The sequence below is a fragment of the Apium graveolens genome, chromosome 5 (assembly GCF_009905375.1).
Source record: "Apium graveolens cultivar Ventura chromosome 5, ASM990537v1, whole genome shotgun sequence".
NCBI classification, from domain to species: domain Eukaryota; kingdom Viridiplantae; phylum Streptophyta; class Magnoliopsida; order Apiales; family Apiaceae; genus Apium; species Apium graveolens.
The window spans coordinates 39,984,976-40,057,064 of NC_133651.1; the positions used below are offsets into that span (position 1 = coordinate 39,984,976).

Here is a 72,089-nt window from a genome sequence, read left to right on the forward strand (position 1 = left end):
CAAGTAATCTTCTCACAAATTGGGGAAGATTGTTGTGCAAGACATGCCTGTAGAAAACAAGACTAAGTCATACTGACAATCCCAAAGATAAGTTGTATGATAATCTAATTTTGTATTCTGTAATTATATTCCTTGAGTCTGCAAAAAATGTTAAGTAGATTAGACTGTAGAATTTTTCCGTGAACAACCTTTAAGCTAAGAAATAAACTCTGGAAAAAGATTAAATCTTGATCATGTCTCAGAGAGAAGTTTAGCAGCTTGGATTTGAAAAATATTGTTCTAAGAAAAATGTTTTAATTCAGATATCGACAAGTCACGGATCAAGGAATATTGAGAAGTTTGTCGAGAAGTCCAAAATGACTTATAGAAAAGTTCCAAGAGATATCGATAATTTAATATACATGTAGAGATATTAGATATCGACAAGTCAAAAAAAACATGTAGAATAATGGAGATATCAACAAGTCATTTCTTCATGTAGAGATCTAGGGATATCGACAAGCCAAATCTGCATATAGAGAACTAGAGATATCGACAAGTCAAAAGCCTATGTAGAGAATTGGAGATATTGACAAGTCATTATACTTATCGAGAACTGGAGACCTCGACAAGTCAAAGACACGTGTATAGAACTCAAGATATCAATAAGTCATTATACTTATCGATATGTGACATCTCTACAAAATAAAAGAGATCTCGATAAACTATCTCATAATTCAGAATGCAGACAAATTAAATATTCAAAATTATCAGTCAATAAACAATTATATCAATGCATTGGAAAAAAACAAATGCATCTTGAAGAATTCAAGATCAAGGGTCAAGATTCACTGGACAAAGGAGGGTCACAGACCTACAAGATTCTGCACAGATTTGCTAACACTAGAAATGGAAATACACAAGCTAGCTTTACAAACTGTGTTAGTACATTTTAGTGCAAGTTTTGTAAACTCGTGTTGTTGATCTATAAAGCATGCACGTGTCCTTTGTTTAGATGCAACAAACAGATCTAAGAAAAATCTTGAATTCTCTCTCAAGAATTGTAGCTGAGTTCTTATCTTGAAGAACACAGATTTGTAGCAAAACAAATTTGATTAATACAATCAAGTGAGTTTTTGATAAATTGTTTGTGTGTTTGCAGTTAAACATTTTATCACTACAAGTTCTTATCTGCTTTTGTTCAAATATAAGCAACGACAACCATTTCCGACCACCGAAAAATCATCGCTATCAAACACAAAATCACCCCCACCAAACCAAAAACACCACCGGAAAATGAAAAATCACCAGCAAAAAACTATAAATCATCGTTGAAAACTAAAAATCACCGCATTCAACCAGTTTTTTCCTATTAATTTCGGCCACGGTCACCAACTCCGACCACTGTACCAGCATAAATTACCATCTCATCATCATCAATCACCACCACCATAATCTAAAGACCCTCCGTATCAGAAAAATCACTAATTTCAATCCCAAATCACTAAAAAATGAACAAAAAATGGATAAAATGCTACTTAATGTTAAATCGAAAAAACCCAGTCGCCGAAGAATAAAATCCGACTAAATTGTCAAAAACACGACGACACTCTAATCGATTCGATGGAGACGAATGACTACTCGGACAGAAAAGGGCGAATCCAAATGTGGCAAATCCAAATGACGATAAATGTGGAGGTGATGAAGGATAAAATGAGAGAGAGAGGGGGGGAGAGAGGGAAAGAGGGAGAGAGATAGAGATAGATAGATAGAGAGAGAGAGAGAGAGAGAGAGAGAGAGAGAAGCAAGGCAGCGGCGGAGACATGGTTAGAGCGGCGGCGGAAGTGGGTGAGGCTGGTGGTGATGGTTGTTACGGTGGGAGGATGGGAGGAATGAGATGGATTCAATAATAAAGAAAGATGATAAGATTAAAATGAATGGCACAGATTAAAAGGAGTGTAAAAAATATGTGGCCAGGATTAGATTTCATATCTCGTTATAATTTTGGTTCACATTAATATTCATTAATATTATAATAGTCATAACATAAATTTTAAAATCAAGATTTGAATCAAAATTTATGAGATTAAAAAATAGATTCTTATAATTTATGAGTTTCAAATATAAATTTTTAAAATTTATGAGATTCAAAAGTAGATTCTTAATTTATTTTCACGATTTTTTTGAAATTTTATTAAAAATGGTTGTTTGTAATTAACTTTATAGAAGCACTATGAAAATAAAAAAAATACTTGTACCTTTTTTGAATTTTAAAATTTATTTTTAAAAAAGGGCTCTCTCATTTCCTTTTTAAGGGGCTTCTCTTTTGAACCTTGGCTTATATATATATATAAGACTATGTGGTAACTTTTTATTTGAGTAACCTAGGAACTTCCCTTCAACACAAATGACAAAACGGTTATTTGTACTTTTACATGCCTAATATAGCAGGATGATTTTGCACATGATAAATTGGATAGATAAACGTCATTATTTAGTTTACTATTCCTTCTTTTCTTTCCATTCACTATTATAACATATTAAATTAAATATTTTTGTCACATAGAAATAATATCTAAACAAATCATTGACCGAAGATACTGTAAAATAATTTTAAATATAAAAAAATCCTATGTTATGTAAATAATATATTAGAGAAAAAATAGTTTTGTATTTTGTATACAGAACATATGTTCGATAGAATTTTTTTCTTTTGCTTAAAGTAGTTCAAATTTTTGTAAAGATACTCATATTTATTTCACCGTAATTCTATGTAACATGTACATTACTTAATTTACAGAATATGTAATATAATGTGTGTTCAATAAATATTGCAACGTACTATAAAATGTAACATGTGTTCTTAAAATATTATAATATTCTGTAAGAAAAATATTTTTAAATATTATTATGTCTTATAAAATAATTAATATTATTATGTTCAGTAAAGATTTATAAACAAAGATATGTACATATGTTTTGTAAAATTGTTGGAAGTTATTTACTGGATAGTGTCACGTGTACAAACCTGCACTTTATATCTCATCCGTTGATTACCATCTAATCTAAAGGTGTTTTATTAAGTTACTAGGTTACTCAATAAAACTAGATCCTCGTTGAACCCTCATATTTATATATAATGAAAAGCAATACATAAGCGCATGGTTATATTCACATGAGACTTACCCGCAAAGAAAATAGTAGTCATCCCAAACTCAAAATTTCACTTGACCCGCCGAGTTGACACAACGAGTCGCCACCGTTTGGACAGATGATGCCACCATGAGATTGTCCTTCATCTGTAGTTTCTGGAACCGTAATTGCCCGCTTGAAACCATCACCGGAGAGCTTGAATCGCCGTCGTTGAATGGAGATTGCCGAGTGGAGCGTCAAATCAAAAAATTTGAGGCTTGAAACCGAGAAAGAGATCAATGAAATAACAAGATTAATTTCTTGAATCATCAAATTAGAACAAAATATGAGTGTTTTCAATATAGGCGATTTTAGGATTTGTCAATTTGGTAATTTTGGGAATATAACTGCTGATATTTTGATATGAATCGATGGGACATGAAGAGAGTTTTAATTCATATTCAAAATTAATCAATGAGGTTTTATTTGACCGGAATTTGAGAGAAACAAACTAGGATTCAGGTGAGAGAGAAAGGCGTGCCAAATGAAAAAAAATTATCTGTCCTAGATTTCATTAGGCGCAGAATCACAATCTTCATCCAATTTGATCACATAATAATCGGACGACTGTTCATTTGTTTCTGCACCCCGAAGATAGGCTGGTAAGTGGCCTTGGCAGGTGATGAACCCGATGAATATCCCCTTGGTCAGTTAATATTTTTACTTTTTGATGAAATTCCACTGAGCCTCAATTGATTGCCTTAATCTTTTTATATTTATTATTTATTAAATATCTAATATTTTTTTATTTAGCATTATATTAGGAAATTATATCACATTTATCTATTATATATATAATACAACAACTGGGGGGTTTGATGAGCAATTTAATTAATATGACGATTATACTCCTATATTAATATCTATATAATATTTATTACACCTTATCATTCATTTATTAAAAATTATTAATTGTTTTATAATAAATATGGGGATACATACATTAATATATATATATATGCATGCATACATACATACAATTATAAATATTATACATACATACATATATACATACATATATACATACATACATACATATATATATACGCACACACATACTTACACACACATACATAGATACATACTCATATATTCTTATTTATCATCGATTTAACATCATTCCCTAACACAATGAAATGGCCAGATATTATATTAAATTACATAAAATAAAAAATAAAATAAACTATTTATACACATATGTACGATTTAGACTTTACTATTAATAATTATGTGACATATATCATATATTCTAATCGTCTCATAAGTTGTTACCATCGTCACTCGTCAATGAGGTTTGTTGAGCAAATTAATTTATATGACAATTATACCCCTACACTAATATCTATATAATATTTAATTCACCTCGTCATTCATTTATTAAAATATATCAATTATTGTATAATTAATATGTGCATACATACATACAACATATATATATATACAGGGACATACACACACATACATATACACTCGTATATTTTTATTTGTTATCAATATAAACTCGTCATCCAACATAATGAAATGATGAAATATTATATTAAATTCAATGAAATAAAAAATAAAATAAACTATTTATACAGATATGTAAGATTTAAACTTTATTATTAATCATTTGATGACATCTATCATATACTCCCACCATTTCATAGGTTGTTAACATATTTGTTATACACAGAGATAAAAAATAAATTATGTTGAAGAAAATTTAAGAAAGCGGGGGTAAATGTTGGAGCCATTATAAAGAATATGATATTTCAGGAAATGTTAACAATCTGTTGAAATATCCCAAGATAGGAAGTTATTAGGATGGAGAGTATCATATGTCATTTAGTGAGTAAACTTACAGTACGGTTATATACTGACGTCAATTGTATATATAGTATGACTCATCAATCACATTTCTAACACATAAACACATTAAATAATTAAAAAATAAATTAATAATTATTTTATATTTACAGTGATTGATATACATCAGGCCCACATAATCACTTGTATTTATTTTACTTTCGAAGACATATTACAAATACGATATAATTTTGAAGTGGCAAAAAATGTATACTAAATAATTTATTACTTTTTGTAAATGCACCATTGCAAACATATTTCAATCACTCATGCTCATATGCATAAACAAATAAATTATTTATCCATTAGGTAATAACATAAATATAACGTATACAATTACAGCTAAAACAATTTCAATTAGCATAATATATAGTATGTTCATGCGTTGCACAGACTACAAAGCTAGTTTGAATAATATTAGAACAATTTTAATCATATTCTATCTACTATTGTATCAGCGTATTATATTTTGTATCTTGAAGGACGATATAATCGTTTTATATTATGATTGGTTAAATCTCTAATCATATTTTATTTAGGATTGTTATAAGATATTGCATCACAATTGGTGTTAAAATATTATTAGAAAAATATAATCATTTTCTATTTATAATTGTATTAAGAATATACTTATTTTAATAAAATATAATCTTAACCATCTATTTTTTATTATATAAGATCAACTACATGACCAAAGTTGTGGATCAAAAATCCATTACGCTTATTATATACAAAGGATATAATTTTAGTTGCAGTGAACTTTATGGGTATATCATCAAAAAAATAAAGACGATGAAAAAGTTTTATTATCTCAGGTTTGATTTTGTTAATTTTGAAACTTAAGACAAAATATATTGTTCTGAGATGTATAAGTTAATTTTTAAAAAATAAAAAATTTAATATACATATTTTTCACTTTAACACGTTGGAAAGGGAATTGAATCTCTTTATTAATTAGGTGACCACTACAAATATTAGTTTGCCAAGTTCCAAAATAAAAATACAGAGTCACCAAACTTTAATTGAGAATCGGAAAAAAATATTTATTTTTATATATCTTCCTTGCAAAACTGAGTAATGAGAAAGTAGGGGTGAGCTAAAAAACAGAAGAATCAAAACCGAGCTGAAAAATTGAAAAACCAACAGAAATAAACAGAAATAAAAAAAAATCAGAAAAATCGTTACCGAACCGAACTGATGTAGCGGTTTGGTAACAGTTACGGTTTTATCCCTATAACCGAACCAAAAAATCGAACCATTAATTTACATATAATAAATATTTATTTAAATAAATATTATCATATAAAAAATTTATTATCATATAAAATGATATATAATATTTTATTTATTATATGAAAACCTAGTATATGCGATAATAATAAGTATGAGAAACAAAGTTAAGAATCAGTTTGTATATAACACTGCAATGAGAAAGAGGTTATGATCCATACAGGCATAATATGAATAATTTAACACAATAGTCAAGAAAATCAATGAAATTAATGTTCATACAGTACGCCATAGATTGCTTATAGCATACCCCCAACTATGTTGTTATAGAACCTAAAAAACATTGATAATGACCCAAAAAGGGCTAAGCCAACATCAAAGTTATGTTGACTCATGGCTAGTTAGTATAGTGATCTATAGCAACATACCAACTACCCTATTGCAACATAGCATATTCAGTTACAATAGATCTCAATAACAACATCTTTTAGACTCTAGAGTAACACATTTTTTGTGCTATAAAAGATCTTAGAATTTCATTCAAAATGGTGGACCCCATATAAATAATTTTTTGAAATTTATATTTAATAGATTGTTTTTGCTTATTTTTGTTTAATTTTCATTAATATAATAATAAATTGAAAAATATTTAAATCCAAAATACAAATGGAAATCATTCAAGAATGATTAGACAAACAACTGAATTTAAATTAACAAATATGAACTCATGAATTATTACATTTATATTACATTTCTTGTAGTATATTAATACAAAACATTATCGTTCTCTTCTCCAGATATGCAATATTCTTCCATAGGCTGTGCAACAAGGTCTCTGCCCGTTAAGATAAAATAAGGTTCTTTTCACCATCAGCAACAATGCCTTTTATCTTGCCACTCCATGATGAATGCTTAGATTTAGTGTAACTTGAATGATTTTTTTTCTGATCTTTAAGCTTCCATACATGCACAGCTGCCACAGTTCTGATCTCCGACACAAGGATCACCCCTCTTCTCAAATCCTTTTGCGCCATATTTATATTAAACAACACATTACTAACTGCATAACAACAAATATGTAAACCAGAACACCAAAATGTGCAATTTAGTTCTAATTATGAAACTTCAGCGAGATCCGCATCATAAACAAAACAGCTAAAATCACATCAAACTCGTATTCTGAGCTAATAAATTGCACCAATTAATATTCCAAAACAATGAGAGAAACAACAACAAGAACAGGATATAGCCAATGTTAATTCATAAACAGAAATTATTGCATACGCAGGCTACATCCAATGTTAATGGTTTTGGTCTAGACTCCACATTTCTAAATTGTTATTTTAAGCATAGGTAAAATATCATACCTCACCAAGAAGGAGGATCAATATCACTGAAATCAAGATAGCACCCCAAGCTGTTACAAGGCCATCCGGAAAAATGGGAAGTACCCGACTTAACGAGATCAATGAGACTCATAGACATGAGACCTGGAGTTAGTACATATGATTAAAAAAAGTTGATCCTGATAATCTGGAAACCTCTCATGGAAAGAAATTGAAGATTCCAACTCTTGGGGGTTTCCAACAAGTCTTAACAGAGATCTGTGAGCACTACTGCAAAGTTAAAAGAAGAGTATGTGATATAGTATAGTAGCTACTCTTGAGCAGAAAAGTATTTCATTTAAGCTAGAAACCACAAAGGAAGAATGCAATTAGGTAGTTTGTAATTATTTTTGTTTGACAGAAATCTCTACATAATTATGTATGAATGTTTACACGTTATACTATCTAGTGGTAAATGTTAAAAAAAAGACATCTCCTACACTTCAATATAATTTAAGCAATGATATGATATGACTATTTAATTTAAATATAGTAGTTCAGTATCATGCATGGTGGAGGAGCAAAGATAGCAACATGTACGGATAGACCTTTCTTTGAGTCAATCATATTCACTGGTATTTCTTAACTTTTGGATGTATATAAAATATGAATAGCTCTTCTTGTTTTAAAATTGTTCATGGCATCAAGATTGATCTCCACTTTGGGCTTGCTACTTCTGATTAGTTCTGTAATAAAAACTTAGTTTCTAAGAAGCAATTAATGAGGCTTAAGCACCTGGTTTTATTGGCTTAATAGTTGTTAAGTGGCATATATATCCACTTAGAATGCTCTATAAAGGCTTGAATTGACATTTTGTACTCAAGCTATTTGTGTATTTGATGTGTTTTTGTAGTATTTTTGCATTTCAGGCATATAACAGGGATTCAGGTGATTTAACATTATTTTGATGCTAAAATGGTGTTAAGAATGTGTCAAGAAGATTGCTTGTGAAAAAGCCAACTCAAACCAGCAAGAAAATAAAAAGTATAAGTTTTTCCAGAGAGTCGGCGCGCCCGCGCTGTGCTAGCGCGTGGCCGCACTGAAAACACTTTGGGTTAGCGCGCCGTGTTTCTGTGTTTTCAGCGCGGCCGCATGCTAGGACAGCGCGGGCACGCCAGGCTTCTGAAGTTGGCCCTAAATTTTTCATATTTTCTGATTTTTTTTTGTGATTTTTTCTTTTCTTCTTGCTTCCTCTACTTACTAATATACAATAAACTTGGGTTGCCTCCTAAGAAGCGCTTGCTTTACGTTGTTAGCTTGACGTAGAAAATCGAGATCAAACGGACAATGAAACGACACTAACCACCTCACGGTTTGCCGTGTCACCATAGTAATGCTTCAACCTCTGACCATTTACCTTGAATGCTTGGCCCGGATCATTCTTAAAAATCTCCACCGCTCCATGTGGAAACATAGTTTTGACAACAAATGGCCCTGGCCATCTTGACTTCAACTTTCCAGGAAAAAGAAGGAGACGAGAGTTGAACAAAAGAACTTGTTGCCCCGGCAGCGGCGCCAAAAACTTGTTAGGGCTAATCACGCGCTAATAATTCACACAAGTATACGCGTTCACAAGTAATATAGAATTGTTTCTAGTTCATTCCCACAGAGACTGGCTTTGGTTAACTATGTAATTTATGCACTTATGCACCGATGATATGGTTATTATCCAATGCTAAGACGATAACAATTTGGGTTTGATTATAACTATGAATTAAACTAACAATTATAACTAAGAGAGTAAGAGAGTTGTATATTATATGAGACAAACATGGGATTCTAACTTCATTAAATACTTCATTCATTAGCCTTATTGTTTTTAACCTTAGCATGCAATGGTGATGACACTAATCAGATACCACGAAACTGCTAAATGCCAATTTTCGTTGCACGAATAACATACTACCAAACATCCATAAAAGAGATAGAAGCTGAATAGACACCAATTATATTGAGACCCTATATATCTATAGAATTTGACAACATAAAGGTTTAAAGCACAAGTTATCTATCATGATTACACAGGGCAAGTAAGATGGTTAAAATTACCTACGAATCATGCATAACAATAACACATGAACCTATGCTAGCATGGCAAGTTCTAAAACCTTAAATTCACTATCGCTTCATTAAAGATTAACACGCTATCTTATAAGTTTGTGACTCTTATAAGACGAATAAGATAACCAATACTAGGTTATCATACAATCACCACACACTAACGCATCAAAATAATTTAACTAAAGAAATCCATAAATAAATCCGCTAGAACCCCACGATTAGATCATCCCATAATCGGACTCATCATCAATGTGGGTTCCGATGAAAACATGGTATAATAAACATAGTCTTTATACTGAATAAATAAGCCAAGTACAAAACAAGAGTAAGGTTGACGAATAAGAAAACTAGCATCCAAGTTACAACTTAGCACAAAGATTCACAAGTAAAAACAAGATCTTCTTTGTTTTCATTGAATCGTCCTAAAACGGTCTTTTTATGGCTCTCCTTGCGCTCTGGTACGTCTCTCTCGAAAACGTCCTTTATATGAATATATATAGCAGCCCATGCAAGATAGAAGTCCTCCAATCGTACTTCGAATAAAATCAGGATTTTGCAATCCCGACCCGGCACGGCCGCACGCTTGACCAGCGCGGGCGCGCTGCCTCTCTGACAACCTGGCGCGGCCGCGCGCTTGACCAGCGCGGGCGCGCCGTACTTCTGGAAAAAACTTCTAATTTCTTCTTTTCTTTGCTGCTTCGAGCCGACTTTCCATGAGCTTTTATTCCAACACCACCTTGACACCAAATTAGCACCAAAACAATGCTAATTCACCAAATTACCCAGATAATGCCTGAAATGCAAAAACACTAGAAAACACGTTAAAACACTTAACAACTTGAGTACAAATGCATTAATTCAAAGCTTAATAGAGCATTATAAAGTGTCATAAATGCCCTCAACATACCCCAAACTTGAATCGATGATTGTCCTCAAGCATTAACAGACTCAAAGAACAAGAAATAAAAATGCATGAATGCATGAATGCAACTAAATGAATGCAACGATCCCAATAGAATAACTCAACCAATCAACAAGTAACATCTCAACAAATGCAGTTACTCGCATAAAGATCAATCAAATCATACAAATCAACTTACAAACTAGAGACTTGCGTGTGTGCAAATGCTTACAGATATACTATCGCAACTAGATCAATAATCATGACTCACTACTCATCAAGGCAATCACAAGATTATAAATAAAATAAAAAGCTAGACTCAAAATAACTTATAACACTTCAATTCTTTTATTGGAGTTTTATATGGATTCATGCTTTTATTCAAACAAAACAACACACATATGCTTATTTGATTGTGCAATGAGTGAGGTCCACAAAAGACTTATACAATAGTACCCATGTAGCGAGCGTTAGGTTAGCGGATCCCAGACTATAAAAGCCTTAGGTCACTAGGCATAAAGTCCCCTAAAAACTTAATAACTCGAGTACTAAAGAGTCCACTCGGGATCAATTATACATAACACTTATTCTTTCTTTTCTTTCTTTTTCTTTTCTTTTTTTCTTTTTTTTTAATTTCTAAACGAGTGCGTTTCGCTCCATCTCATTCAACCCTAGACTACTCATATAAATATATGTCGGCTACTAGCCATTTGACACATAGCCACAACAACTAGCAATGAAATCCAATTTTGCCTCCAATTTCTAAAAATCCATGTTATTTTATTATTAAGAGAATATCCTAAATTTTAAATATAAATAAGCGATTAAACCTCGACAAACAAACAAACCATGATCATGATCTAGCACTTAAGCAACCTATAAGACTTAGTGAAATACAAGTGTCTTTAGCATGCAAATCAACTTAATATGACTTAACATCTCTAAACACGACATCACTGCACTAGCATCAATATCACAAGTCAACTGAAAAAATCATCTACGGGATCATGTTATAATGTAAATGCATGAACTATATGAACAAACTAACATAAAAACTACCAAAAATAAAAAAAAACTACATAGCAAAATATGTAACTTTATGAACTAAACTATCATGAATATGCAACTATATGCGACTCACACAAAATATATTCCCTTAACTACTACCCCCAAACTTAAAATATTCACTGTCCTCAGTGAAGGTAATAGTAAGGAATTCAGGCATACCTAATCAGAATCAGGCTCCTCACCCTCAACGGGTGGAGTGTCAAGTGTGTCCGAAGGTGGATACACGGAATCCTCACCAAAAACTGGCCACTAGATATCAACACCGATGGCTTTGAAATTTATCCCCAATGCCTGGGTGAGATCACGTGCAAACCTATTGTGGATGTCATGCATCGCATCCATCCTCCTAGCCAGACGCCTGTACTGCGTCATGCTCATCTGCGAAGGTCTCTGCAACTGTAACGGTTCTATCTCCTCACCCAACTGAGCTCTCCAACCCGCTTCATGGGCTTTTTTTGAACCACCAGCATAATACTGATCAGCTGGACGCTTGCCCGAAAGCATATCAAATGAATAACCAAGCCCCTTAGGATGGGCTTACCACCATACCACTCCACTATGTTCAATATAATCGAACTATCAATGGTAGAACTAGGGAGCTGAAGTTGCTCATGTGCGGCCCAACGAACACGAACTTCCGCACACAACTTCGTCACTATGGACGCATAGGAAATAGAACCCGTAGTGCTCCCTCTAAAAAATCTCAGAATACTATGGTGAATAGTCCTACCAATGTCCACATAATAACCCTTTAGAATACCCCACAACAAGAGTGCTCGCTCTACAGTAACCTCATGCATATGAGAAGATGGCAAGATATTAGCACAAATAAAGGCATTCCAAGAGCGTGCAAACCTGTTCATACAAGAAGCAGGAAATGTGGCATAATCATTTGTGCCCCTCTTGAGCTTCCAATGAGTCTTCGGCACACATAGAGTAGCAATAATCAAATCCAAATCAAAATCCTTTGGAGTCTTATCATTCCAAATGTCTTGACCGGGCTTTTTCGCGGGCTGATTAATTACCCTCTTTATCGCCCCTGCACTATACTCCACTTCATCCCCATAATCACTGTGAAACCATTCTTCTCCACCTTTACATTAGCATAATAACTCTTGAACACCACTCATGGGTACAGCAGCGGGTGCCTCACAAAAAAAACCCAACCCATCTCCTGAATCATCTCCAATATCTTACCATCCTTCCCCAATGGAAGAAAACCTCGCTCCTTGATGATCGGCTTCGAAAGAAGCCTCGTATACTCCGCTTCAGCCTCGGGAGTAGAGAACCTCGACCTTACACCACCCACACTTGAAGAATCGGTGGTGTTGCTGCTTACTTGTGTTCTTTGTCTCTTAGGTGCCATTGGACTTTAGTAGAGAGAATAAGTGTTTTGTGTTTGAAAGAGAATTTGTGTTTGAGAATTTGTGAAGTGGTGAAAAAATTTGTGTATGAGTGTATGTATATATAGGTGGTGAAAAGAGAATTGTATATGGAATAGAAGTGGGATTTGATTATGGGAATAATGGAAGTAATGGGTTTGATTTGGAGAGGAAAATTTGGGATGTGGGGGAGTAAAATTCGGATGGGAATTGATTTTGTAGCAAAAATCCTGATTTTCCCTTTCAAAACTGATTTTTAGCGCGCGGTCGCGCAGAACTTCTGCCAAATCGGCGCGGCCGCGCACTGGATCAGCGCGGGCGCGCCATGTTTCTGTGTTTTCAGCGCGGCCACGCGCTAGGATAGCGAGGGCGCGCCAGGCTTCTGAAGTTGGCCCTGAATTTTTCACATTTTCTGATTTTTTTTGTGATTTTCTCTTTTCTTATTGCTTCCTCTACTTACTACTGTACAACAAACTTGGGTTGCCTCCCAAGAAGCGCTTGCTTTACGTCGTTAGCTTGACGTAGAAAATCAAGATCAAACGGACAATAAAATGGCACTAACCACCTCGCGGTTTGCCATGTCACCATAGTAATGCTTCAACCTCCGACCATTTACCTTGAATGTTTGGCCCAGATCATTCTTAAAAATCTCCACCGCTCCATGTGGAAACACAGTTTTGACAACAAACGGCCCTGACCATCTTGACTTCAACTTTCCAAGAAAAAGACGGAGACGAGAGTTGAACAAAAGAATTTATTGCCCCAGCAGCGGCGCCAAAAACTTGTTAGGGCTAATCACACGCTAATAATTTACGCAAGTATACGTGTTCGCAAGTAATATAGAATTGTTTCTAGTTCGTTCACACAGAGAATGGCTTTGGTTAACTATGTAATTTATGCACTTATGCACCGATGATATGGTTATTATCCAATGCTAAGATGATAACAATTTGGGTTTGATTACAACTATGAATTAAACTAACAATTATAACTAAGAGAGTAAGAGAGTTGTATATTATATGAGACAAACATGGGATTCTAGCTTCATTAAATACTTCATTCATGCAATGGTGATGACACTAATCAGATAACACGAAACTGCTAAATGCCAACTTTCATTGCACGAATAACATACTACCAGAAATCCACAAAAGAGATAGAAGCTGAATAGACACCAATTATATTGAGACCCTATAGGTCTATAGAATTTGACAATATAAAGGTTTAAAGCACAAGTTATCTATCATGATTACACAGGGCAAGTAAGATGGTTAAAATTACCTATGAATCATGCATAACAATAACACATGAACCTATGCTAGCATGGCAAGTCCTAAAACCTTAAATTCACTGTCGCTTCATTAAAGATTAACATGTTATCTTATAAGTTCACGACTCTTATAAGACGAATAAGCACAACCAATACTAGGTTATCATACAATCACCACACACTAAGGCATCAAAATAATATAACTAAATAAATCCATAAATAAATCCGCTAGAACCCCACGATAACGATTAGCCCATAATCGGGCTCATCATCACCGTGGGTTCCGATGAAAGCATGGTATAATAAACGTAGTCTTTATACTGAATAAAACCAAGTACGAAACAAGAGTAAGGTTCACGAATAATAAAACTAGCATCCAAGTTACAACTTAGCACAAAGATTCACAAGTAAAAACAAGATCTTCTTCATCTTCATTGAATCGTGCTAAAACGGTCTTCTTATGGCTCTCCTTGCGCTCTGGTACGTCTCTCTCTTGAAAACGTCCTATATTTGAATATATATAGATGCCCATGCAAGATAGAAGTCCTCCAATCGTACTTAAAATAGAATCAGGATTTTGCAATCCCGAGCCGGCGCGGTCGCGCGCTGGTCAAGCGCGCGACCGTGCTGCCTCTCTGACAACTTGGCGCGGCCGCACGCTTGACCAGCGCGGGCGCGCCGTACTTCTGGAAAAAACTTCTGATTTCTTCTTTTCTTTACTGCTTCGAGCTGGCTTTCCACGAGCTTTTGTTCCAACACCACCTTGACATCAAATTAGCACCAAAATAATGCTAATTGACCTGATTACCTAGATAATGCCTGAAATGCAAAAACAATAGAAAACACGTTAAAATACTTAACAACTTGAGTACAAACACATCAATTCAAAGCTTAATAGAGCATTATAAAGTGTCATAAATGCCACTCAACACCTTTTTAATCTTTTAGTTAATATTCTTTAGTATAATCTCTTAGTTAATTCTTAGTTATAAACAATCTCAATTTGTTATTCGTCTTAGCATTGAATAATAACCATACCAGTAAGTACATTGATTAAAATTAACCTAAACCAGTCTCTGTGGAAATGAACTAGAAAGAATTCTATATTACTTGCGAACGCATATACTTGCGTGTATTATTAGCGCGTATTTTCGTCCTAACAAGTTTTTGGCGCCGCTGCTGGGGACTCGGTGTTAAGTTTTAGTTTATGTGTTTTCATCAGTGGTCGTTAAAGTTCATTGACTCGGACATGTTACTTACTTATTTTCTTGACGTGTTTCAGGTACTCTAGAGAGCGTGTATGCATACGCGTTCTCGGTCTCGTAAGAAAACACTGGATCAAGCTGAGGAAGAAGTTGTAGTAGCTAAAGAAGTTTTTGAAGAAGTTCTTGTCGAGGAGAAACTTGAAGACGAAGCTTTTATTTCAATGGGAGAACCAGAAGCGAATACGAAGGCTTTGATGGATTACTCTCAACTGAAGATCAATGATATTCAGTCTAGCATTGTCCGACCAGCCATCTCGGCTAACACCTTTGAGATCAAGTCGAGCACGATTCAGATGATACAGAACTTAGTTCAGTTTGGGGGTTCTCCGAAAGAAGACCCCAACATGCACATTACAGATTTCATCGAGATATGCGACACATTCAAGTTCAATGGAGTTTCTGAAGATGCTATTAAGTTGAGGCTTTTCTCATTCTCTCTGCGGGATAAAGCTAAGTGCTGGTTACATTCTCTACCACCAGGGTCTATCACCAAATGGGAGGATCTTGCTCAAAAGTTCCTAACTAAATTCTTTCCTATGGCGAAAAATACTGCAATCAGAAACGCACTTACTCAATTTGCTCAGCAATCTGGAGAATCTTTATGTGAGGCTTGGGATCGCTACAAAGAGATGCTTAGAAAGTGTCCTCACCATAGGATGCCTGACTGGATGATCATTAACTGCTTTTTTAATAGATTGGGTGCTACTTCTAGACCCATGCTTGATGCAGCATCAGGAGGAGCCTTGTGGGCTAAAAGCTACAATGAAGCTTATGAATTGATTGAATTGATGGCTGCCAATGAATACCAGAACTCAACTCAGAGACTACCTCAGGGCAAGGTAGCAGGAATTCTGGAAGTGGATTCAGCTACTGTTATAGCTGCTCAGCTTAAGGCTTTGACGATGAAGGTGGATTTTTTGACTAATTATGGAGTTAATCAGATCACTAGTGTCTGTGAGCTTTGTGCTGGTGCCCATGAGATGGAGCAGTGTGTTATTTCTAGTGAATCAGCTCAGTTTGCGAGCAACTTTCAGAGGTCGCAGCAGCCTATTCCAGCCACCTACCATCCCAAGAACCGCAATCATCCTAACTTTAGCTGGAGCAATTACTTAGAATGCGGTCCAGTAGCCTTATCAGCAGTATGCAGCAATGCAATACAATCCTCCTGGTTTTCAACAACCGCAATATGCACCAAGATAACAACTCCAGCTGCAACAATCTAATGAAAAATCTGAATTGGAGCAGTTGAGGCTCATGTGCAAGAGCCAAGCGGTGTCTATCAAGACCTTGAAGAATCAAATTGGGCAAATTGCCAATGCCTTGCTAAATCGTCAACCTGGTACACTCCCTAGTGACATTAAAGTGCCAGGAAAGAGGCAAGCTAAGGAGCAGGTGAAGGCAATTACATTGAGGTTTGGGAAGGTTGCAAATTCTGAAAAATCTCAAGTTTCGGAAGAAGAAGCTGTGGCTGAAGAAGAAGTACAGAAGGAAGCAGAAGTGGAAGCCAAGAAGACTATTGTCGAACACACTCCTCCTGAGGGTAATACAGGGGAGAAACAGATCTATCCTCCACCTCTTTTTCCTAAGAGGCTGCAGAAGAAAAAGCTGGATAAGCAGTTTGAGAAGTTTCTAAAGGTGTTTAAGAAACTTCATATCAACATACCTTTCACTGAAGCTCTTGAACAAATGCCTAGTTATGCAAAGTTTATGAAAGGTATTCTCTCTCAGAAAGTGAAGCTTGATGACTTAGAGGCAGTTGCTCTTATGGAGGAATGCAGCGCTGTGCTGCAACAAAAGTTGCCTCCGAAGCTTAAAGATCCTGGAAGCTTCACTATTCCTTGTACCATTGGAAAAGTGTCATTTGACAAATGCTTATGTGACTTGGGAGCTAGCATTAATTTGATGCCCTTGTCAATCTTCAAGAAGTTGGACTTACCTGATCCAAAGTCTACTTATATGACCTTGCAGATGGTCGATCGATCTATTACATATCCACGCGGCATTGTGGAGAATGTCTTGGTCAAGGTTGATAAACTCATATTTTCTGCTGATTTTGTAATTCTTGATTTCGAGGAGGATAAGAAGATTCTCATAATCTTGGGAAGACCTTTCTTAGTGAATGGCCGAACCTTGATTGATGAGCAGAAGGGTGAGCTTACTATGCTAGTGCTGGATTAGGATGTGATGTTTAATATTTTTAATGCCATGAAATTCCCGACTGAGAACGAGGAGTGCTTAAAAGTGGAGTTGGTCGATTCTGTGGTTACTTCAGAACTTGATCAAATGTTAAGGTCTGATGCCTTAGAGAAGGCCTTGTTGGGGAATTCAGATAGTGAAGATGATGAAGGTGATGAATAGTTATAGTATCTGAATGCTTCTCCCTGGAAGAGAAGGCTGGATATGCCTTTTGAATCTCTTAGAATGGAGGAGCTAAACAAATCTCTGAAGCGTCTCAAGCCATCTATTGAGGAAGCTCCTACACTTGAGCTTAAACCATTGCCTAAACACTTAAGGTATGCTTTTTTAGGTGATGCATCTACTTTGCCTGTTATTATTGCATCTGACCTTTCAGGTAGTGATGAGGAAAAACTCTTAAGAATTCTAAGAGAGTTCAAGTCGACAATTGGTTGAACTATAACAGATATCAAGGGAATCAGCCCTTCTTATTGTACGCATAAAATTCTGCTAAAGAAAGGTAGCAAGCCTACTATTGAACAACAGAGAAGGCTTAATCTGATCATGAAAAAAGTTGTGAAGAAAGAAATCCTCAAATGGCTAGATACAGGGATCATCTATCCCATTTCTGAGAGTTCTTGGGTGAGCCCAGTTTAGTATGTGCCGAAGAAAGGAGGTATCACGGTTGTTGTTAATGAGAAGAATGAGCTCATTCCTAATCAAACAGTCATGGGGTGGAGAGTTTGCATGGACTACAGGAAGCTGAACAAGGCCACGAGAAAAGATCACTTTCCTCTTTCTTTTATTGATCAGATGCTTGACAGGTTGGCTGAACATGAGTACTATTGTCTTCTAGATGGCTATTCGGGTTATAATCAGATTTGCATTTCTCCAGAGGATCAGGAAAAGACTACTTTCACTTGTTCGTTTGGAACTTTTGCTTTTAGAAGAGTTTCTTTTGGGTTGTGTGGAGCACCTGCCACATTTCAGAGATGTATGATGGTTATCTTCTCTGACATGATTGGTCAGAATATGGAAGTATTCATGGACGATTTCTCTGTGTTTGGTGATTCTTTTGACGAATGCTTGCAAAATCTTGTCGCCGTACTTAAAAGGTGTGTTGAGACCAATCTGGTTCTCAACTAGGAGAAATGTCATTTTATGGTGTGACAGGGTATTATTCTTGGGCACATGGTCTCTAGTAAAGGTCTTGAGGTGGACAAAGCCAAGGTGGGGGTTATCGAAAACCTTCCTCCACCCATTTCTGTTAAGGGAATCCACAGCTTTCTTGGTCATGAGGATTTCTATAGGCGTTTCATTAAGGACTTCTCAAAAATCTCTAAACCTTTGTGCAATCTTCTAGAGAAGGATGTCCCATTCACGTTTGATGATGAGTGCCTAGCTTCTTTTGAGATCTTAAAGAAGAGTTTGATCACGGCACCTGTCATAACTATACCTAATTGGGATGAACCTTTTGAGATGATGTGCGATGGAAATGACTATGCAGTTTGAGCAGTTCTTGGGTAGAGAAAGAACAAAATATTTCATGTGGTCTACTATGCTAGTAATACCCTCAATGGTGCTCAACTGAATTATACTACTACTGAGAAAGAACTTTTAGCCATTGTCTACGGTTTTGAGAAGTTTCGATCTTATTTTCTTGGGACGAAGGTGACAGTGTTCACTGATCATGCAGTTATTCTCCATCTCGTCTCAAAGAAGGACTCGAAGCCTAGATTGATTCGATGGGTTCTTTTACTTCAGGAATTTGAGTTAGAGATCAAGGACAGAAAGGGTATCGAGAATCAAGTCACTGATCATCTCTCTCATTTGGAAGATTCAAATGCAACTTCACAGGATAAGACATTGATAAATGAGTCTTTTCCCGACGAGCATCTGTTTGGGGTACAAGAAGAAGAACAGTGGTTCGTAAACATCGTGAACTATCTTGTGAGTAATATCATGTCTCCAGACTTATCTTTTGCTCAAAGGAAGAAGTTTCTTCATGAGGTGAAGTGGTACATGTGGGATGAGCCATATTTATTTATGCAAGGAGCTGACCAGATCATCAGGAGATGTATTCCATACAGGGAAACAGGGGGGATCTTGCGAGATTTCCATTCGACTGTGTATGAAGGCCACTATGGTTGAGAAAAGACAGCAGCTCGTATCCTTCAAGCATGATTTTTCTGGCCTATATTTTTTAAGGATGCGCATCAATTTGTTTTAAAGTGTGATCGCTGCCAGCGTGTGGGTAATATGTCTAAGAGGGATGAGATGCCTCTTAATGTGCTTCTCGAGGTTGAGGTTTTCGATGTTTGGGGAACTGACTTTATGGGGCCATTTGTCTCATCTTGCAATAATCAGTATATCTTGTTGGCGGTTGATTATGTCTCAAAATGGGTTAAAGTCAAGGCTTTACCGACAAATGATGCGAAGGTAGTGCTGAATTTTCTTCATAAGCAGATATTCACAAGGTTTGGGACTCCAAGAGTCATAATCAGTGACGAGGGATCGCATTTCTGTAATCGCAAGTTCACTACTATGATGCAAAGATATAATGTGAATCATTGCATTGCTACAGCCTACCATCCTCAGACGAATGGTCAAGCTGAGGTATCTAACAGAGAGATCAAGCGTATTCAAGAGAAAGTTATGTGTCCTTCAAGGAAGGATTGGTCTTTAAAGCTTGATGAAGCTGTTTGGGCGTATCGAGCAGCTTACAAGACTCCGCTAGGCATGTCGCCATTTTAATTGGTTTATGGTAAGGGATGTCATTTTCCTGTGGAGCTAGAGCATAAAGCGTATTGGGATTTGAAGAAGTTGAACCTTGATTTTGATGCAGCTATAAGAAAAGAATACTTCAATTGAATGAACTCGATAAGTTTCGGCTTCAAGCGTATGAGAACAACAAAATGTATAAGGAGAAAGTCAAGAGGTGGCACGATAGGGGTCTAATGCTCAAATCATTTGTGCAGGGGTAACAAGTTCTGTTATTCAATTCTCGTCTCCGTCTTTTTCCTGGAAAGTTGAAGTCGAGGTGGTCAGGGCCGTTTATTATCAAAACTGTGTTTTCACATCGAGCGGTGAAGATTTTTGAGAATGATCCAGGCCAAGCATTCAAAACCGTGAGGTGGTTAGTGCCGTTTTATTGTCTACTTGATCTCGAGTTTCTACGTCAAGCTAACGACGTAAAGCAAGCGCTTCTTGGGAGGCAACCCAAGTTTGTTGTACATTAGTAGATAGAGGAAGAAGAAAACAAGGAGAAAAACATAAAAAAAATCAGGAAAAAAAATTCAAGTTCAACTACAAAAGCACGGCGCGCCTGCGCTGAGAAGCGGGGCGGCTGCGCTGAAAAGTCAGTAATTGTGCGCGCCCGCGCTGGCATGCGGGGTGGCCGCACTGGATATCCAGAAGCACGGCGTGCCCGCGCTGCCAGGCGGGGTTGCCGCGCTGAGTCCCTTCAGTCGAAAAAAAGAAGGAAAGCAACATAATTTCGGGGACTTCAATACAATATCTACCCGAATTTCCCTCCTCCACTTCCCATAATTTCTATTCCAAATCAATTTCATTACCCCCATTACTCTCATTAATCCCACTTCTTTTTCATAACTAATTCTATTCCTAATCTCCTATATATACATACACTTATACACAAACTTCTCCATCACTTCTCAAATTCTCAAACACAAATCTTTCTTATACACACATATCTTATTCTCTCTTATTCAATCTCAATGGCACCCAAAAGACAATGAACCCAAGTTAGCAGCAGCACACTGATTCTTCGAGTGTGGGTGGTGTGAGGCCCAGGTTTTCAACTCCGGAGGCTGAGGTGGAGTATGCGAGGCTGCTTTCGAATCCAGCCAAGGAGCGAGGTTTTCTGCCATCAGGGAGAGATGGTAAGTTGTTGGAGATGATTGTGGAGATGGGGTGGAAAGTTTTTGTGAGGCGCCTGTTACGGTGCCTATAAGTGTGGTTCGCGAGTTCTACGTGAATGCAAAGGCGGAGAAGAACGGTTTCACTGTGGTAAGGGAATTGACGGTGGACTATAGTGCTGAGGCGATTCGGAGGGTGATTGAGCAGCCCGAGAGGAGGCCAGAATAGGAAAACTGGAATGAGAAAACGGGGGATGATTTTAACTTAGATTTGATAGTTGCTACCCTGTGTGTGCCTGAGACTCACTGGAAGTTCAAGAAGGGCACGAACGAGTATGCCACTGTCCCTGTCTCATGCATGAATAAGTTTGCACGTGCATAGAATTCTTTTATTTGTGCAAATATCATGCCATATTCTCACGTGCATGATGTTACTGTGGAGTGTGCATATTTGTTGTGGGGGATTCTTCAGGGAGACTATGTGAATCTCGGGATGGTGATTCATCAGAGTGTTCTGAGGTTCTTGCGAGGGAGTAATATGGGTTCTATACCCTATGCGTCCATTGTGAAGAAGTTGTGTGTGGTGGTTGGCGTTCATTGGCCCGCACACGAGCAGCTGCAGCTCCCGAGTGCTCTGATTGATAGTTTGACGTTGTTGAGTATGCAGGAGTGGTATGGTGGGAAGCCCGATCCTAAGGGACTTGGTTATTCTTATGACCATCTGCCAGGTGGAAGGCCAGCTCCTCAGGAATATGCTGATGGCATGACTCAGGCGAGCAGAGCAGCTTGGAAAGCTGAGTTGGGTGAGGAGGTCGGTCCATCACAGCAGCAGCAGCATCAGGAGGAAGCACAGGGCAGTGTTGGTATGAGTTCAGCGCAGTATAGGCGCTTGATGAAGAGGATGGATGCGATGCATGACATCCATAATCGCTTTACACAGGACCTTACCCAGGCATTGAGGAATGCATTCAGAGCCATAGGAGTTGATATCCAGTGGCCAGTATTTGGTGAGGATTCTGTGTACCCGCCTCCGGACACTCCTGACACTTCACCCGTTGAGGAGGATGACCCTGATTCTGAGTAGGTGTGCCTGATTCCTTACTATTACCTTCATTGAGGACAGTGAACATTTTAAGTTTGGGGGTAGTAGTTAAGGATTATATGTTATGTGTGAGTCGCATATAGTTTGCATATTCATGCTAGTTTAGTTCATATAGTTGCATAATTGCCATGTAGTAGTTTTTTTAATTTTTATTGTTGGTACATATAGTTCATGCATTTGCATTATAACATGATCCCTTAGATGATTTTTTCGATTGATTTTTGATATTGACGCTAGTATAGTGATGTCGTATAGAGTGATGTTAAGTCTTATCGAGTTGATTTGCATGCTAGAGACAATTGTAATTTCACTAAGTCTTATAGGTTGCTTGAGGGCTAGATCATGATCATGGTTTTTTTGTTTGTCGAGGTTTAATCATAGGTTTATATTCAATATTTAGGATAATCTCTTAATGATAAAATAACATGGATATTTAAAAATTGGAAAAAATTGGATTTCATTGCTAGTTAATATGGCTAGGTGTCAAATGGCTAGTAGCCGACTCATTTTATATGAGTAGTCTAGGGTTGAACGAGATGGAGCGAAACGCACTCATTCAGAAATCGTGTGAAAAAAAGAGAAAAAAAGAGAGAAAAAAACGTGTTATGCATAATTGATCACGAGTGGGATCTTTAGTACTCAAGTTGTTAAGTTCTAGGGGACTTTGTGCCTAGTGACCTAAGGCTTTTATAGTCTAGGATCCACTAACCTAACGCTCGCTACATAGGTATTATTGTATAAGTCGTCTTTTGTGGGACTCACTCATTGCACGGTCAAATAAGAATATTTGTGTTGTTTAGTATTAGCAATAAAGGCAGGAATCCATATAATAACTCTGATATAAGAATTGAAGTGTTGTAAGTCATTTTGAGTTTAGCTTTTTATTATATTTATAATTTCATTGATGAGTAGTGAGTCATGATTATTAATCTAGTTGCGATAGTATATATGTAAGCATTTGCACACACGCACGTTTCTGGCTTGTAAGTTGATTTGAGGGATCTGATTGATCTTTGTGCGAATAACTACATTTGTTGAGATGTTGCTTGTTGGTTGGTTTAGTTAATCTGAGGGGATCGTTGCATTCATATTAGTTGCATTCATGCATTTTTATTTCTTGTTCTTTGAGTCCGTTTATGCTTGAGGACAATCATCGGTTCAAGATTTTGGGGGGGTGTTAAGTGGCATTTATGTCCACTTAGAATGCTTTATAAAGGCTTGAATTGACGTTTTGTACTCAAGTTATTTGTGTATTTGATGTGTTTTTGTAGTATTTTGGTATTTCAGGCATCTAACGGGGATTCAGGTGATTTAGCATTATTTTGATGCTAAAATGGTGTTAGGAATGTGTCAAGAAGATTGCTGGTGAAAAAGCAAACTCAAACCAGCAAGAAAATAAAAAGTAGAAGTTTTTCCAGAGAGTCGGCGCGCCCGCGCTGTGCTAACGCGCGGTCGCGCCAGGGTTACAGAAAGACAGCGCGTCCGCGCTGATGAAGCGCGCGGTCGCGCCAGGTCGGGATGGCAGAATTTTGTTTCCACTTGGATTCTGTGAGTTTGAAGTCCTGGTTAATTCTATAGCATATATATTAATAACTTATGATCGTTTTTCATAACAAGACGTATCAGAGCTTAAGGAGAAGGCGTAAGAAAACCGTATAGCACAATTCAACCAAGGCGAAGAGGATCTAGTTTATTCTTGTGATTCTTGTTTTAAGTTGTAATCTTGGATGCTAGTTTTCTTATTTTTGAACCTATACTCTTGTGTAACGTACTTGGTTTAATTATTCATTCAGTATAAATACTACGTTTGTTATACCATGCTTTCATTGGAACCCACGTTGATGATGAGTCCGATTATGGGCTAATCGTTATCGTGGGGTTCTAGTGAATTTACATATGGATTTCTTTAGTTAAATTGTTTCGATGCCTTAGTGTGTGGTGATTGTATGATATCCTATTATTGGTTGTGCTTATTCGTCTTATGAGCATCGCAAACTTATAAGATAGCATGTTAATCTCTATTGAAGCGAAAGTGAATTTAGGGGTTTAGAACTTGCCATGCTAGCATAGGTTCATGTAGTTGATATGCATAATTCGTAGGTAATTTTAACCATCTTACTTGCCCTATGTAATCATGATAGATAACTTGTGCGTTAAACCGTTATGTTGTCAAATTCTATAGACATATAGGGCCTCGATATAATTGGTGTCTATTCAACTTCTATCTATTTTGTGGATGTCTGGTAGTAGGATATTCGTACAACGAAAGTTGGCATTTACTAGTTTTGTGTTATCTGATTAGTGTCATCACCATTGCATGCTAAGGTTAAAGAACAAAAAGGCTATTGAATGAAGTAGTAATGACGTTAGAATCCCATGTTTGTGTCATATATTAATCAATCCTTTTTTAATCTCTTAGTTAATATTCTTTAGTATAATCTCTTAGTTAATTCTTAGTTATAAACAATCTCAATTTGTTATTTATCTTAACATTGAATAATAACCATACCAGTGTTGCATAAGTACATTGACTAAAATTAACCTAAACCAGTCTCTTTGGGAACTAGAAAGAATTCTATATTACTTGCGAACGCGTATACTTGCGTGTATTATTAGTGCGTGTTTTCGTCCTAACAATAGCCATGAGAAAGCAATTGTGGAACATGTGCCTATTTGAGCTTATTATTGTTGTGTAAAGTTCTATACCCGATAATAAGATTTTCAAAATTTTAAAGTAAATAGATGCAAGTATATAATAAAGCGAGTAAGCTAAAACTCTATGCTCCGACATCCCAGATTACCTTATAGAGACAGGAGTTTGAGATACAGCTAAAACTAGCTAAAATTATCATATTAAAAACCTCAAAAATAATGTAGCAGTTAAAATGATATGAAAGAGGCTCACTTATTTAATTCATACTAGCTGGTCAGTTGAATGCTTGTAAACTGGTAATAAATCAGAGATATGCAAACCCTTGGTTATCATCATAGCAATTCCAAGATCCTAAAAATAATTATTCCACAATCTTCTTAAGGAAAATCTCATGAATCAGAATCTTAGTTCAATAACTTATTCACCTCGACCTTATTTTTCCCTGAACCAAAAGCTCATGTGTAGTACCAAAATTACCAATAAACAACAACAGTCAAGAGAGAAAAATAATGAAAGAAATCACGTGTATACAGATGGAACATCAACCATTTTTTATATATGTAACCTAAAGTCAATGGTAGTACACTTGGTGTACAAGGGGAGAGGCTAGTGATAAGGCATGCACCAAACATGGAAGCCAAACTGCAAGGATCCATATATCCAATCACATACAACATGAGCAACACTAAGTAATTAAATACATATCAGAAATTGTAACACTAAAAAACTATGAGGAACTTAACCTGGTAAAACTGAGAGCTGATATCTGGTCCTGAACAACTTCATTTTCCTGCTGCCCAGCTGAATATAAGAGTCCCCAAACCAAACCCGCTGTTAGCCAAAGTAAAAAGTGAAGAAGGTACTTCCTTAAACATGGGAAAAAAATTATGTATTTATTATGAGAACATACACAACAAATGTCATTCTTGTAGAGTTTGAAATTTAGTCATAATTTGATCAAGTACACAAGAACATGATACTCTGTTATTTCGAAAAAAATTGACAATGGACTTTATTATTTGAAGGAATTACAAACGTCAAAAAGGTGTATTTTATTCGAGCCAATATTATATTACCATTATAATTACTTGATAACAAGTAACAAGTAAATAGAGAACTACAAATTATAATAACAAGTAACCTTTCGGATGCTTGATATACATGTCTGCATGCTATCCTCTCTTGCATCTCCTTGAGTTCCGCGCCAATGCAATTTCTAGATAGCCGCATGCCTTGGCTGATACAGTATGCTTAAAAATAACAAAAAGTATGAGATTGATGTGCTTGAAAATCCAATTGCGGAACTATAAACACTAACTATAGATACATTCTTGAACTCAATTGGAACCGTCTGAATGTTCAATTTCATCAAAAACTTGTTCATAGAAATTTCAAAAATTTAACACATCACAAAAATCTTGAATGCATACAGAGTTATATACATATAAACATACCCGACCATTGAAATCAGTAAAAACCTTGAACCCTAGTGTTGTGCTCTGCTTCAACTTTAATTCGAAACATGAAAAGTCACCAATTTTGTTGAATATAACTGAGAGCGTCTGCCCCTTTGCCCAAACCCTTGAAAGTATATTTCCCTAATTCATTTTCACTTTTAATTTTTTCTAGAATTTTGAAGTCCCGCTCTATTAAAAGTTTAAACGCCCAACAAATTTCACACACCCAGCCCATTTTCACTATTTGCTTCTTTTTTTCAATTTTATAATTTTTCTAATATTTTAAAAATTGCACAAATTATTTTTGTTACAATAATATATTACTTTAATTAATTTATAAAATATAAAACTCTTGCATGATGTAATTTTCTAAAAATAAATCTTTTAAAATATTTTTGTATATACAATATATATATATATATATATAATTTATTTATTTGGAATCAGTGTTTTAAAAAGCGAAAATCGAGATTGTTCGGTGAAGGAAGCTTTCCGTGATTAATGGGATAATCGGTGATTAATCAGATTGATTAATCGGAGCATTAATCGGAAGCAATTTATTTAATAAATAATAATAAATAATTCTATTTAAATGTCAATAATCTTCCATAAGATTTAAAAAAATAAAACCTCATATCATTAATTCAATATTGATATTTAAATGGTAAAAATTACAAAAAAAATATCATCGCTAGTCCATAATTGATATTTAAGTGGTTTATACTAATTAAGTATTACTGACTACTCACTAGTCATTACTTGGTAGTTAGAAAATTACTAACTGCTAGTTCAAATCTTAAGATTTAAAATAAATTGAATGAGGGTAGAACAAAATAATACAAATATGAAATATGCAATCATTGTTGAATAAATTTAGAATACCTTAAGATTGTTAATCGATTGAGCTAACGGATTGAGTGTTGAGATTTGAAAGTAATTCAATTAGGGATTTGTGTAGAGGATTTAAGAATATAAGAATATACGATTGTTAATGTATGTGAAAGAGTCAATATATTAATATATTATTATTATTAATTATTAAATTTTAGTGTTAATTATTATTTTCAAAAAAATTAAAATTTTCTTTTATTTTTTTTTATTAATTTCAATCTTTGACCGATTCGACCGATTTTTGACCGGAATCGACCGATTTTTTCCGAACTGACTGACTTTTGACCGATTTTTAAAAAAGCCGCATTTTTACTCGATTAACGATTAATCGATACGGGCCCGTCCAAACTCCGATTAATCGGCCGATTAATCGGTTAATCGACGGATTTTTAGAATACTGTTTGGGATACTTTAACTTTGAAAATTTCATAAATTAATTTATTCAAATTATTTAATCTTAAAGATAAATTAAAATACTAATTTAGTAAAATGTATTCATTATAAATCCAAATAAAATGTTATATTGTTTATAGAATATAAATAATTTATTTATTTAGAGGACCTTAATTTTTGAAGAAAATTTCATAAAATATTAATTTAACATAAGTCAGTTTTAACCAGTGTTCTAAAAAAGCGGGAATCGGAATTGTTCGGTGGAGGGACCTTTCAGTGATTAATCGGATAATCGGTGATTAATCGGATTGATTAATTAGAGCATTAATCGTAAAAAAATTATATAATAAATAATAAAAAGTATGAGATTGATGTGCTTGAAAACCCAATAGCGGAACTGTAAACACTAACTATAGATACATTCTTGAGCTCAATTGGAACCGCCTCAATGTTCAATTTCATCAAAAACTTGTTCATAGAAATTTCAAAATTTTAACACATCAAAAAAATCTTGAATGTATACAGAGTTATATACATATAAACATACCCGACCATTGAAATCAGTAAAAACCTTGAACCCTAGTATTCTGCTCTGCTTCAACTTTAATTCGAAACATGAAAGTCGCCGATTTTGTTGAATATAACTGAGAGCGTCTGCCCCTTTGTCCAAACCCTTGAAAGTATATTTCCCTAATTCATTTCCCTCTTTTACTTTTTTTTAGAATTTTGAAGTCCCGCTCTATTAAAATTTTAGACGCCCAACAAATTTCACGCACCCAACCCATTTTCACTATTTGCTTCTTTTTTCAATTTTATAATTTTTCTAATATTTTAAAAATTGCACAAATTATTTTTGTTACAATAATATATTACTTTAATTAATTTATAAAATATAAAACTCTTGCATGATGTTATTTTCTAAAAAAATCTTTTAAAATATTTTTGAATATACAATATATATATATATATAATTTAATTATTTGGAATTAGTGTTTTTAAAAGCGGAAATCGAGATTGTTCGGTGAAGGAAGATTTCAGTGTTTAATAGGATAATCGGTGATTAATCAGATTGATTAATCGGAAGCAATTTATTTAATAAATAATAATAAATAATTCTATTTAAATGTCAATAATCTTCCATAAGATTTACAAAAATAAAACCTCATATCATTAATTCAATATTGATATTTAAATGGTAAAATTTACAAAGAAAACATCATCACTAGTCCATAATTGATATTTAAGTGGTTTATACTAATTAAGTATTACTGACTACTCACTATTCACAATGAGGGTAGGACAAAATAATACAAATATGAAATATGCAATCATTGTTGAATAAATTTAGAATACCTTAAGATTGTTAATCAATTGAGCAAGTGGATTGAGTGTTGAGATTTGAAAGTAATTCAATTAGGGATTTGTGTACAGGATTTAAGAATAGAAGAATATACGATTGTTTATGTATGTGAAAGAGTCAATATATTAATATATTATTATTAATATTAATTATTAAATGTTAAATGTTAATTATTATTTTTCAAAAAAATTGAAATTTTTATTTAATTGTTTTTTATAACAGAAAATTAAATTTAGATATAAAATGACAATTTTTATTAATATAAAACTATAACTTCTATTACCCCTGGTGCCTGTTAATGAACAAGCTGCTGATAGTTGTGGGGGAAGTTCTGTTAAAGTGCTGCGTCATCCAGAGTTGTTTAGGTGCATGGATCATGCTACCGATGAGAAATGGATTGAACCACTTGGCCTTAAGCTGAAACACAGCTAGTTTATCTGTACTTGTGCCTTATTTTTGTTGTAGTTATGGTCGCAGAGATCTTACGTTTACGTGTTTATATTTAAAAACAGTGTAAATTTCATGTATAAACGCTTTCAAATATCTACTGTAAGTACTAAGTAGTTGCAAATAGAATATGAGTGAGCCTGCAGTGAAGTTTCTCTGGTTTAATTTTTATTTTGCGTAGTAGCTTCTCTGTTTTTCTACACACAGTTTAATACTAGAAGCACTAGACTCACCACAATCATTGTAATATTAATATCGGATGCCAGAAATTACCGTACAATGGTAACATATAAGAAATGCCTTGATTTATATCTATCAGAACAACATGCTTTTGCTATCAAGAGAATGTCTAAAAATATTTACAAACAAATCATATTTCAATGAAGTCTGGAGAATGTTGATAACTTCAAGAAACTAGCAGATTTCTTCTACTGTAGGGTGCCCTGGAAATATAATAAAGAATAAATTTGCAAGGAAGAACGTAAATAATATCTCATCTCCCATTCCCTCGAAGAGCAACAAGCCGAGCTACAAAATCATCATAGTCGGGTAGCTTAGGGTGAACATAGCCATTGGCATTTGTGTCCGTCTGATAAGAAGTAGCACGAGTGTGTCCCCTTTTTGTCACTTCTGGACTTGTTGGCTTAACAGGTAACGAGGCAGCTCTGCTTTGAAGACTATATTCTTTGTCTCTGGACTTTGTTGCTTCTTTTCTTGGTTCAGGAGTTGCATTTTTGTTACTGTAGTGCATCAGAAACTTATCCATCTTTATTTCCTCTTCATTTGATAGATCATGCATATTTTGTTCATCATCATCTTGTTCCTTTCCATCTGAGTTCTTACTAGTTTCATTGCCTTTAGAACTTCCAATGCTGTCATGAACTGGTGGAGGATCAAGGGGTTTTGCACGTCGTGTCCTCACTGATTTTGGAATTTCCGTAGATTTTTTATCAAGTTGAACATCCAATTTTCTTGATCCTTCCCCTTCAGTGTTAAAACCTTTAGGTAGACGATCCAAGATGGGATTAGTTTTGCTAACAGTTGGACTGGTATAAGTAGGTGGAACTGAAATATAAGTGGAGGTACTCTTGTCACCATCTACTTCTTCCCTCGATAAACTTGCAGGATCATATTTACTCTGCCAGACATTTTGATCAATCTTATTTCCCTGAATAACTTTGCTGGGAGTTCTCCTGCTTTTTGGAATTTCATGGAAATCATATGTAATTTCATCCTTTCTGTGGGGAAAAAATTCCTGCTTTCTTTCTCCTGAAATGACCATCTGATTGTCTTGCTCATTTCTGTCGGCAGCACTGATGTTCCTAGATGCATTCTGCAAAATCATTTATGTCATAGCTGCATTAGGTTTCTACGGTCAATTTAAATTTCAAAAGAGGACTGAGGATTACATAATACATATCATTAACCCCATTAGTGTCACTCACACCTACCAGTTTTCTCTCAAGTTAGAATCATAAAGGAATAGTTAATTTGATTCCTAATACATAAACAAGTCCAGGCATGACAGGATGCATATTTGATTTGTGTTTGCAATTGCAGCACCACGAAAAAAGCTTCTGGTAAATTGCTACCACAAAATTCAAATACATTCAAATTTTCTGTTTAAGCAAAATCAAGTTAAACAAATGGAATGCATAATTCAACGTTCAAAAGAACTTTTAAGTCGCCTTGTTCCGGTAATTTCAATCAAAGGTCCCAATGCTGGGTTTACGAGTTTTATGATGAAAGAAAAAGATGTGAACAAAATTACCTGCTCATCTGAAGGTGGCCGCTCAACTGCAGGTGGCTTATACAAATGCTGCTCTAGAGCTTTTGAACTCCATTCGATTCCAGATTCATGTGCTATATCTTGCAGTAACTCTAATTTCTTATCTTTGGAACTAGACACTGACTTCAGCTTCGCAACAAACTGGGCCAAGAATTGAACTTTTAGTGTGAGTAGAAAATAGTTAAATTTGAAGATTTTGTTATAGGGAGCTTGTCATTTATACAAAATCATGGACATTCACCTCCTTATTAACATAAGATTCAACCGACTTCCCATATCTCTCCGTAAATAAGCTTCTGAGTTCACGCAGTTCTGGCAAGTCAGCAAATCTAGCAGCTGCAAACATCAAAGTTGATACAGCCTCTCTGCAATCCTCAAGGCATTCCCTGAAAAATAAAACACATCCAATAGGCATAACAGACTTGCAACAAACTTCTGCAGTAAACAAATCTGAAAAGATGCATAATGTTATATCGATGTATCTGGCAGTCCTAAGTTTTTATTAAATGAACTTTTGTTCTTAGCACTAAATTCTCTACCATTTAATTAAAAACATGTTTTTGACATCACATCACGGAACAGAAATATCAAAGATGAATATATTTAACGGCTTGATAAAATATCGCTATCTCTTACTACAGTGGCAACTAGCAATCTACTTCCAATTGTTTTCCAAACCAAAGAAAAATATTCTAACCCGCTAACTTAAGGCCTAATACACAGTAATTAAGATAATTATAGTGAAAAAGGAATTTACCTATCCTTGCACATGGCAGAAAGATGAGTAGAGATGCACAAACAGGAAAACTCAACATACTCATAACATGATGAGATATTCATCTCCTCCAGAAACGCTCCAGCCTGAAAGCATTATTCACAAATGTTTAACGTATTATTTTGTTAAGTAATCGACTTCCCCAAAATCTTATCCGAGAGCTAATAATCATGATACTGGTTGATACAAAAAGAAGCATTACCCTTGCATACGCATTAGAATCAAGACCATCTTGAACAAGACAAACAATGTCATTCATCAAATACTTCTGCATTGCAATTCTTTTCTTCTTTATGATTTCAAGTCGCATGTTTGTCACCTTTATTGACGACTTGCTGTATCAAAAAGAAGACAGACAAGAAGTTAACTAAAAACACAATCTTTAAATGAAATTAATTTCAAGAATGGTTTAAGTTCTTACCATTTGATCTGAAACTTGCTCTTTAGTAATGCGTTAAACATGTTCTTAATCTCTGCTATGAAAAACTTTGAGTATAACTTTAAGTTTATAAGATATAAAGAAGAGCAAAGAAAATCAAGAAACTTGAAGAATTATCATTTAAAAGGTTATAAGAGAAAATCCCGGATAGATAATCGAGAATATATGGATTAAGAAAGGTCAATGTGGTGGGTTTAATGTGTAAAAAATAATGAATCGTATACTGTTGTGTGTAGACTGTAGAGGACTAGAGGAAGAATATGTTTACTGTCTTTGGCTAGTAAACTAATTTGGACTCCGTTATTTTAATTTTCGAAAAAAGGAGTCAAGTGAGTGGTTTGACAAGAATGGACATGGAATGGGGGAATAATCTGGAGGAGATGGCGCGAAATGTGGGGCAATTAAACGTGGTTGAAATACGCGAAAGGGAGGAGACAAAATGGCTGTACTGGAATGTTTGAGTTGGCCTAGTTCAGATAATAGGATGATATGAAATTAATTAGTTATTATACTGATATATAATCAATCTCATATTAGAATATTTTAAAACCCAAGACTAGCGAGTAAGGCCTGATATTGTAGGAATGACTGAAAGATTGAAAGTAGAGAGGCAAGGCTGCAGGTATTTATTTACGCAATCAAGGTAATAGGTCACGAGTTAAGTGTCTACTAGATATTAGAAACATCATATTGATGTGAAATTGCAAAGTATGAGTTTCGACCTGTATAAAAGTATGAGTTTCGACCTGTATTCATAAACTTGATAGTCGAAAAATAAAGAATATGAAAAACGCTATAAGGCAAAAGCATTCCTGAATTTTGGTTCAAATGAGTGTTTTAGAGTATCTAGCTTGCTTATTCACAAGTCTCGTTGTTTCAGCTACTAAACCAGTATTAACCAAAGCTCCGGTTCATGGATAACATAAACAGAATACAAAACAATAATGTCAATAATGTTGTTACTTAATAGATGTGTAGCTGGACAAGGAACAAAAATGCAAACAACAAGTTTCATGGAGTTGTGAATGTGTAGTTGCCTTAAAGCGTTGATGGTGAGGAAATTGTGTTTGGTTGACTCTATCTCAGCAGCCACTTAGCCAAATCAACGTCCAATAAAATCTCCAATTCATATATGTACAACATACTTTATAACTCACCTGACATGCATACATTGTTTAATAGCTTAGTCATTGGATAGGTATGGAGTATTACATAGCTTATTAGTAGAGTTGCCTTTGTTTTTACAGTTCTTTTTAGTGCTGTAGAGTTGGTAACTTGGTATCTGATTGGGAATCTAGGAACAACATTGTGTGTTGGGGAAAAAGATAGAGAAGAAAAGAAACATAATGTTGCTCAATTGTACTAAAAAACAAGACTTGTGTGGCTGCTGGGATTCGAGCCCAGGTCTCCACGGCCACAACGTGGAATTCTAACCACTAAACTACAGCCACAAGATGACGACATTTTCTCTCCAACTTATAGATCCTTATAATATCAACATAGGGAAGCCCAGTAAGTGAAAATAGAGTCCATTAAAGCCCATAAGGTTCAAAATATATGATTTATTTAAGATTCTTTATTGAAAAGGGGACATAATCTGAAAAACTAGTCTCATTTCTAAGCTGCTACCTTATTGTTCTTACCAAGATTCTCCAAAGAAACCCACAAACCAACCAACCATGTCATCCAAGCAAGGTACTACTCTCCCTGTATGTATAATTCGCATCTTTTTTGGTTCTTTTAAATCCCCTTAGTTTATGTTTTATTTGTTGTTGTTCAGGTGGAAAAGCTAAGCCTTTGAAAGCACCCAAGGCTGAGAAAAAGGAATATGATGAGGTACCCCCTTTAATTTTAATACCATTCTTGCCCCTTCACTGTGTGAATAGATTATTTTACAAGTGTCAGTTTACTTTTCTTGATTTTGTTTATAAGTATTAAAGGTTGGATCTTGCATATATAAGCAAACATTTGTGTGTCTTGTATGAAGGATATTGATTCTTTGTTGTTGGGATTTTAGTATGAATTGAGTAATTCTTTGCTACAAACAAAATTTTCGCTTTTGTACCTGCGCAGCTCTATAAGAGGATTTTTCTGGTCAAAATTTTATAAGAGAAATTAGTCACATCATAAACCTTATGCTCTAGTTCCCTGAAGTCCTGAACTTAGAAATGTTGTAATTAAGTATACCCTAATCCGCCATTATTAGCCTTAGACACTAGTCTGTAACGTTGCGGTGAATCTTTTTACACATCTCAAGTGTATTATTTATATCGCAATTGGTTCCATCTCTTGCAAATTAGAGGGAGATTTTCATTTATTTACGGGTTAAGATTAAGATATATCTCAATTATGAGACAAACAATATGATATTTTAAAGTCTCCCAACTTCTGTTTTGAGTTTATACTCCTTGCCACGATTGAGACCCTCATCCACATCAATATTTGCTCATTGTGGTTGACTGGTTGGTGATAGGAAGGTAGACCATGAGTGGAGTGTAATTGTCTCTTGCTTTAACTCTACTACATTTCAGATTAGTCACTTTTAAATTGTAAAATGAGCAGCCATCTTTCTAGTTAGATTTGAATTGTGAGCGTGAGAACAATTTTTCAGAATGATTTGTAGCAAAACATACCTATATATAATGCAAATATGTTAAATTGGCTGTGGTACCAGTCGAGTATTGTCTATAACTTTGGTACTTAGCATTTTGGTTGGTGTAGGATGATTTGGCTAAGCTCCAGAAGAAGAAGGAAGAAGAAAAGGTTAGATTCTATTACATGGTTATTTTATCATAATCAATATCTTTCTTCTTGTATAGTTTAACATGGTTGCTCTTGTATTCTGCAGGCACTCAAGGAGCTCAAAGCCAAGGCTCAACAAAAAGGCGCATTTGGAGGTTCTGGGCTGAAGAAAAGTGGGAAGAAATGAGGCCCTGAAGCCTTTGTGACTTGATTAAAGTGTTCCTATTTTATAAAATGTTTTGGTTGCAGAACCGTAGTTTGTAATTTGTGCATTCGAGCAGTGCCATTGATAAGATTGTTATGTGTTTTTATGGTTCGAGTATGATTTATGTGTTTGTCAGATTATCTCTACGCAGTCTTTGACTTTACAACAGTGGTATAAATGGAAATTGTGGGGTTTAATTTCATAAAGATGCATTTATGAGGATGTCTATAGGGTCTTGAACATATATACTATACGAATTTCATCTTCTTCAAGCTACAATAGAAAGACATATGCTTGATCTTACAGCCCCTTATGTCAACAAGGTGTCTAGTCTCTCACCATCTTTCCAAGGGTCAGGCTTAAGCAAAACAATCACAGAACCATGTACAGAAACTGATCACATTCTCTGACTTTGAATTTGTAGATTATAAGTTGAAAACCTATGGTACAAATGAAAAAACAAGTCTTGTACTGTGGCCTTATGCTATGAGAAGATGAAATCAAATGAAACTAGTTATGAGATTACCACGGCGCCAAGTAGTCAGAATGAAAAGATTTTGAGAAGTTATATGATGCCAAATTGTAACTTCACCGAAGCAACAGTGCACAAAAACACAAAATGGAAGAATATCGATTATGTTAATTCGTTTTTACATAACTGAAGATTGAAGACATTCAAAGGAATGAACACAACTCTTTTGCTCATAAATTTTATTCATCATTACATTTATATCGATCCATTTCAGATACAGATAAAACCATCAGAGTCGACTGAACCTCGTACACAGTTTCTCATTCACTCATTCTAGGCCAAATCAGAGTAAGACTAAATTACATCACATAATCGAACCAAAACCATCAAAATTAACCAGGACTAGTAACAACCTTCGATTAATAGGCCCGTGCAGCACCAAACTGCTGAACGCTACTCTCATTAACATTAAACCTAGCCATTGCTTCATTAAACCCCGAACTCACCTCAGCCAGCAAACGCGGATCACTATAATTCCTAACAGCCTGCACAATGGCCCTAGCTTTCTTATACGGATCCCCACACCCAAAAACTTCCGGTCCAACAAATACCCCATCACACCCCAATTGCATCACCAAAGCAGCATCAGCCGGGGTCACAATTCCCCCAGACGCAAAATGCACAACCGGAAGCCTCCCCATTTGCTTCGTCTGCGCCACTATATCATAAGGAGCCCCTATTTTTTTCGAAAAAGCAAAAACCTCATCCTTGTTAATCCGTGATTTCTGATGATGCATCGAAGAAGTCTACATCAAATCAGATTGTTAGTTAGTTAGATAAGTATTAGAGTTTTGTTTAATGTTAACTTAGTTAACTGGATAACCTTTGACTTATCTTTTCAAAACAAACTCTATCTTAGATAAACCTAACATATTTCAAATTCCTTATCTCTCTCAGGTTTATCTCTTTCAAGAAACAATTCTAACGGATTACTTGTTTTACACATTCAAATATTTCAAACCTAATCTTATCTTTTATTATCTTTAAAAGAGTTTGAAATCCATTATATCCGTTACACGTTTTCTATATAAACCGACTTGATGTTTTTCAGAAACACAACTCTCTCTGCACTTTCCATCTTATATCTTTCTGAGAAAAACATCCTCTTAATTACATTCATTGATTATCCAGTTAATTAAGAGTTTATAGTCGAGTTGTAATCTTTCACATTATTATCTTTGTATTTGAAAGGAAGGTGTATTGTATCACTTGTCCCGGGTTGTGGGAATATTGATTACAAGATCAAGGCCAAGTAGCTGTGTGCTAGGTAGCTGTGTGCTAGGGAAAGGGTTCTTTCATTCAGGGCCAAGATTGTAATCAAGGGAAGTTTGTAAGTACTTTATTTAAGTGGATATAATACATTCTCTATGCTAGTTGGCATGGGGACTTGGATGTAGGCCATAGACTAGGTATAGGGGCCGAACCAAGTGAAAAGATTTGGTGTTCTTGCATTAACATATTTCCAGCATTGCATGTTTATATTTCTGCAACTTACATTCTGCTGAATATATAGTATCTGTCTCATTTGCTAAGACAAAAGAGACTGTCTCATTTGTAAACAGTTGCACTTTAACTAATTCTGTTGAGCCTTCGAATTTCATTTGGTATCAGAGCAGGTGCATTTAATTCTCTTTTTAGTGTTTATTTTGCTAGCGATCCATGGCTCAACCAGATAGGTATTCAAACAATTATCCACCACTGCTTCATGGTGCTGAAAACTACAATGACTGGAAGTTTCGGATGAAAATCTTTCTCCAGCGTGATGCATTTGAATGGGATGCTGTAGAAAATGGTTTCACCATTCCTATGAAAGAAGGGAAGCCAAAATCTCTTAAGGATCTCTCTCCCGAAGAAGTGAACGCAATGAATTCCAATGCTAAAGCTATGAACTCACTGCTCAATGGCATGGTAGCTACAGAATTAAGAAAAGTTTCAGCATGTACTACTGCCAAACAGATTTGGGATACGATCAAAGTCAGCCACGAAGGCACGTCTAAGGTACGTGAAGTAAAATTAAGTATGCTAATGAGTGACTATGAAGGTTTCAGGTTGGAAAGAGATGAAAGTGTTCGAGATGCTCAAGGGAGGTTTCTGACATTAATGAATTCCATCTCACTTCTGGAAAGGATCATTCCTCAATCTGAGATAAATAGGAAAATCCTCAGAGCAATGCCAAAGAAGTTTGCTCCAAAGGTTACCATTCTGCAGGATTCAACACTGCTTTCAACTATGGATACTCTAACACTTTTCAGTGAATTGGAAGAATTTGAGAACCAACTACGCAGATATGATGAAGAAGATGAAGCTCCTCGCAAGAAAACTCTGGCTCTTAATGCAGATGCAGGTGATTCTTCTGAAGATTCTGATGAAGAGATTGCACTTCTCACTAAGAAGTTCCACAAATTTCTGGCCAAAAAGAATACATCTAAACGACCCATGAAGTCTTCATTTCCAAAGAAAGAATTCAGACCTAGTTCAAACAAGGAAGGCAAAAATAATCAAAACAAGGATGCATGCTTTGAGTGTGGAAAGAAAGGTCACTTCAAGAAGGACTGCTACAAGCTCAAAGCCAAAAAGAAAGCTTTACTCACATGGAGTGATGATGATTCTGAAGTGGAAATTGACTCAGACGATGAATTAGCTCAACTATGCTTTGCCGGATTTGAATCTGACTCTAGTGACAATGATGAGGTACATACTGTTCAAGTTAATAGAAATTCATATATATCTCAGGATGTACTAACCTTGCAGGCTCAAAATAAAAAATTAAAAGAAAAGAATGCTTATCTTAAACAAGCATTGAGTGAGGTTCTTAATGAGGTTGATGATTCCATCAAAGATGAATTCTTAGTAGAAGAAAATAAGCTACTATCTGAGAAGGTCTCTAAGCTGAAAGAAGAAGTCAACTACCTCAAAAATGAGATCGAAATGAAAGATGCATGTCTTGATGCATTAAAGAAGGAAACTTTTTCTGCTGAAGCAAATGCATCCTCTGATTCTATAGTTCCTGAACTCAAGCAAAAGGTTGCCCAGCTGGAAACTGATCTAGCTAAATGCTAAGTTGGAGATTTTACATGTCCATGATAAGAAGGTGAGTAGGGCTATAGATTTTGAATTTGGTGTGCTTCATGAGGGGATGGTTACCACTGCCAAGGCGTGGGAGGAAGAATTTGTCAAGCTCTTCTATAAACTTGGTACAGAAACCAAGTACATATCTCAGCAGGTCTCTACCCGTAGCATGCCATGGCACCAGAAGAAGGACTGGCTTGGTGATATGACTCTAGCCGAGATTACTTCCCCTTTGCCCCTGCCTGCAGTTCCTCCACCTGAAGCTTTTGGGATGACTCGTGCTGAATATCGTTCATATATTCTGGAATGGCTTCGCAAGAGAGATGGGAAAGCTCCAGATGAAGGCAAGTTAGACAAACTGTTCTCCGAGTATGGTGCGTCTCCAGTTTACCACAACAAGGGAAAGCGAAAGACTCGAGAATCTGCTCCTGTTGATGTTGATGATTCTGACTAGTTCCTTTACCCGCCTTTTATGATGTTGAGGGGGAGAAATTTTTAATGTGTTGGTTTGATTTAAGACGATTGTGTGTTTGTGTTGTTTTGTTTTAAGACGATTGCTTCTTGATACTTGCTTTAATTATCTGTTGGATAGGTTGGATAGCACTGGTTTATGTGCTGGATTAAATATTTAAGGTTTTATAACTTTAAGTACTGTTGAGTGCTTGGTTTTTAATCTTGGTCTTTAATCTTATTTGCTGTCCCATTTGTTTACCTGTCTCATTTGATTAGTCATATGTTTCATTTGCATATTCTCATGTTTATCAACTGATTGTTGCATATATACACTGTTACTATCTAACATATTGCAACAGGAGATTAAAGTGTTTTTGATAGGGGGAGCATAACACTTCTTTACCCTTGGCATCATCATAAAAGGGGGAGAATGTTAATCCGTGATTTCTGATGATGCATTGAAGAAGTCTACATCAAATCAGATTGTTAGTTAGTTAGATAAGTATTAGAGTTTTGTTTAATGTTAACTTAGTTAACTGGATAACCTGTGACTTATCTTTTCAAAACAAACTCTATCTTAGATAAACCTAACATATTTCAAATTTCTTATCTCTCTCAGGTTTATCTCTTTCAAGAAACAATTCTAACGGATTACTTGTTTTACACATTCAAATATTTCAAACCTAATCTTATCTTTTATTATCTTTAAAAGAGTTTGAAATCCATTATATCCGTTACACGTTTTCTATATAAACCGACTTGATGTTTTTCAGAAACACAACTCTCTCTGCACTTTCCATCTTATATCTTTCTGAGAAAAACATCCTCTTAATTACATTCATTGATTATCCAGTTAATTAAGAGTTTATAGTCGAGTTGTAATCTTTCACATTATTATCTTTGTATTTGAAAGGAAGGTGTATTGTATCACTTGTCCCGGGTTGTGGGAATATTGATTACAAGATCAAGGCCAAGTAGCTGTGTGCTAGGTAGCTGTGTGCTAGGGAAAGGGTTCTTTCATTCAGGGCCAAGATTGTAATCAAGGGAAGTTTGTAAGTACTTTATTTAAGTGGATATAATACATTCTCTATGCTAGTTGGCATGGGGACTTGGATGTAGGCCATAGACTAGGTATAGGGGCCGAACCAAGTGAAAAGATTTGGTGTTCTTGCATTAACATATTTCCAGCATTGCATGTTTATATTTCTGCAACTTACATTCTGCTGAATATATAGTATATGTCTCATTTGCTAAGACAAAAGAGACTGTCTCATTTGTAAACAGTTGCACTTTAACTAATTCTGTTGAGCCTTCGAATTTCAATCCTCATCCATGTTCGACAAAACCCTAATATCCCCCATCACTTTCCTCACATTCTTAACCGTCTTAACAATATCACCTAACTTCATTCCATCCCCTTGTGTCCTAATCATAGCTGCTCCTTCTCGTATCCGCCTCAACGCCTCGCCTAAATCCTCACACCCGCAAACAAACGGAACACGGAAATTATGCTTATTTATAAAATGATCCTCATCAGCAACACCAATCACTTCACTTTCATCAATATAATCAGTCTCCACAGCCTCTAAAATCTGCCCTTCGACGAAATGTCCGACACGGACTTTCGCCATTACAGGAATAGAAACAACCCTTTTGATTTCCCTAACTAAACCCGGATCAGGCATTCTTAAAATACCACTTTGAACATTCTCAATTACAATTACACAGCAAGCTCCAGATGATTCAGCAATCTTGGCTTGTTCGACATTCGTAACCTCGATGATCACGCCACCACGGAGCATCTGGGCTAGACCAACTTTCATGGAGAAAGAATTCTTCTTATTTGGGTCGCTGATGGCGGTGTTGTTGTAGATTGTTACGGCGTTTTCGTCTGCCATTTCAAATTGCAAACCAGATGTTTGATGAAATGCTTCAATGAGTTTTTAGATGTGATTTGAGACAATTAATTAGAGGTTTGATTTGTTTGTGATTTGGTAGATGGTGAAGGGATTAAAAGGGGAGTGAGGCGGTGATGGTTTGTGACTTCCAGAAGTTTCGATGAGATTTCAAGAAATTTGTAGAAAGTTCAGTTATAAATGGTTTTAAAATGTTGTACATTATTACATCACTTTGTCAAAGGTATCTTTGTCCTTATCCTGAAAATAATTATATTTTCTGGGCTGCAAAATGAGATTTTGAGCATGGAAAAAGAAGATAGAATACAATTTTTTTGATAAATGTTCACCGTTTACATTTTAACTGGCCTCATAACCCGTATAATGTACATGTTCTATATTACATTAATTAAATTTTATTTTACTAACAGTATATTTATGTTATTGTCTAAATAAATAAAGATTATAAACCTATACTAATAACATTCAAAATATTAATTTATTGAAATAATAAAATATTACTTTATCGATAAAGTAATAAAATATTATTATATCATTATATCATTATATCGTATATATAATTGGAATAAGAGAGTTAATGTGGCATGATTTGGTCATGATGGGTATAAGTACAACACTAATATCAGAAATGGTATTATCAAGTAAAAATAGACAGATGTTCAACTCATCACAATTACAAACATTAACTTATTATATCATATAATATTATATTATTATATATATAATTGGTATAAAGGAGTTAATTTGATTTGTTCAGGACTAACTTAATCATGCAGCTAAATAATATTTTCAAAAATATAAAACACAAGCAAGAGCAAAATAACCAATTTACATAACATATTATTCGATGAATTGAATAAAACTTAAATAAATATAGAACTAAATATTAAATAAAAGATAATTTATAAATCATGCAGGGGTATGAAACTAGCAAGTAATAAATTAGGTAAGTTATATTTTTTCCAATATTATTGTAAAGAGGTTTAACAGTATGGATAAACTCATTGTCAATTTTCAAGAGAATGAACTAATGAACTCGGTTTTAGTTGGTAGTACAAAATTTGGTCACTTGGTTGGGCTCAACAAAGCGTTAACCTTGGTAACTTATATTGTGTTTTTGGAGAAAAGGAAAATCTGGTGGCTGGAGGACACTATGTGCATTGTTAGAGAGGTTGTGTGTTCCGTACTCCATGTTATTTACAATGATAATTGCACAATTCATGTCTATTTCTCATCCTTTCATCTGCATCTCCATGTCAATTTTTGTCTTACCAGGTGTGATTCACTGATTCACGATACATGCCAATATGCCACTGTCCTATAAATTGGAGAAGGATTTCTGGGAATACATAATTCTGAAATCCGAAAGTTGGATATTTAAGAGATGGGATACCTTTTTCTTCTTATTAACAAACTTATGTCCTGTTTCATGTTTACATGCTTCATCGACATAGTATTGCTCATCAGTCATCACTCATTATGAAATCTAGGAACTTCTGAGAAGACGATAATAAGCAGAGACACTTTCAACCACCAAAACCTTAACATAAATGTAATTCTATAACTTGTTCCCAAATACACATGGAGGATCATTCAAAACAAACAAGAATGCAAAATATTGATAATCTATACCGCAATTAGACCTTCCAAGGCTAGAAGAAATTCCTTAATTTACAGCCTCATAGAGCGGAGTCTTCTCATCGAGTTGTTGATGCTTGCAGAGGGCTCCGGGAGTAGAAACTCAGAGTACATGTCCATGAAAAAATTGTCCACAATATCTTGGTAAGCTGGACAGGTGAGGAGTGAATAGTGATGCAGAGCTTCTTCTATGTCCATAATATGATCATCATCATAAGCATCCACCATTTCTAGTTCTTTAATCTTCTCTGCCAATATACATCCCCTTCTCTTTGCCATCTTTTTCTCTTCCTTGGCCCTCACTTCTCGTGCTGCAGTTTTACCAACACTCTTTTCTGCATTACTTCTCATGCTTCTATTAGATACATTCCACTCCTTCGGTATGCTCTTCGTTACACTATTACTCTTTTTCGCCTCCACAACTTCATCATGATCAGCTTCAGATTCTTCCGATAAATCCCTATATAAATTATCCACCTGCTGCAATTTTCTGTTTATGTTGCTACTTGGGATGCTTTTGAAAGAAGGGGCTCTAGACAACTGATTGTATCTTTTGGAGACTAATAACTTGATGTTCAGCAACCTTGTGTGAAACACATTCTTGACTTTGTGAATGCTTCTCTTTAGCACCATGTTCCTTGTATCTCTTTTTAACTAAGAAACTAGTATATATGCCACTCTCTTTTAACAATGCCAAACTTTATATTTCCTTGGTCGCTCTAACTTCCAAGTGCTGATTAATATATACAGCTAACAGAGACAGAGACTACTCAAGTTTCACCATGTACCTTGCATTGATTGGAAAAGAACAGTTTTCTACTATTGTGACCATGCTGGTGTTTTTCAGAAACAAACAATTTCGGGTTTAAAGAAAGTTGTACAGGATTTTTATCTATAAAATAAATGCAAAAATGCAAAATTTTCGGTTTAAAGAAAGTTGTAAACTTACTCAAAAGCTATATTTTTGTTATTAAAAAAACACCGAGTGACAATTTTTCCGGAATTTTATTTAACTTTAGTATTCAAATCAAACTTTCGCAATTATTGGAATCAACAAGATTCAAAATCTGATGTTAAATTACAAACTTCCAAAACTTATACAGGACTTGATGATTATGCATGAGATTAATTAATATTTGGATTTATGCTGTTAAAAGTGGAAGCAATTGATTATGCAGAAAAAGTTAGCACAGAAGGTTGGTAAAATCATCAACCACCAAAAATTTTAAAGCAATTTATGAGTTATTACTTCTGAGGCCAAACAAGACAAAGCTGATCATTATAAAATTTTGCTGTAAAAAGAGTGGTTTGGGTAGCTCTTGTTGTACTGCAGCACAGCACACACAAATTCATGTGTAAGGATTGTGTAGGAGAAATGGAGTTGATTTACAAGTGTGCATGTGCATTAAATCCTTAATTTGGATATAGGATGAGCTGTATGGACCCTTGATGTGTGAATAATTTGCAGAAGAGCAAGGATAGAGGGGCATCTAATAGTCTGTATAGAGGGCAGTCACTTTCTTACGGTTCAACATCTTAAAAATCTGATCACCAGCTTAAAGGCCCATTGGGTTCATGTTAAAAAAATTATTTTCATATTCAAGCTATTTAAAGAGAGAAAATAGAATTTAAATTTTTATATTATCTATTAGGATTTTTTTTTTGATAATATGTAATTTACAAATCACTAAAATATATAAAAGTTGTGTATAGTTTTTCACGTATCAAATCTCCACGATCACACAAATCTAGTATAAATGTTTGATGCAAACGACCCAGATTTTTACGGGAGGCATCATTCAATTTTTTTGATAATTTTTTTTCAAATAATGTAATATCACATGTGACTGATTTTAATTTATAGATGTGTACATGCACCATATCCTGTATTATTATTAAAAAATTACTGTGACATTTGAAAGAAAATACTTGGAAAAATTTCGGGGTATGACTCATTTTCCAAAATGAAAATATCAATTGTAATCTGGATAAAGATGGTGCTGTTTCACTGGCCAAATCGTAACTATAGGTTCTAGAAATTGGGCCCCTCAACACTACAATATAGAAGAATATGACTAGTAGTTTTTACTCGATGAACACTTGGAGCTCACAAAATACAAAGATGGAGCTATGACTCTCATTGATCGAATTTGTAAGACCTTGATCTATATCCTGATTCGCTTAATTTTATTAGATTTAGATTCAAATAAAATATTAGTCGGATTTTTTTAATTCAATTCATATCCGTATCTGTTAGGATTACGGATAATGGATCGGAGCTCCGTTCCATTAAGCGACAAGAATTAAACTTCTGAAGTCTGCATGCTTCATTCAGTGTGCAACTTCAAATTCCATCAGTGGCAAAAAATATCATGTACAATGAAAAATTGTGTTGCAAAATATGCACGCAACCTTTTTGTTGCGAGATATGTTTCACTGCCAATACAACTTATCAGCAAAGTCATCTGATTTTTACTTACCAGAAAAAAACTTACCTATTTGTGCCCGAGTATATGAATGATTTTATTCAAAATAAATTTAAAGGGCTTAAAAGCATAGAGATGACATATTATTTTATAGCGGTAACACGGATGAATTAGTATAACTGCTATTGTGTTTTAACATCATTTTAATTGCTGTGGCCTGTGACGCTTACTAATTCTTTTTTTTTTTGTCGGAGTGGCGCTTACTAATTCTGAAATAATACTGATCAATGATCATCATTTTAACTTCACATAAACTAGCAAATATCAAACTAAAATTTATACACTAATCCAATCTAATGAAACAAAAAATAAAATACCTCTATCATATTTTCTATATATAATAAATTATAATATACTAGTATACAACCCGTGCGATGCACAACTGTTTTTATTATTATATAATATAAATTATAATTATAATTTTAATATATTATTTGTTGGAATCGAACCTTACGTCCCTTTTAATTTAATATGTTACGAGTAAGATTCGAACCTTACACCCTTATTATTGTAAAGTCTAGGATTATATCAACATTACGCCCCCTTCTAATAATAATTTAGGGTAAATTATAATTTTAATATGTTGCGGGTATGATTTGAACCTCACACCCTTATAATTGTAACTTTTAGGATTATATCTAATAATTACTATCAATTTGATAGAAAAAATCAAACGGTTGTGAATTAAGTGACCAAATAACTAACAACCAAATTTTCAATATTCCGTTTTTAATATAATAGTATAGTATCGATATAGAGATATGCGGACTAAAATCATCCTATTCATTTTCCTTTCGCTGCAAAAAAATATATTCATTTTTCTTATTACATATACATTTAATTATTATTTATTTATCTTTCTAATTTATATTGAGCAAAATTTTATGGAGATCGATATTTCATCGGAGTCCTCGGAAATCACCTATGTTTTGCAATCAAAACACTTTAAAAATCGTTATTTTGTGATGTATGTTTTACGAATATTTCTAATTCAATAAAATTGTTGAAGATCCTTTAAGTTTAATAAGTCTAAGTTTAATAAGTCTAATGTGTATGTTCTGCAAAGCTGAAAAAATATTCTGCAAACTAAACATGTTTCGTAGAGAAAAATATTTTGTAATGTTTTACATGCAGTATGTATATGAATTGAAGATTTTGAATAAAATAATAATCTTTGTGGAACAAGATCCGTAAAAAATACATTTTACAATATTTTTATGCAAGATTTTACTTACAGAACATAAGTGGTCTTTAAGGTCTCCAATAAAAAGACGGTCTCGATAGAATTTAACTCAATTTTTATATTACTAATTTAAAACTCGTGCGATGCACGACTGTTTTAAATATTTGTTATTTTATAAATTTTATCTTAATTTTATACTAATTATAGTTATTAAAAGAGTAGGTAATATGTCATTTTTCAACCCGATATCGTTATATCGACAAATGAATTGTTTTTTAATTTAATTTTTTATCTCAATATAATATTATTATTTTGACAGAGTCAGTACTATCTATTATTTTATTTTAGCCCGAACATCATCTGTATCTACCTAAATATCGTCTCATACTCGCCTACTGGCAATTCAATAAATTTAGTTTAAATTCATATTAATCTATTATAATTAATATAAAGTTTATAAGTAAGGGTAATTAGGTGAATTGAGCGTGTACAAAAAAATAGGAATCGTACCAATTTTTTTAATATTTACTCTTTTATATAATAGTAATAAATATATATAAATATCTATAAAAAATAAATTTTAATTAATATAAAATAAATATAAAACAATTCTAACTACATAGAGTAATTACATAATATATGTAGATTAAACTTATTACACTAGTAATAGTACATTAACTAGCTTAAAACCAGTGCGATGCACAGATCGCGCAGATTTTTTTAATATTATATAATTTTTTTAAAAATTTTAAATTCAATTTTGAATTTTGTTTATTTAAAACTTTAAATGATATGATTTCATAATAATTATATTAGTAGATGTATATGTTCATAATTTTTTAGAATATTCAAACTTATTTAAAGTGATAGTATTGGTAAGGAGGGAAATGTTATTATAACGAAATTATTATTTTATTGAGGATAAAAATATAATATTTTCATTATGTTGGGACCTTAAAAAAATATTAATTTAGCATGTTGATTACTTAATCGATTAACAGTAATTCTATAAAAGATATTTGCAAAAGACAATATTACTGACTAAACGATATAGTTTTATTGATAATTTTATGTGTATTTAAAAAAAAAATATTTATGTTTTAATTAAAATTTGATTTTTAGTTCATATCAACAGGATACGAATTATACTTACTCTAATATTAATTTAATTTAACTCGGATCGGTAGTTTATATTATTTTATTTTTGAATACACCGACCAAATCTAACTAATTATTTTTATTTTTATTTTATTTTATTTTTAAGTGTGGATCAATAAGATAATTTTATTTTAGAGTGAATAATTAGTATATATTTTTTTGTTGGTCGAATTGTATTTTTATTTTAGTTTTGTGTAGTCTGAATCAATTGTATAATTTGTTTTTTATCCTGGATAAATAAAATATATTATTTTGTTTATTCAGGTTCATTTGTATAAATGTTTTTGGAGGAATGATAGTGTTATTATTTTATCTTAGTCTGATTCACATGACATATCAACTAAATTTTAATAATTATATTTAGTTTGCTTATTAATTTATCCTAAAATAACAAATTAGAATAATATAGAACTCGGTATGAATTAAAATATAAATTGGTAGAATTAGTTGAATTTAATATAAATTATAATGATATAGAGTTCGATATAAAATAGAATTGAAATTGGTAAAATAATTGAGTAAATTGACTTCAATATCAATTAGAATTAGAATTGATCGACCCAATAATTAGAATTGAAATAATTAAGTAAGGGTAATTATGTAATTTCACCAAGTACCGACCAGCTGACTACCAAATTTTTAATATTTCGTCTATATTATAATATAGTGTATTCTTATGAGCGAGGCTTTCTCAAGTCCTAACGCGGCACATGGGTGTATGCAAATTAATAGGTTGGTCTAGTTAACGACGATTACAAAGTTGGTTGGATCTATGACTCTTTAGTGAGAAGTTTATTTTAGTTAAGTAAGGATAATTAAGTAAAAATAATATAATTAATTAAACAAAGGTAATTAAGTAATTTAAGTAAATATCGACCGACCAATTACTAAATTTTTAATATTCATCTATTATAATATCAGGATAATTAAGTAAAAGTTGTTAGGAATTCGAGCATAAAAACACAACGGAAAAATAAATTTTTCGAATCCCTACCGCAGCATCTATGTATAATGAACGGATAATTACGGAAAATATATGTTTTACCTTAAGAAACTTTACGTTAATGGAAAGATAGAGGTCTTGAATGATCACTACGTAGCTTGTCGCTGGAACGATCTACGCCTTGAAGGTATCCACACGAATGATCGCCCGGAGGATGGGTGTGGACTAGCACGTTCTTGAGGTCGCCTTCTTACTCTCTCTATCTCTCTTCAAGCTGCTAGGGTTTATGTTTTATCAAATAAAACGTGTAACCTTAATTCTATTAGAAAGAGATATTATATAGGCAAGAGTTAATGAGCCTCCAACCCTAAATTAAATTTTAGAGTTATTATTATTATTATTAAACTCGAAATTCTAATTATTGTATTATTAAGTCTCACTTAATCATCCAATAACTTAATTTCGAATTTAATATTAAATTCGAATTTCCTATTTATTCAATTAATTACGTCACACTTAATTAATAACAAATAATTCGAATTACTTACATTTAATTTAAATCCGAATTTAAATTAAATAATCCTCCAATCATTCTTTGTGCGACCCTTTAGGTTATTATTACATTGGCAACAATTTTAAATTTAATTTAAAATCATAAACAATGAGCGTCATCTAGTAATACATCATTGTTACTCAAGTAATAATAATTAAATCGGTGATCAATTAAACCTTTCGTGAATAATGTACAATGTAATATAATCTCTTTAGCCTTATATTATAGATCAAACTCGAGGCATGCATTGTATCATCCTCTGTTAACGTTCAATTCTCCTTTCCTTAATCAATGAGTAAACTATTAAACAAATCAGTATTTGAGCACGACCATGCATTTTATAGTCTTACTCAATCAAGAGGCCAATAATATCACTCCTTTAATAAAGGAGGGCTAAATCTCATCTAGATCATTCATATTTCTCATACGATTCATAATGTTCCCAATGTCTACTTTTATTATTACCCGGTCAAGGATAACTTTCAATAGTATCAAAGTATATTAATTCTCGTATAGAAATATAATGATTTCAGGTCAAAGGACCAATACATCATTATCACTGTGAAATTAACTTATGACACTATAAACATGTAGTATCTCACAACGGGTCAATCCAACACCATGTATTTAATGCATGTGTCTGTGTTTTGACTTTAGTATCACCATATCTATGATCAATAATGAGAAGTGATCATCAGCCAACAAATACACTAGTCTCAATCTATTTATTATCGTCCCTTAACAATAATAATTGACTAGGGACCTTTAAGAATATCAATACTATTCTCATAATCTCATTTTTAAGTCACGTACTTAGAGATATAGATTTACATATCATATTACAAGGACATTTATTAATCTAACATCTTATCGCTAAAAATAAAGATATAATAAATTACTAAAAAATAATCCATATAATCATAATTAAAAATCCAAATGTTTCATAATATAAACATAATAGTGTTGTCTCTAAGGCACAAACACTAACAAAAGTAACATAATTAATTAAATAAGGGTAATTAAGTAATTTCAGCAAGTACTGACCGATCAACTACCAAACTTTTAATATTTCGTTTATCATAATATAGCATAGTATAGATAGATATACGTATGTATATATATATAGTCAAGTTTTGTGGAGACCACGTTTTTGTTGGAGACCATGGAGACCACTTATGTTCTGCAACTAAAATTTTGCATAAAAACATTACAAAACGTATTATTTTGCGACTTATGTTATACAAAGATCATTATTTTATTCAAAATTTTGAATATCATACATGTACAACAAGTAGAACATTACAAATATTTTATTTTACGAAACATGTTTAGTTTGCAGAACATTTGTTCAAATTGCAGAACATACACATTATACTTATTAAACTGAAATGATCTTCAATAAATTTAATAAATTAGTGATATTCGTAAAATATACTTCACAAAATAATATTTTTGATAGTGTTTTGATTGCAAAATATAGGTTGTCTCCGATGTCTCCAAAAAAAACGTGGTCTCCATAAAACTTGACTCTCTCTCTCTTTCTCTCTCTCTCTCTCTCTCTCTATATATATATATATATATATATATAATAAATTAGTCGGACCGGATCTCCCTAAATCCATATCCGTTAATTATCGGATCGTATCGTTAACGGTTTGGGATCGTCCTAAATCCATATCTTTTAATTATCGGATTGGATTTTTCCGGTTCGGATTTCTATTTTAATGATTCATATTCGCTCCATTAGCCTTCAGATCGGATCGGATCACACAAGATTTCCGATTCATTGACAGCTCTAGAAGGAGGGAGCATTTGGCCCATGCTTGGATCTATTGACTCACAATATCGATTATAATAAAAAAAATACGATTTACAATTTTATCATTTTTGAAAAATAGAATTTATTTTAAATTTTATTTTCAAAATACAATTTGATGCAACCATAAGTGTAACTTTAATTTTATTTTTCTCAAAACTAATTTTAAGTTTGATTCGAGTCGGAAAGAGAAACACAACATTTTTTGGACAGACAATTAATTTATTAATCAAAAGTCACACGACATCCTTAAATATAATCAAAATTGAACAAATATTAGGCTAACAGTATTTTTAAAAGTAAATTTTTTAGGAAAAGATAACAATTTTAAAATTAAGTTTAAAACAACTTTTTGATAAAAAAAATTAAAAAATGTAGGTATTTAGATAATTTTCCTAATTCTCCAGCGTGTCATGTAGCCACAGGCCACGTTTATAAATAGGGTAAGATCCATCTCCCACGGTCCATTTGCCCTTTGCTCTAAAGCTTCGCCTACGTGCCTCATTCAAAAATCAACGTGAACAAAAAATACATAGACCCCTGAGGTACTATTGCTTCTTTCTTCAATATAATCCATCATACCTTCTGTTAATTTTAAGTAACTATTACTCCCTCCGTCCCACTGGATTGTTTATGTTACTTTTCGGCACGCTTTTCAATGCTCGTTTAAAGTATAGTTTCATAATATTTTTTACTTTTTTTTATGAATAAAAGTTTTATGTTTAAACTTTTATTCAATTTTTTTTTAAAAAAAACATTATGAAACTATATTTTATAGAAGCCTTGAAATGCGTGCCGAATAGTAATGTAAATATACTAGTGGGGCGGAGGGAATAGTAGATTGTGGAACACGTATTACGTATAGTATAGTAATAAATTATTACTTCCCACTTCGTTTAGAATGATATTGTTGTTATGATATTATTGTATGACTCTTAACTTTCTAGATGTCCTTTGACCTTTCACCTTTACCCCATTAATTGACACAAACTCTTGGCTTTTCACTTCTCAAGTAACCTATGTTTTAGAAGCCTATAAAAGACTTGCATGTACATTATCTTGTTATATCAATATACATAAAATCTTAAGTTCTTTCTTACTCTCTCTCTACTTTTATATTATATAACACATTATCAGCACGAAAGCTAAGAAGATATGTCATCAATCGGGTGTGGAAAAAAGAGAAGTTGGTTTAGCAGATTACAAGAGTTTCTTTATAACACAAGTACAAGGTGATCATTACTTCTGGTCTCTGCATAAGATACCATTACTTACCATCTTTTGTAACACCATAGACTACTGATATATTTATGCAGGTTTGTAACTTTTATTTGTGAATTAGAATGATTGATTAACGAAAGAGTACTTGTCATAATATATTATTATTCCATGTTATTTTACTTTGTGGCAATATAATATATTAGTATATATTTTTTTGCACTGGTGTATATTAAGGATATGGAGCACAAGTAATCAAATTATTTTAAAAGCAGTATCCTTTTATATTCTTAATGATAACATAATTTAGTACTCTTAATTACTTTGATCTCTTAAAAAAAAGGGGGGAGAATATAAATATTATAGCCTTGTTACTCATGAGTTTTAAAGTCACCATGAAAATTTGAGGACACATGTAATATGTCTTATTAATGTAATTTCCGGTTAATAACAAGTGGAGGTTGTTCCTTGATATAAGGACATAAACTTTCTTATTTGGATGTAAGACATTTTCTTAGTGAAATCCATGTAGAAATAAGAGCACGAATGCTATTTGTATAAGAGTTGTTTCGAGAAGCATAGTGTGAAATTTCTGCAATGTTCGGGGCCTGAGGTTGGAAGCTCAAGACCTGATGGTATGCTAAAAATGTTTTTGCAATGTTCAGGGCCTGAGGTTGGAAGCTCAGGACCTGATGGTATGCTGAAAACATTTCTGCAATGTCCAGGGCATGAGGCTAGGTGTTCAGGTCCTGAGGTGCTGAAAAGTTTTTGTTTGTTCAGGGCCTGAACTGGAAGCCAATTGCTAAAACTATATAAACATGTTTTGTATAATTAAGTATATTATATATCATTAACTTGATATTAATGTGTATTATCCTTTCTTTTTAGTAATCAAAATGTCGAATCTTACAAAGCTTGAATTCAACGCACTTTATGTCACCGGAAAAAATTATTTGACATGGATTCTTGATGCTGAAATCCATCTTAGTGCAATGGGACTTAGTGACACTATAAAAGAGGGAAATAAAACCTCCGAACAAGATAAGGCAAAAGCCATGGTATTTCTTCTCCACCACCTTGATGAATGATTGAAAATTGAATATTTGACTATTAAAGATCCATCAAAACTTTGGAAGGATCTCAAAGAAAGATATGGCCACCAAAAAATGGTGATACTTCCTAAAGCTCGCTATGATTGGCTACACTTGTGATTGCAAGATTATAAAAGTGTGAGCGAGTATAACTCTGCCATGTTTAAAATTACATCTCAATTGAAATTATGTGGCGAGAATATCACCGATAAAAATATGTTGGAAAAAACATATTCCACTTTCCATGCAAATAATATGCTCTTGCAGCAATAATATCGTGAACGTGGATTCACAAAATATTCTGAGCTGATTTCTGTTTTGCTTCTTGCTAAACAAAACAATGAACTTTTGCTGAAAAATCATCAAGCACGTCCAACTGGCTCAACATCATTCCCTGAAGTGAATGCGGTGACTAATAATGAATATAGAGATAATAAAACAGTTGGACGTGGACGTGGACGTGGGCATGGACGTGGGCGTGGACGTGCCCGTGGTCATGGTTTTGTGCATAGTAGAGGCCGTAATCAACAAAATCCCCCCAACTTTAAAAGAAAACCTTACTCCCAGAAACGGACAATAAATGAGGAAAAATCTGAGGGAAGTACGATGGCTAAAAGGGGTGAAAGTACTTGTAGTCGATGTGGAATGAAAGGTCACTGGAGAAGTACATGTCGTACCTCCAAGCACTTAGCTGACCTATATCAAGCATCTTTAAAGAATGTTGAAACTAATTTCACTGAACAGAATGATCCTTTGGGGATTGACCATCTTGAAGCACATCTTGGAAGTGATGATCTAGATGATCCTTCGGCCTTTACTAACATGGAAGTTGGTGATTTCTTTGAAGATGTTGATGTGAATATGCCTAAATTTGGTGGTGATGAGCCTAAGAATAACTAAACAAGGCCTTACATTGCTTGATGAATATTTATGTATCACGACTATAGTCTCAGGGAGGAAATATATGATAGAAAAACTCCCATCATATAATTCTGGATTATATTATACTTTCATAAATCTAGTTGAATCATACATGACTATTAATACAAGATCTGTTGACCAGACAAATTTACTATATGGCATGATCGTTTAGGCCATCCGGGTTCAACAATGATGTGAAGAATTATTGAAAATTCAAATGGACACCCACTCAAAAACAAAATTGTTCCATTGTCCAAAGATTTTTCATGTGTTGCTTATATTCAAGAAAAATTGATAACAAAACCATCTCCTGTGAAAGTTACCATTGAATGCCCAAAATTTTTGGAGCGAATTCAAGGAGATATATGTTGACCAATCATCCCATCTAGTGGGCCATTTCAGTACTTTATGGTACTAATTGATGCATCAATAAGATGGTCACACGTTAGTTTATTGTCCACTCGTAATATGGCTTTTGCACGACTTCTTGCTCAAATAATTCGATTACGAGCACAATTTCCTGATTATAATATAAAGAAAATTAGATTGGATAATGCAGGGGAATTTACATTGCAATCTTTTAAAGATTATTGTATGTCTATTGGGATTGAAGTGGAGCATTCCGTTGTCCACACACACACTCAAAATGGTCTTGCTGAGTCTTTCATTAAAAGGCTACAACTAATTGCGAGACCATTACTTATGAGAACAAATTTACCAACTACCGCCTGGGGACATGCAATATTACATGCGGCTTCTTTAGTCCGGTTAAGACCGACTTCTTATCATAAATATTCCCCAATGCAACTAGTAAATGATCAAGAACCACATATCTATCACTAGAACATTTTTGGGTGTGCAGTTTATGTTCCAATATCCCCTCCCCAAAGAACAAAAATGGGACCCCAAAGAAGATTAGAGGTATATATTGGATTTGATTCTCCCTCGATTATTAAATATTTGCAGCCCAAGACTAGTGATTTATTCACGGGCAAGATTTGCCGATTTTCAATTTGATGAGACGGTTTTTCCTGCATTAGGGGGAGATAAGACAAAATTTGAAAAAGAAAAGCAAGAAATTTTGTGGAATGCAGTATCCCTGTCTCATTATGATCCTCGAACAAATCAATGTGAACTTGATGTCAAGAATGTGACAAAGTCACATATATCAGCTGTTAATGTTCCTTGTAAGATTAAACTTCCTGAAGAAGATAATAAAATCATGCTAGCAAATGAGTTTAAAGCACGCCAGAAGCGTGGCAGACCTATTGGATCCAAGGACAAAACTCCAAGAAAAATAAGGAAACTTGATAAGGAAAGTTGGAACATCAAATGACATCATAAATTTGATCACTGAAGAGACGTCTTCCAAGGATGATCAAACACCTGCAATTTTTGATAATGAAGAGATCTCGATAAATTATGTCATTTCAGGAAAGAGGTGGAACAGAATAGAAATTGTCATGGATGATATATTTGCATATGCAGCTGCACTTGACATTTCTGAGGAAATCGAGGATCATGAGCCTAGATCGATCTATGAATGTAAAAGAAGAAATGATTGACCAAAGTGGAAAGAAGCTACTGAAGCAGAATTGAAATCACTTAAAAAACGCCAAGTTTTTGGACCTGTTGTCCAAACACCTGCAGGTGTAAAACCCGTTGGATATAGATGGATATTTGTGCGTAAAATAAATGAGAAAAATGAAATTGTGAGATACAATGCACGCCTTTTTGCTCAAGGCTTCTCACAAAGACCGGGAATCGATTACGAAGAAAATTATTCCCCGGTAATGGATGCAACAACATTCAGATTTTTAATAAGTTTATCAATTCTAAAAGGGCTCCGAATGAATTTAATGGATATTGTGACTTCCTACTTGTATGGGTCACTCGATAGTGACATTTACATGAAGATCCCTGATGGATTAAAAATGCCTGAAACATATAGTTCAAGACCCCGAGAGATTTACTCAATTAAATTACAAAGATCATTATACGGATTGAAACAATCGGGTCGTATGCGGTACAATCATCTCAGTGAATATCTTTTGAGAGATGGATATACTAATAGTGTAATATGTCCATGTGTTTTTATTAAAAGGACAAAATTGGGGTTTACTATCATTGCTGTCTATGTTGATGATTTAAACATCATTAGAACTCCAGATGAACTCCATGAGACGATTGGATAGTTGAAAAGAGAGTTTGAAATGAAGGATTTGGGTTAAACAAAACTCTGCCTTGGTTTTCAAGTTGAGCATTTATCTAAAGGAATCTTTATCCACCAGTCTTCATATATTAAAAAGATTCTTAAACGGTTTATTATGGATAAAGTATATCCTGTGAGTACACCTATGGTTGTACGTTCACTAGAAAAGAACAAGGATCCATTCCGTCCAAGAGAAAATGGAGAAGAACTTCTTGGTCCAGAAGTACCATATCTTAGTGCTATTGGTGTACTAATGTATCTTGCCAATTGTACACGTCCTGATATTATATTTTCTAGTTAACCTTTTGGCAAGACATAGTTCTGCTCCAACTCGAAGGCATTGGATTGGTGTGAAACAAATATTTAGATATCTTTGAGGAACAATGGATATGGGTTTATTTTATTCTAAAGACTCAAAATTGGAATTAGTTGGTTATGCAGATGCAGGATATCGGTCTGATCCACGCAAAGGAAGTGCAATATCTTGGCGCTCAACAAAACAAAATCTTGCATCAACTTCTTCAAATCATGCTGAATTATTGGCCCTTCATGAAGCAAGTCGAGAATGTGTATGGCTGAGGTCTCTTGTACACCATATTCGAGATTCATGTGGTCTTTCAGTCAACAAAAGAATTCCTACCACTTTGTATGAAGACAATGAAGCTTGCATCATTCAGACACGTGAAGGCTACATTAAAGGAGATCGGACAAAGCACATTGATCCAAAATTCTTCTTCACCCATGAACTTCAGCAAAGGGGAGAAATTGATGTTTGTCATATTCGTTCATGTGAAAATCCAGCAGATTTGTTTACAAAATCACTTCCTACATCTTCGTTCGAGAAATTGGTGCACAAATTTGGAATGCGGAAACTTCGAGATCTGTGTTGATATTCATAGTCATGCCAAAATGAGGGGGAGATATAATACACTCGTTGTTACATGAGCAACACATGTACTCTTTTTTCTTCACTAGGGTTTTTCCACAGGATTTTTTCTAGTAAGGTTTTAATGAGGCATGTAGTTGTCGAAGTCAGCCAAGGGGGAGTGTTATGATATTATTGTATGACTCTTAACTTTCTAGATGTCCTTTGACCTTTCACCTTTAACCCATTAATTGACACAAACTCTTGGCTTTTCACTTCTCAAGTAACCTATGTTTTAGAAGCCTATAAAAGGCTTGCATGTACATTATCTTGTTATATCAATATACATGAAATCTTAAGTTATTTTTTACTCTCTCTATTTTTATATTATATAACAATTGTTCCCAATAATTTGACACAAAAGTCACTTCGTTACAAATATCAATGTTTGCAATTATTATATAGTAATAAAGTTACTAGACCGATAATGTTCAATCTTGTTAGCATTTAGTTGTGGGTTAGGTTGTTATATTTGTTGAAAAGTATAATATCAAGTCATCCTCTACAATCTTAAGGTTTTAGATGGACCGATACTTAACAGTATCATAGCTGGAGGGACTCGAGTTCGAGTGCTTGCACCCAACTTGTTTAATTTAATATTTATATTGTTATTGATACTCGCATTCGAGTCCTCCCATCCCACTTGTTTAATTTAAATATTTATATTGTTATTGGTATTGATATGAGTTATGTATGTTCGGTATGAAAAGTATGGTACGATTGATGAGGAGTGTTGAAGAGTAGTTACTTAACAATATTAACAGTAGCACAAATAATTAAGTTTATGGTTTTGCAATCGCAGGCAATAAATCATGTATGATGACGACAAGATGGAGACTGCAGGTGAATTTTTTTTTTTCCTTAAAAAAATTGGAATATCTAAGTATAAGTGACTTCAGTTGATGTATATATTGGTTTGTTGGATATGTATACAGTCGCGCAAAGTAGGTATTACTACGATAACTTGGCCAGTGAGCGACCAAAATTTGATGATGTGTGTTTAAATATATACTCAAAAAGAGCTGCTCTGAAGGTTGCACCTTCTGTTGTGGCTATTGGGTACTATTCAGATATGACTGTGTTATTAATTTTATTAATAAAATTAATAAAGTCATATGAGTGATGGAAATTTCAATTTAGAACATGTCTCGCAGTAAAATGATATTAAATATGATAATCTATAACTTTGAGTGGGTGTGCAGGTTATTGTGTACTCATGGGATGGCAAGTCATATGAGGGAAAAATACTTGCATATGACTGTTACTACAACCTTGTTGCCATAAGTTTTCACTCAGAAAGTCCTCTTTTAACTGCAACATTGGCCTATGTTCATGACTCTATGAGTCTTCAATTTAGTACTCCATCTATACAACAACGAAAGCAAAACCCAAAGCGAATAAATAAGAACAAAAAAATAAACGACAATCACACAAGACAAAAATTAACGTGGTTCGGAAATTCCTACATTACATGAGTATTTATAAAATAAGAAAATAAGCCTAGATCAAAATTATAGTCCAAATCTGAAAAGTAGACTAATCCATAAACTAATCTGAATCTGAATAGTTTATTTTCATGGGCTTAATTAATAGACTCCACGAAACCCAACACATGTGAGCTTTTGTCATCATATTCAAGGTCGTGTAACTTAACTCGTGGGTATAAAGTAGTTGCCATGGGACGCTATTTTTATATGCCATTTGATCTTATGGCTGCTCCGGGCGCCTACGTCATCACCTGAAATAAGAAGTTTTACTAATTTATGTTTTTTAGTGAAATTCCTGGATTCGTCTTTTAAATCTAAATGTAAGAGTGAGGTTGATTTGTTAATTTTTATTACATCTGTTTTCCAGCATTGGTTGTTGTGAACGTAACTATTGTAAATATAAGTGCACAGAGCTTTTCAAGACCAACTGCCGAATCACAAAGGTATCTCTCTCTTCCTCTTTCCGTATTTTTGTTAATTTTGATTAATATTATTGTCATATTACTTTATAGGTTTATATACGGTATATGAAGAAACATCAAGTATTGCAATGGGTTCTAGTTTAGTCTTTGTTGTTTTTAATATCCAAAAGTGAAAAGGCACTTATGAAGCTTTTTTGTTGGCAAATATTGACAAGGCATTGCTTTGAAATGAAAGAATTCAGGATTAGTATCTGTTATTTTTTTGGTAAATTATTGCAGCAGTTGGCTAATAGTAATATAGTACTAACCATTGCTCTGATTGTAGTGTGGTGCTTATCAACCATTCTGGAGAAATTATTGGCATTGCATATGAAGGTGATTACTACGGTTTCAGTTCACTACCTTTTATGCCGATAAACATAGCTTACAAATGGTGGGAGTACTGCAAGAAATATGGGTAGGTAATGATTATGGTTTGATATTCTATGTCAATGCTTTAACACTGATCAGATGATGCTTGGCCTGGTTTTTGAATTATGTCATGCATTTTTCGTTATGTACCTACTTGTACTATGTTTTTAGGTCTAAATTTCAAATCGTCTTATGCAAAACGGCATTAACTTCTTAACTAAAAGTCCTCTACATCTTGTCAGTGGAACGTGAATGTGTTTACTAAATTTTTGTACTCTCAAGTGATATCTTTTCCTTCTTCCGCTTTTACCTCTCCTTTCTTTCTCTCCGTCTTTTAGTTTTCACTCTCTCTTTGCTTCCAAAACTATTCTGTAGAGTTATGTGTATCAAGTTTCATCCATGGTTTTCACTTCCAACATGTGTTGTATAGTTCATCTAGTCCATGTACTCTTTCTAAATCAACATGAACAGTTGACTAATTTTATACTTTTTTAATTGTGTGTATCTAGTTTCTTGAATTCTTCAAGTCTTTTTTTTCTTTTTTTCACTTAGTTCAGTTAAAAATATAATTAATTAAAAAAGCTTATGGCATGTTTCGGAACTTGGATTTCATTTGAAACTATGGATTTGATCAAATAACATGTTTGGATGGTCAAAAGAATTTGGATTTGGATTGAAATTTAAAATATTCAAAATACTATTAGTCTAGTATCAATATGGAAATTTGAAATGAGAACTCAAATATATCATTTGAAATGAAATGTGTGTTCTCAAACGCAATCTTACCGGAATGCACGTCACTTGTTGCCAATTCCCTTGTTTTTTTTTTCTAATGACATTTTTTTTAAGTAGAACTTTATTATTCATATTATAACAGCTAGTTGTAATAGGAAATACCGCCGGCCTTTTTTGGGAATGAAAGCAGCAAATCTATATGCAGCTGATCTAGACATCGCAGAGAGGCTGATTCAAAAGTTTCATAGCATTTGTGAAGGCATTATTATTGAAAAGGTAAATTCTATCAATAAGGCAGAGATGTTTTGTCATGTACATTTAAATTCAGATTATTTATCTCTCCTCCATGATTTTTGACATATAAAAGAAATTATAAGAACCAGAGTCTGTTTGGTTAAATGTTTAAGATGTTTTCTAGTATTAGGACTTGAGACTGAATAAAGAAACTGATGTTAAAAATGAAAATTATGAGAAATCTATAGAATTCTATGCATTGATGTGTCAGAAATTACACCGTGTCCTTTAAACAATTTTTGAAAAGGAATGTAAAATATAAGGGAAAGAATATATTTCACAAGATGTTCTTGAATGATTAGCTAAAGATTAGGGAAGAAGTTTTCTAAGTATTTGTTTCCAACGTGTTCTTTCCACTTTTAAAAAGATTGGAAGAACAAATAAAATCAATTTTTTTCTATTTTTTTTGTTTTCTAATCCTAGATTCGGGAACATAGTGTTATTCCCTTAAATAATATTAGTTGCATACTTCTAAGTATTTGGGCAACATTGTGTAGGTAATGAAAGGTTTCTCAGCTGAAATGGCCGGGCTACATGTAAATGATGTTATTATTGAGTGTTGTGGGAAAACAGTTCATAGTTTCTTGGAGGTATACTACTTTGATGATTTTATTTTAAATTATCTTATAAATTGTCATTAATCATTTCTCTGTTCTCTTATTGTCAATAGTTTTTTGAGATAATATGGGACAAGGTTGGAGATCTTATCCAATTGACTGTGGTACAACAAAATAATGCTGAACCTGTACATCTTAAAATGCTCATTGTTGATGCAACACCAGATCGATTTAATAGGTCAGTTTTGGTTTTAACAGGATAGTGCCTAATTTAACACTAATATTGGCAATTGCTACTTGTAATTTTGCACTAACTCATTTGTTGTTTTAGATGGCCTTGTGATTCCGACTACAATGACAACTACTATGGCGACTACTATGACAACTACAACTCAAAAGGATTTGATTAGCTTGAAACCTTGATATGAAAGGCTCATGTCATCTTTCATTATCACTGTGTTGGCCTTACATATATTTTGTAAGTAGAAATCATATTAAACGAATGAAATAATTCTCTCGTGTGTACAGTGTCCTCCTCGAGGAAAAATGGATTTCTCATGACTAATTAACTCCCTAATACCACCGAATCTACAGCTTTATAATGAGATAGTTGATGAAGGTTTTGAGTATATATTTTTGATCCTATCTCTTTTTAAAATGGTATTTATGAGGTTAAATTTATTTACACCCCCTCTATGGTTCGTCTTGATCGCTTATTGAAGAATGCCAAACATCTCTTTGCAATCTTGTTCTCTTCCTTCACTCTCTCACTTCTTGTGTAGTTTTACCAACACTCTTTTCTGCATTACTTCTCAAGCTTCTATTAGATAGATTAGAGTTCTCCGGGATGCTCTTCATTACACTACTATTCTTTTTCGCCTCCACAACTTCATCATGATCAGCTCAGATTCTTCCGATAAATCCTTATATAGATTATCCACCTGCTACAATTTTCTGTTTACGTTACTACTTGGGATGCTTTTGAAAGAACGGGCTCTAGACAACTGATTGTATGTTTTCGAGAGTAAAGACTTGATGTTCGGCGACCTTCTGTGAAACACATTCTCAACTTTGTGAATGCTTTCTCTTTAGTACCATGTTCCTTCTATTTCATCTTTTCAAAGAAACTTGTAAAACTGTCACTCTCTTTAACAATGCCAAACTTTGTAGTTTCTTGGGTGCTCCAACTTCCAAGTGCTTATTAATATATACAGCTAACAGAGACTACTCAAGTTTCACCATGTCTATTTTGCACTGATCGGCAAAAGAACAGCTTTTTACTATTGTTATGCTGGTGTTTTTTAGAAAGAGTCAAATTTCTGTTTAAATTTTAGATAAGCAATAGATATATTAAGATAACCCCGAAAAAACACATTTCTTACATCACCTGGATCATTGACTCAGGTGCTAGTGTTCCTATGACTTCCTTTAGTCACAACTTGTCACGTCTCTGTCCAGTTTACAATACCCTTTACAATAAAAGGAGTTCCCAGATTAAAGTTCTGTAAGTATTGGAGGTACACATGTGCATGCATCTTTTGCTTTTTTATTTCTTTTTTCCCCCTAATTTACGGAGCTCATGTACTTGTATTTTATTATATTTGGCAAAAATATCAGATATTAAAAATCAAGAAACAGATGTTCCATTTGCATAATTTGGGTTGAAGCACAAGAATCAAGAAAATGGGCACATCCATTAAATAACAACTGTATTTATGACAACGAAAAGACTTCCACATCCATCAAGGTACCAAATCTATTCAAATCCTGTCAACAAGCAAAGTGAGATGTACGGGTTGGACATTGCCTTGCCGTACCACCACCAATTTCACAAAGTCTCCAACCTAGTAGCCACAAGGGAATGGAGAAAGATTTAGTAACTTACAACTTTCAAGTGTGTGCAAACATTTCTAATCACATTTATTTCAAAGACACACAACACAATGGCCTTGTCATTATTCGATAGCAAAAAAAATCCATTTCCTCTTGTATGTTCCACATCACCCCACATTACCAATCCTATTATCAACTTCTATAAGACAGCCGGTCACACCTAATTATGGTGCCCTAGATTTCTCAATTGCATTTTAATATAATTAACCTCCTACTGTGGTATAACTTACTCTCTAAACTCAACATAACCATTACATACACTAACAGATGCACTACTATTTTCTATAACTCATTATCTAAATATGTGAAATAAAATCACCCGGCACGGCATTTAGTGATATTTGTCCTTATACATAATTTGTTGTCAACATTACTTTTAAAGCTTTTTTTTTTGCCAGAACCAACCAAGATCAATTGAAAATACACGATAATACCTCATGTGTTTCACAAACAAAACAATCATATCAGAAGCTCACTAAGAGGGGGAAGAGAGACACCCTTGTAATATAAGAAGTCGCCTTTAAGAGCTCCTTGCAGTCATACTCACAACGATCGAGCCTAAATAAAACAACATGAAGTAACCAACCAGGGCTAACCAATAGGCACCCGGAGCAACCATGAGCTCAAATGGTCTACAGAAATAACGGCCCACAGCAACTACTTCATCCCCGGGACTGAAGTTGTATGATGTCGAATGTGGTCGTAACTCGAAACAAGGCAGACTCGACACCACATTCAAACAATCATGCTAATCGTGCAACAGAGAGAGGAGATTCCGAGAAAAAACTGATGGCAGCAAGATTGTAGTGGTAGTCATATACGCAACAAGCTCTCCATCATATGAACTACCACAATATGACAAGAAAAATTCAAGTCAAGCACATCGGTATTAGATTGAATATAGTTATTGTTCAATAATCTCGGACATTTACCTTCAGATCATCAATTAAATAATTTTCCACAAATGTTTCTTTGTTGGACGCCTAATGATGTTGGCGGAAGTCAAAACAATGTTCCCCCCATCATTGCTCTCAGCTATGATGCCTGAACCTCCAATAGTCTCTTTCTCACCCAGTGAAAAGAGAATTATTTGAAACATATTTAAAACAGAGAAGATGACAATACGATGAAAATAACCCAAAAAAATAATAGAAAGTTTGTTACCTAAATAAGACACATGTGCAACAACAGAAGGTGCAACTTTCAAAGCAGCTCTCTATATGCGGATATCTAAATATTTGTTAGCATCTATTTCTTTGAATTTTGGTTTCGTACTAGCCAAGTTGCATAAATAATATTCAGTGTCAACATCCGGATCTGTATGCAAACCCAACATGTCAATTTATATATCAATTCACGGTCATCATTCCTAAAACTTTAAAAATAGATAATCGGTAATGATTATAATAGGGGTTTTCACCTATATAACAAGCTTTTTCCCGTTCTGTATGCAAACCCAACATGTCAATTTATATATCAATTCACGGTCATCATTCCTAGAACTTTAAAAATAGATAATCGGTAATGATTATAATAGGGGTTTTCACCTATATAACAAGTTTTTTCCCGTTCTCAGAAGATCTTCCTCTTTTGTGGGAGTATAATATTTTTTTAACATACATGAGTAACAGTAACAAAACAAAACTCAACAAAACATCAAACATCTACATTCATTCATGCATGAACACTTATCTTTGAAATTCGATGGCTCGATAGATAAAATAATATTCTAACTGTCAAGGCAAATGGGACAGTCTCTTATGTAAATGGGACAGTCCCTTTACAAATGAGACAGGGTATGAGACAGTCTCTTTTAACTGCAGAAAGTAAATTACTGAAATATAAATGCAGTAATAAAGAAATTAAACAATGCAGAACACCAATAGTTTTCACTTGGTTCGGCCCCTACACCTAGTCTATGACCTACATCCAAGTCCCCATGCCAACTAGCATAGAGAATGTATTATATCCACTTAAAACAAAGTACTTACAAACTTTCCTTGATTACAAACTTGGCTCACTTGAAAGAAACCTTTCCCTAGTACACTGCTACCTAGCACAAAGCTACTTGGCCTTCCTGTTGTAATCAACCTCCCACAACCCGGGACAAGTGATATAATACACGATTCAGATACAATAATATAATGTGAAAGTTTACAACTCAAACCAGGTTTCTTGTTTTTCTGGATATATATATCTCGGTATGGAACAAGAAAGTGATTTCAGATGATGAAGAAAAGACGTGAAAGTGTTAGCCACAAATCTGAAATGAAGAGTTGTATTTATAAGTAAAGTTCTAACAGATTTATTTTCAAACACAAGATAAGGTTGGAAGATAAGTTTGTTTGAAAATATTTGAATGAAACTTTGAAACTAATCTATTAGTACGTTTGAAAAAGATAAATCAAGTAAAGATAAGGCTTGAGAGATGTAAACTTGATTTATAAGATAGGGTTTATTGAGATAAGGTTTATCCAGATAAACAAAATTTACACAAAACCCTAACAATCCTAAACCTGAGAAATAGTCTCCTGGAAAATCTGAATCAACTGCATTCTGCAATATCTGAACTCTATTATTCTGTTGCGTTGAATTCTGGAAATCATCATAAATCTTTGTATTCCAACATCATTCTCCCCCTTTTATGATGATAACAAAGAGAACAAAATGCTCCCCCTATCAAAACACTTAAAGCCTGTAAAAGAGAGTTAGAACCAACAGAATATATTGCAGTTTATAATATATGCAATTATTATGAATGAGACAACTAAAGAATGAATGAGACACTAGAATCAATATGCATAAAGAGACAGTCTCAATCATTAAAATACTTAAAACATAACAACCCATCCATAAACCAGGATTCCAGTTGTTATCTAATCAGAATCCAGAATAACGATTAAACACATAAAGCACATCCAGAATCAAAGTTCAAAAACCAACACAACCACACTCAAAGTTCAAAAACCAACACAACCAACACACCAACAATGAACATAGTCTTAAAAACCCCAAAAGAAACATCGTCGTAAAACACATAAAATCATAAAATTTCTCCCCCTTCATCATAAAAGGAGTCTCTAATCAGAATCGTCATCAACATTAACTGGAGCTTGTGCCCTTGCCTGAACCAGAAGCCTTGTTCTGGGATGAAGGAAACACCGGAGCTGAGCCGTACTCCTGAAAATAGCTTGTCAAAAGCTTCCTGAGCTGGTGCCTTTCCGTCCCTTTCACGAAGCCAGTCAAAAATCTTGCCTTTTATTCGTCTATGGTCATGCCAAAAACTGAAGGTGGAGGAATGGCAGGAAGTGGCAGAGGAGCCGTGATTTCTTCTAGAGTACAAGCTCCAATCCAATCTCGTTTCTTGTGCCAATACATCTTGCTCTTGTCTTGCATGGCTGACAACTGCTGAGATAAAACTTAGTCTCTGACCCAAGCTTGAAAAACAACTTAACAAACTCCTTTCCCATGCCTTAGCAGAGGAAACCATCCCTTCTTGCAAAGGTCCCAAACTCAAAATCTATGGTCTTAGACAACTTGACATCAGAAGTAGGCAATACAGAAAGTTTGGCATTGATATCATCCAAGAGGAACAAACATACTTTCTAAACAACTCAAAAGAAGCATTTAAAATACTAACTTCTGAAGTTAGTGACCCGAGAGTTTTAAGGAAAATGCTGATTAATTGAAGCTAAAGCAGCAGAATTCTCTTCTAACTTAGCAAACAACGAATTTAGACAGTATTGGTGTTTTGATCATTTGGGTCTGACGCATAATGGGGGGATTTGGGCAAACCACCAACAGAACGGTGGGCATCATCAAAGAACAAATCATTTGATTCAGAAACTACGAGACCATTCGCAGTTAAACAGACAAGTCAAAAACAACATTCAATCTTTCTGATTTAGCAGACTCAAAAGGAACACGAAAATACTGAAAAATCTTTGTTAACAAAGCAGGGTATGGAAGATGCATGGATTCATGTTTAGCACAATGATTCATGTTGGAAATAATCAATGAAGCCAAATTACAAGGGGTTTTCTTAACAAACACAGACAGAGAATAGAATCCTGAAATGTGACTCTATCACGACCAGATTTACGAGGCAAAACATTCGAGTGAAACAATTTAAACAATAATAAGCACATAGGAGTTAAATCAGTTACCAATGGTTTGACAGACACAGAAACAAAGTTGTCACCGAGAATAGCTTTGAGTTGTTCCTCATATTGCAATCCAGGAATCTCGTCAAAGGCCTGATGAGTGGTAAACGGGCAGGGGCCTTGATCGGATACGCCTGTGAGCCTGGCCAGCAAATCCGCCTTAAAGCAAACTGGACTTCCTTTCACCGAAGAGAACACAATATTGTCGGCCAAAATCGAAAAATTCGCATAGAACTCCTTCACCAAATCTGGATAGATCACATCTGACGGCGACAACAACCCAGCACACCAACAGCTTCAAACAACGATGATACGCCAATCCTGAGAGAAGATCAGTATCACACAACCTTTCTTTCAAATGGACTTGTGCCACGCCTTAGTAGTGCTTTCCTTTGCATGACGTTCGAAGAATTAGGAGATGCTTCGCTAGATGCTTCGGAAAAACTGGCCATACGACGCTTCGAACCAGACGGACCAGGGGTCGGGGTTTGGTTAGCGGTGGATCTCGAACGGCGAGCCATGAAGAAAGAAGATTTTAGGGTTAAGAAGAAAGGATAGGATTTTGAGAGAATGAGAGAGTAGAATGAGAAAAGAAAATGAAAAGATTAAGAAAGAGAGTTTAAAAAGAAGTAGAAACTGAAGAGTTAGAGATGGAAGAGGAATGAAGAGGTGCAAAACAGAAGTGATGTATTGAATGAATGATACATGCACGAGTTTCAAGGATGATAAGTCTAATCAAAGATTTACAAAATCTAATATACACGCATAAACACGGGACATAAATAATAAAAAATAAAACAATTCATAAACATGAGTACAAGGTATAATTACCACGAACTAATCAAAACAAACAATAAATGCTCAACAAATATTTAAGTATTATGACATAATTCACATTAATCACATAAATTACATAAAATCACTTAATAAATTACAGAGAACACATACCTAATTCACGACGCATTTTACAAAATCTATCTTCAGCTAATGGCTTAGTGAAGATATCTGCACGCTGTTTCTCAGTAGAAATATAAATAAGCTCAATATTACCTTTAGAAACATTATCTCGTAGAAAATGGTGACGAACATCAATATGCTTAGTACGAGAATGCATAACAGGATTTTTAGAGATATTAATTGCAGAGGTATTATCACAATAAATAGGAATATTTGAGTAAGAAATACCAAAATCCTGCAATGTTTGTTGCATCCACAAAATTTGAGCACAACAACTTCCAGCTGCAATGTACTCTCCTTCAGCGGTAGAAAGAGCTACTGAAGTTTGCTTTTTGCTATGCCATGCAACTAAACAATCTCCTAAAAATTCACAAGCACCACTTGTGCTTTTTCTATCAATGTGACCCTGCATAGTCAGCATCTGAAAAACCGATTAAGTCAAAGGAAGAGGAGCTTGGATAAAATAATCCCAAGTCACTCACCTTTCAAATATTTAAAAATACGTTTAACGGCATTCAAATGAGATTCTTTAGGTTGAGATTGAAAACGAGCACACAAGCATACACTATACATAATGTCAGGTCGTGAGGCAGTTAAATATAACAATGAACCAATCATACCTCGAAATTTAGTGACATCTACAGGTGTACCTTGTTCATCCTTTGTAAGCTTAACTGAAGTACTCATCGGAGTTGATTTAGGTGAGACATGATCAAGTGCAAATCTTTTGAGTAAATCCTTTATGTACTTGCCTTGGTGAATAAATATTCCTGCATTAGACTGATTAATTTGCAAACCTAGAAAGTACTGCAATTCACCCATCAAACTCATATCGAATTCCTTATGCATGCAATCAGAAAACCACTTACACAAAGATTCGTTAGAAGATCCAAATACTATATCATCAACATAAACTTGTACTAAAAGAAAGTTATCACGTTTATGAAAAATAAAGAGAGTTGGATCGAGTGTACCACGAATGAAACCATTGTTCACAAGAAACTGACTGAGACGCTCGTACCAACAACGAGGGACTGTCTCAATCCATAGACAGATTTCTTGAGCTTGTAAACAAGTTAGGGTACTTCTCGAATAAAACCTGGAGGCTGCTTCACGTAGACTTCTTCCTTAGATAGCCATTTAGAAATGCGCTTTTGACGTCCATCTGATAGAGCTTGAACTTCTTGTGAGCTGCAAAAGCCATTAAGATTCGAATAGCTTCTAAACGAGCTACTGGAGCATATGTCTCGTCAATCGATTCCTTCCTGCTGGTTGTATCCCTGAGCAACCAAACGAGCTTTATTTCGAATGATATTTCCATCTTCATCTTTCTTATTCTTGAAAACCCAACGAGTACCAATGATCTTGGCATCCTGAGGAGGTGGGACGAGTTCCCATCACAACGCTCGAACTGGTTCAATTCCTCCTGCATTGCAACAGACCAGTGTTCGTCTGCAACTGCTTCTTGAGCATTCTTTGGTTCGAATCAGCAACAAAAGCACAGAATGCACATAGATTATGAAGTCTGCTTCGAGTAGAAATCCCTTGATCTAAATCAGTGAGAAGATTATCTGGTGGATGATTCTTCACAGTCCTAGAAGATTTAGGAAGTTGAATATTACTCATTCTTCCTCATTAGAATTATCTGCCTGGAAATGAATAGGAGTTGTCTCATTCAAAAGAGACTGCCTCATTTCCGCTTGTGAAGATTTATCCGAGGAGTAACAGAATTCACATTTGAAACACTATCGGGAGTCTTTGGAGAGCCAGAAGATTCATCTGAAGCTTGAGTAGATCCTGAAGAATTATCAGAAGACTGAGATGGACCTGGAGAGTCTTGACTGTTTGATTTGTCAGAATGAGACTGACTCTTTTCAGAATGAGACTGTCTCATTTGGGAATGAGACGATAGATCCGCAGTGTCTTCATCAATTTGAGATATATTCCTTGAGGATTCATTGAACGCAATATTGATGGATTCTTCTACTTTGTTCTTGACAGAATTATAAACACGATAAGCTTTGCTTGTTGTAGAATATCCCAAGAAGATTCCTTCCGTAGATTTCGCATCGAACTTGCCTCGATTATTTTGAGTATCTAAAATAAAAACTTGGAACCAAATACTCGAAAATAACTAATGTTAGGAGTCCTTTCTTAAGCAATTCATACGGAGTTTTAAGCAAAATAGGACGAATAAGTACTCTATTTAAAACATAACAGGAAGTGTGTACCGCTTCAGCCCAAAATTTTCTTGGAAGCTTACTCTCATGCAGTAGAGTTCTGGCAGTTTCCTGTAAAGTCCTGTTCTTGCGTTCTACTACTCCGTTCTGCTGAGGAGTTCGAGGAGCTGAGAATTCATGAGTGATTCCTCTTGATTTACAGAAGGTTATGAAATCCTTCTCGAATTCACCTCCATGATCACTACGAATAGTCTTGAGCTTAAATGAATACTTAGTCTCAAGGTTAGTAATAAGATCCTTAAACTCAACAAAAGCTTCATCCTTAGTTCGTAAAAATAATACCCAAGTAAAACGAGAATAATCATCAACTATAACAAAAGCATAATTCTTACCTCCCAAACTTACATACCTTTCTGACCGAAAAGATCTAAATGAAGAGCTGCAAAGGAACAGAATTGATACTTATTCTTAGCACTAAGGAAGTTTTCACCTGTATTCCAAGTTGGCAAGCTGGACAAGGTTCTATTTTCTTGTACTTCAGCTTTGGTAGACCTCGAAACAGATCATGAGAAGATATCTTCCGAAGAAGATCCATGTGAACATGGCCTAGACGTCGATGCCAAAGATTCTGCTGATCTTAAAAATTATAAAAACCTTACCATTTTTGGAAAATTTTGAAATGTAAACAATTGGAAGGACATCCAAAAAAGGAAAGTGTAAACAAATGGGAGGGACAGAGGGAGTATTATATAAGTAGAGAAGTTACAAAAGTTGGCCGAGCCCGACTTAGAGCAAGTCCAACAGCTCCTTAAACATACTCTTAACTCCAAATATAAGAAATATGATAAAAAATTGCACTCCAACAGTGTCTTAGTGGTTCCTTATATCACTAAGATACCTCCCTCATGCCTTATCTTTAAGGTACCACAAGTCATCCCTTATTTTATTTTATCAATAAAAAATTGATTTCTCTCTCTTCTTTTTAGTTC

At 34.3% G+C, this 72,089-nt stretch overlaps 4 protein-coding genes, 1 long non-coding RNA gene and 2 other non-coding genes across 7 annotated transcripts; 2 read left to right on the forward strand and 5 right to left on the reverse strand.

The window, feature by feature from the left end:
* Positions 1 to 16,134: 16,134 nt before the first annotated feature.
* LOC141662246 (small nucleolar RNA R71) lies at positions 16,135 to 16,239 on the reverse strand. The gene has a single exon (XR_012550369.1). It is a non-coding gene; the product is annotated as a small nucleolar RNA R71 (small nucleolar RNA).
* A 13,986-nt stretch (positions 16,240 to 30,225) lies between these two features.
* On the reverse strand, positions 30,226 to 33,391 carry LOC141661391 (uncharacterized). The gene is made up of 6 exons (XM_074468393.1): positions 32,923 to 33,391; positions 32,704 to 32,836; positions 32,484 to 32,587; positions 31,968 to 32,112; positions 31,709 to 31,867; positions 30,226 to 31,270 (listed from the first exon to the last, which is right to left on the reverse strand). The coding sequence occupies exons 1-6, from the start codon at positions 32,961 to 32,963 to the stop codon at positions 30,431 to 30,433; spliced, it is 1,422 nt and encodes a 473-aa protein (XP_074324494.1). The 5' UTR covers positions 32,964 to 33,391; the 3' UTR covers positions 30,226 to 30,430.
* A 928-nt stretch (positions 33,392 to 34,319) lies between these two features.
* On the reverse strand, positions 34,320 to 34,391 carry TRNAH-GUG (transfer RNA histidin (anticodon GUG)). Its single transcript has one exon. It is a non-coding gene; the product is annotated as a tRNA-His (tRNA).
* An 87-nt stretch (positions 34,392 to 34,478) lies between these two features.
* Positions 34,479 to 36,033, forward strand: LOC141723874 (uncharacterized). The gene is made up of 4 exons (XR_012576388.1): positions 34,479 to 34,635; positions 34,721 to 34,776; positions 35,662 to 35,703; positions 35,789 to 36,033. It is a non-coding gene; the product is annotated as an uncharacterized LOC141723874 (long non-coding RNA).
* Positions 36,034 to 36,571: 538 nt separating this feature from the next.
* On the reverse strand, positions 36,572 to 42,088 carry LOC141723873 (pyridoxal 5'-phosphate synthase-like subunit PDX1.2). The gene is made up of 2 exons (XM_074525810.1): positions 41,269 to 42,088; positions 36,572 to 37,128 (listed from the first exon to the last, which is right to left on the reverse strand). Exons 1-2 carry the CDS (start codon positions 41,837 to 41,839, stop codon positions 36,779 to 36,781), a joined length of 921 nt encoding a protein of 306 aa, XP_074381911.1. The 5' UTR covers positions 41,840 to 42,088; the 3' UTR covers positions 36,572 to 36,778.
* Positions 42,089 to 43,386: 1,298 nt separating this feature from the next.
* Positions 43,387 to 44,211, reverse strand: LOC141661340 (uncharacterized). Its single transcript, XM_074468324.1, has one exon. It carries the CDS (start codon positions 44,126 to 44,128, stop codon positions 43,529 to 43,531), a length of 600 nt encoding a protein of 199 aa, XP_074324425.1. The 5' UTR covers positions 44,129 to 44,211; the 3' UTR covers positions 43,387 to 43,528.
* Positions 44,212 to 58,813: 14,602 nt separating this feature from the next.
* Positions 58,814 to 62,317, forward strand: LOC141659991 (putative protease Do-like 14). The gene is made up of 9 exons (XM_074466944.1): positions 58,814 to 58,844; positions 58,937 to 59,079; positions 59,204 to 59,357; positions 59,856 to 59,931; positions 60,236 to 60,367; positions 61,212 to 61,332; positions 61,848 to 61,940; positions 62,021 to 62,145; positions 62,239 to 62,317. Exons 1-9 carry the CDS (start codon positions 58,814 to 58,816, stop codon positions 62,315 to 62,317), a joined length of 954 nt encoding a protein of 317 aa, XP_074323045.1.
* The last annotated feature ends 9,772 nt before the right edge of the window (positions 62,318 to 72,089 follow it).

What these genes read in the sequence shown, in the direction of transcription:
- LOC141661391 (XM_074468393.1), bottom strand. Translation starts at nt 32,963, where the DNA reads ATGTTTAACGCATTACTAAAGAGCAAGTTTCAGATCAAATG. An exon ending in ATTCTAATGCGTATGCAAGG is followed by an intron (nt 32,588 to 32,703) that starts GTAATGCTTCTT and finishes TAATGCTTTCAG; the next exon opens with GCTGGAGCGTTTCTGGAGGA. An exon ending in AATCTTATGTTAATAAGGAG is followed by an intron (nt 31,868 to 31,967) that starts GTGAATGTCCAT and finishes TTCTTGGCCCAG; the next exon opens with TTTGTTGCGAAGCTGAAGTC.
- LOC141723873 (XM_074525810.1), bottom strand. Translation starts at nt 41,839, where the DNA reads ATGGCAGACGAAAACGCCGTAACAATCTACAACAACACCGCCATCAGC. An exon ending in GGTTTTGTCGAACATGGATG is followed by an intron (nt 37,129 to 41,268) that starts AGGATTGAAATT and finishes CACGGATTAACA; the next exon opens with AGGATGAGGTTTTTGCTTTT.
- LOC141661340 (XM_074468324.1), bottom strand. Translation starts at nt 44,128, where the DNA reads ATGGTGCTAAAGAGAAGCATTCACAAAGTCAAGAATGTGTTTCACACA.
- LOC141659991 (XM_074466944.1), top strand. Translation starts at nt 58,814, where the DNA reads ATGTATGATGACGACAAGATGGAGACTGCAG. An exon ending in CGACAAGATGGAGACTGCAG is followed by an intron (nt 58,845 to 58,936) that starts GTGAATTTTTTT and finishes ATATGTATACAG; the next exon opens with TCGCGCAAAGTAGGTATTAC. An exon ending in GAGTACTGCAAGAAATATGG is followed by an intron (nt 60,368 to 61,211) that starts GTAGGTAATGAT and finishes TAGTTGTAATAG; the next exon opens with GAAATACCGCCGGCCTTTTT.